Genomic DNA, 72,089 nt, shown 5'->3' on the forward strand with positions numbered 1-72,089 from the left:
TTGTGAAAGAATTCCCACCATCCAGGTAACATAGTCGTCACCTCACATAGATCCCTTATTCTGAGTGTGTGAGAACACCTCCCTGCTCTCTAGGCACATTTCAGGCACACGATACAGTGCTGTTCACTAGATCACCTGCTGTGCATTAGATCTTCCAAACAAAGCCTTCTTCGAACCGGAAGCTTGTGTTCTTTTACCGGATCTCCCCATTTCTCCTACCCAACCTCAGCCCCAGGATCTGCTGTTTTAGTCTGTTTCTGTGAGTTTGACTTTTCTTTTTTTTTATTCCACATGTAAGTGTGTAATATCATTATAGTACTTGTCATTCTCTGTCTGGCTTATTTCACTTAGCATAATGCCTTCCAGGTTCATCCACATTGTCACGAATGGCAGAATGTCATACATCACATTTTCTTTATCCCTTTATCTGTCAATGGACACTTAGGTTGTTTCCATACCTTGGCTGTTGTAAATAAACATGGGAGCTCAGATACTGCTTTGAGTTAGTAATTTTGTTTCCTTCTGATAAATACTCAGAAGTGGGATTGCTGGATTATAGCATAGCTTTATTTTTTGTTTCTCGAGGAGCCTACATACTATTTTCTATAATAGCTGTACCAATTGACAATCTCACCTACAATGCACAAGGGTTCCCTTGTCTCTACATCCTCACCAGAATTTGCTATTTCTTATCTTTTTGATGATAGCCATTCTAACAGGTGTGAGTTTACATCTCCTATTTTGATTTACATTTTCCCTGATGATTAGTGAAGTTGAGCATCCTTTTCATGTACTTGTTGGGCATTTGTATAACTTCTTTTGAAAATGTTGCTTTGGGTCCTTTGACCTTTTTTAAAGTGGGTCATTTAAATAAACAGTTCTTCACACTAGTTCATAGGACTGGGTTTAAATTTTTGGTAAGACAATGGAAGGATAGCTCAGCCGGTGTGGCTCAGTGGTTGAGTGTCATCCCATGCACCAAGAGGTCACCAGTTTGATTCCCAGTCAGGGCACTTGCCCAGGTTGTGGGCCTGATCCCCGGGGAGGGGGGCGCACACAGGAGGTGGCAAATCGATGTTCTCTCATCGATGTTTCTATTTCTCTCTCTCTCTCCCTCTCCCTTCTTCTCTCTCTAAAATCAATAAAGAAAAAACAAAAAGGCAATGGGAGGACAAAGGAAAGTTGGAGAATGTACTTGGGAGAGTCAGGGGTGTCCTGCTCAGAGGAAAAGAAATTTTGTCTAAGTTTGAAGGATGAAGGGAGAGGGACCTGGAGGAGGAGAGTGGAGTGGGCGAGAACTGGGTGGTGAGCGCACGGCACGCTGGGCCAGCACTGTGGAGACCTGGAGGGACCAGCACTGCCCAGGCTGCAGCACAGACATTAGGGAAAGCATCACTGGACCATGATGCAGGCAGCGGTCCACAAAAGTGACTGCAGATCAAAGTCCCCTGGGTTGTTCATGAAAATACAGATAGCAGAGAACCATGTTGTGTTCTTCTGGTATACACTCGCAAATACATATTTCCTAGTAGCCCTAGAACGGCCCTATTGGTTCATAGCTTCCTCTGTCCACGCCCTCTGGTAGTCCCTCCCACACTGACTCTGGATTGGTGCTTGATCTATCAGTTCCTTACTACTTCTATAACAAATCACAACGGAATGGCTGAAAGTGACATAAATTTATTACCTTACAGTTCTGGAGGCCAGAAGTCCAGGATGAGTTTTGCTGGGGAAAAATCAAGTTGTGGGCAGAGCAGTGTTCCTTTCTGGGGGCTCCAGGGAACGACCCATTTCCTTTCCTCTTCCAGTTTCTAGGCAATGCCTGGTTTTCATGGGTCAGGTCCTCTTCTGTCTACATGGCTGGTCAAGTCTACCTCATGATGCCATCTTTCTTATCTTCACTCTCTGCTTCTCTCTTCCCCATTTAAAGACCCATAGAATTACATCGGGCCCATGATCATTTCCTCTTGCGGAGGCCAGCTGATTAGTGTCTTTATTTCTCTCTTGCCTCGTGACATAACATTTTAATGCATTACACGGATTGAGATGTGCGCATCTTCTGGGGGCCACTCTTCAGTCTACCACAGTCCACCCTCCAGCCTTCAAAGATAAAACTCTCATACGAATAATGCGCCCTATCTCCAGGTCCCCAAAGGGGGCCCGTGTCATCTCAAGGCTTCACACGTGCTTTGGCCGATGAGCCCGTTGCCAGCGTGACAGAGAGGACACAGCAGAGCTGCGAAACGCGTTTGCGCGGGGACGGGCTCTCTCGCTGCTCTGAGAAGACTGTCTGCTGTGAGCCAGGCCCGAGCTAGCCTGCTGGGTGATGAGACCTCCCAGCCAGTCCTCTGCTTTCCAGCCAACACCAGTCAGCCACCAGCAGCAGATCTAACCCAAAGGCATTTGAGTCAGCTCAGGGAAGCCCTATGTAAGTTGCCAACCCACAGAATTGTGAGCTAACGGCAGGAGCTAAGCTCTGAGGTTTTGTTATGTAGCGATGGGTCATCGATATATCCTCGCACATCTAGTGGGCTCAGGCAACTAGTTCTGACCCACGGAATGTGGACAAGAGTGGCATATGCCCCTTCCAGCCTGGCCCCTAAAATCTGAAAAACTGTGAGCCGAGAGAGAGCAGAAGGCTCTGGAAGACAGTGGACAATCCAAAAGGAAGGAACATAAGTCTAGTTACTACACAAAGGACAGCTGTCCAGAGAGCCACCCAAGCAGGAAGGTCCTTGCTGGACTTTGAGTGAATGAACTGACCAAGTGCCAGGGTGATTTTTTACATTAGTCGCTACAATAGTATATGTTGTTTTTTGTCCTAGCAACTAGCATTAATGATCCTAATGTTTGGCATTGCTACCTAATAATTGGAGCTAGATGAATCGAAATGTATCATGATTAATCTGATAATACAATCTATCAAATCCATAGACGAGATAGTGGGAAAGGATATATGTTGAGAAACAGGTGGATTGGGTGACAGAATATGAACAATTTTTTATGCCTGCTAAGGCATTCATTCATTGTTTTAGACAATAAAAGGCCAAAAGCCATTTTTCAGTCAGGGAGTGACAAGATGAATTATGACTGTCAAATACTTTTTTCTTCTCTCTCTCTCTTCCCACACTTTGCTGCCGAACATCAGGCTGTGATCACTGTCAGTGTTTAGTACATAATTGTTAAAGCAAGATAGTGTTGTCAGTATCCTCGCAGATCTGAACACACTGATGGCATTTGCATGATTTTCATTCTTGATTCATTGTATCCATTGCTCCCAGTTATGGTATCACACATTCTTACCTGAATTCAGTTGAATGTCCGAGCTATGCTTTGCTCCCCCTTCAGGGATACGCCCGTGCTCTGCTTGTCTCCCTGTGAAAGGGCTTCCCTGAAGTAGCTCCAGACTGGGAAAGGCATCTCTGCGGACCTCCGCAGAATTCAACGAGCAGAAAGCCAGTGGAGGCCTACGTGAAGTTTCCATGTTCTCCTCTTCTCGTATTCCTTTCATAACAAGGGATACACCATCTTCTAAAGATAAGCTCTTACAATGTAAGGGTCAGAGAAGTCCTGAGAGGTGCCAGCCATCTTGGCATTCTCTACCCTTTTACAGGAAGAGTTCCGTTACTGTAAATGTTTGCGCCTGACCCATTCAGCGGACCATTGAGTTAAAGAGGAGGTGCTCCAGGTGAGCATCATTATTTTGCGGGGTCTGTCCAGGTTGTCTAGGACCAAGAAATTCATAGGTTGACCCTTCCTTGACACTTTAGCTCTCATATTAATGTTTGTCCACTTAGCTAACCAATGGCTGCCAACTTTATTAAAAGATGCTAACGAATAAAAATATTATCAGAAAGCAATAATTAGCCTTGAGTAGAAAAGTATTAACCAGAGGCAAGCGCTCACTTTCCCAGGCTTAGTAAACACTTAGAATGTATTAACTGTCCCTAAAGGAGTAATTAAAGGACTTAGCTGTTCTGTTTCAAACACAAGCAACAAAGGGTCAAGCACAAAGTGCAAATCTGGTCACTGTGATGAACATTAGCCAAATGGATGACATTCCATGTTGCACTCACAGAGCCAGATGCTCTCTGGTTGGTGAGCATGCGTTTCTCTCTAAGACAAATCAGGGATAACACCACCTGCCAGCAGCTGCCTGCTCATTGCCTATTTGAGCTGATTCTTGTACATTTCACTCATACTCAAATAGCAATAATAGTAACAATGTATCTTGCACCTTGCAAAATTGCTTTCCATACAGGTGATAAATATGTGCACTGTTATCACAAGTGTATAATTACACAGATTTTATTCCACACTGGTCAGTATCACGTAATATTGTACTTTCAACAGCTATATTGAGGAATAATTGGCGTATAATAAGCTGCACACATTTAAAGTGCACAGTTTGATAAGTTTTGACATGTGTAGATCCATGAAACCATGACCACAATTGACATAGAGAACATCTCCATCACTCCTAAACTTTCCTGTGTCTTGTTTGTTAACTCCTCATTGCCCAACCCCTCCCCTTTGCAGGCAACCACTGATCTCTCTGTTGCTATAGATTAGTTTGTTTAAAGAATTTTATATAAAAGAAAACAGACAGTTTAGTTTGTTCATCATAATTATTTTGAGATTCTTGCATCTTACAGAGGCATCAGGACTTCATTTTGTTCTATTGCTGAGCAATATCCCATTATATGGATATATTCACAGCTTGTTCATCCATTCATCTGCTGTTGGACATTTGGGTTAATTGGAATTTTTTGGCTATTACAAATAAAGCTGTTATAAACATTCGCATACAAATCTTTGTATGGTCATATGGTTTTACTTCTCTTTGGTAAATATCTATGGATCATATGACATCAGTGTTTTTAATTTTTGCACAGATTGCCAAACTGCTTTCCAGAGTGGTCCTACCCTTTTACATTCCAACCAGAAGTTTATGAGAGTCTCAGAAATGTCATGAAATTGAATATATAACGTTGTGTTTATTATTAGTCCTCATTTCTCTTGGGAGACGGTCCATAGCCTGAATATTTGCAGCCAATATATTTTCAATAAAATGTTTCATTTTAGTTATTTTCTATTTATCTTTTGCTATTGCTTAATAACTATCCATTTGGTTCTAATTTAAGAAAGAAAAAAAAAGCAGTTATTTGTCTCTGATTTTTTTTACTTCATGAAATAAATATATTTTGTAGGAAAAGTTTCCCCTGCCCTCGTCTCCTTCCCCTTCAGTTGTCATGACACAGAATTTTTCCCAAAGCCTCAAGTGCTTTGTTCGTGTGCTATTGTCATAGTTCTTATTGTTGCTGTCCTCGTGCTTGTCCAGTCCACCTTGAAAACCCACCCCCACGCTCTGAACCCGGACATGCTTCTCTTAGGCCAAAACACACGTCTGACAGCGGGACCACTCCAAATTCCGGAGGTTTTCGTCTGAGTAGTGGAGCACATTCCTACCTTCTAAACAAGGCAAAGTGAAGCTGATTGAACAGAAAGAGGCCTTCTCTGGGTTTGGGGCAGGTAACAACTTCAGTTAGCTGCCACTAAATATATGTTTTAGTTTCTTGACATGGGATGGGGTGGGCTTTGGGAAGGGGTATTCAGTAGTATTCCATGGGACTTTGCCAGCATTTTCTCATAATGAGAAAGACTTAGTCTGACAGTGCCTTGTATATATACAGACAGTTCCCAACTTGCAATAGTTCCACTTAATGATTTTTTGACTTTACTATGGTGCAAAGGTGATACACCTTCTGTAGAGACCATACTTCAAATTTTGAATTTTGATCTTGGTCCAGCTTGGCAAGGTGTGGTACAATAGACACTCTGCTGATGCTGGGCAGAGGCCGCGAGCTGCAGTGAACAGCCAGTATCCACAGCGTACTCGACAGCATTTCGGGAATCTTGTGCTCTGAGCATGTTTAAGGTGGGCTTGATTAAGTGCATTTTTAACTTGATATTTTCAATTTACAATAGGTTTATTGGAACATAACCCCATAATAAGTCAAAGTATGTGTGTGTGTGTATATATATATATATATATATATATATATATATATAATTAGTGATCGTATTACTTGGTGTATATATATATATTTGGATTAATACTGTATTATTACTATTTGGGTATATTTGGTATAAATATCTGGTACAAGTATATGTCGGTCAAACTGATTCCTGGTAGTAGTTTTACACTCTGATATTTACACAGCAATATCACTCTTTGAATAGATGTGTGCATCCTACAATTTGATAGGGCTGCTAAAATAAATAGGATTGTGTGCGTTAGGTCTGGAAACTATTTCTCCTGAAGACTTGAGGGAGCTTTGAGACCTTTTTCAAGGAACTGTCTGTGGAAGAACCACTGAGATCACTTACTCTATGGGGCTTCTGGTTACCACTTTGGAAAAGAATTGGGTGTTATCTGCTAATCATGAATATACTCATATCCTATGAACCAGCGATTCTACTCCTAGGTAACACACACGTGTGCATAAGTTCAATAGAAATGTGTTTACATGCACCAAAAGTTGTATGTGAGAATATTCATAGCTGTATTTGGCGTTATAAATGGTAAGCAATCTAAATGCGGCTGGGTGAAAAAGTTGAAGGGATTAAGCAACCCCTCCAAAAAAAAACCCACAATAAACCCCTCGTAGACACAGATAATAATATGGTGATTACCAAAGGAAAAGTAGGGTGTAGGGAGTTAGAAGGGGGTAAAGGGTGGATAAAAGTTGATGAAAGGAGACTTGACTTGGGGTGGTGAACACAAAATACAATATTCAGATGATGTACTACAGAATTGTACACTTGAAACCTATATAATTTTTTTTTTTTTAATTTTTTTTTTTTTTTATCCTCACCCGAGGACATTTTTCCTTTTTTTTTTTTTTTTTTTGTTCAGGTAGAGTGGGAGGGAGAGAGAGGAACAGAGAGAGAGAGAAACATCGATGTGAAAGGGACACATCGAGTGGCTGCCACCCGCACGACCAACCAGGGCCGGGGACAAACTGCAACCGAGGTACGTGCCCTTAGCGGGAACCGAACCCGGGTCTCTCCAGACCGCAGGCCGACGCTCTAACCGCTGAGCCAAACCGGCCAGGGCGAAACCTATATAATTTTATTAACCAATGTAAAAGAAAATGTCCATAGCAGCATTTGGGATTATAAATTATAAACAATCTGAATGTCTTTCAGCATTAGAATGAATACATTCATCATGGAATATTTATAGATGGAATTCCACTCAGTGATGGTATTAAATGACGTGTTTCTACATGCGGCAACATGAATGAATCTTACAAATACCACAGTGGGCAAAATAAACCAGAAACACGCACACGCACACGCATGGTGTACGACTCTTATATGTGAAATTCAAGAAACACACAAACTGTTCTATTCTGTTTGAGTGTGCATGCTTACGTGGCGGAACTCTAAAGAAAAGCAAGAAAGTTATCAGGGTATTGGATGTGGTAGTTAGGACAGTGGTTACTTTCCTGGGGGAGGGAGGGGGTAGAGATTGGACAGGGCACAAGGGAGGTTTCTGGGGTGCTGGGTGCTGGATCGTGCTTATGAATGTTTTGTTTACATTGTTTACATAGTTTACATTGTAAACATTGTTTACATAGTTTTGCTTTTTGTAGTTTTCCATATAAAATTTATACTTAATACATTTATTAAAAGACAGGTTCGAAAACATCCTCCAGCCACTGTCCATGGAGGTTGGCTGGACAGATCACACGCTGCCTGCAGCCGTCATTTCTCTCTGGTGCAGGCTCCTGCTCTTGCTGACGCCCCTGACCCAGCACCTTTGACCCTCCCACACATGCCACTGAGTTCTGAGGGCTACCCCGTCTCCATCTCAGCTTTTCTTTTTTTTTTTTTCCTCTGGTACGTGCCCCTTGCGGGAACCTAACCCGAGACTCTGGTCCGCAGGCCGATGCTCCAGCCGCTGAGCCAAACCAGCCAGGGCTCAGCTTTCCTTTTAAGAAGATGTTCTGACATCCCACCCACGCTCATCTGCTTCTCCAGGTACTACTTCCTTGAAGTACTGTCTCATACAGGTGCCGATGGCTTCTAGCAGTTGTGGCTACTGCAGCGGGAAGCAGGCCTGCTCGGCGGGGGTGGGGTCACCTACAGGAGTCCCCGCGGCCGCGGTCTCCCCTTCCCCACGCTCCTTGTTCCCGGAGACAGGACCCTGAGCGAGCACCCTAGTATCCCCCTGGGAGTCAGCCTGGGAGGCATTGCGCTTGTCCTTTCATCTGAAATAGCTCTTTCTCTGTTTTGTCAACTTCCTTTTATTCCAGGCTTCAGCTGTCTCTTCCTTAGATGCCACTGGGGCAAAAGCCATGGAGACCATCAGGTAGGGGCGAGAAGGCCTCGCTGCACTGATTAATTGGCTTTAAATTAAAAATAACAAACCCTATTCTCAGAGTGAACTTACCTAGATATGTCCTATTTTTAAAGAAATATCATTGACCTTATTCTCAAAGGACACACTATTTAAAGGTGATTTGAGGACAGGATGGCGACAAATGCTTATGAATTTCCTACTGTGTGCCAGACAGTGTGTTGAGCTCTTGTGTAATCCCACCCTGTGGAGTGACTGCGATTACCCCCAGTTTACAGGTGAGGAAACTGAGGCCCATAGAGAGTCACACAGATAGCGATTGAGAGAGCAGGGATTGGAACTCTGCTGGCTGAGCTCCAGAAGGGAGACTCTTTCCACACCATTAGGGTGTAGAGCTTCTGGATAGGATGATGTGCAGGGCAGACCTGACCAAATAAATATGCTACATTGTAAACATCACACACATCAGATACTTGTCAAAGCAAATGAATTCGAATGCCAGGTGGGACAGGAGAGATCTTCCTGCCTCTCTACTTGAGTGAATAAAGTAACTATTGGTGGAGGCAAAGCCACGGTGTCTGGATAACTCATTAGCTCTTATTTGTTTAAAGTCTGATGGTGTATGACAAAAGGATTTGTTCCAGATGTCAAAGCAGCACAATAGGGTTTAACAGCCTGTGCATTAGAAAAACTGCACTGCAGAAAGTCACCGCCGGTCACTGAGGCAGAGAGAGGCAGGTCCCAGCCAGCTCCACGTTGCAAAGAGTCCCCACCTCTCCTCCAGGGAGGCCAGCACGTTCTGCCTCACTTCATCCATAAAGTCTTTGCCCACAAGTGTCATCATGAATGCTTTTTCCATTCTCTGAATTTACAGGCATTTGAAAGGTTTATTGAGATAAATTTCTTTTGGGGTTTGTTGCTGGAAAAACATTTTATCTGAAAAAGTATACACACACACACACATATAATTCTGTATATCATGTTTATAAAAACTTCTTACTCCAGTGCAAAGTCCTACTTAGCCTAACTTCTTCAAATCATCTGCCGGCTCTGTCTCATGCCCCTTTTGTTACAATTTACACGGTCTTCTGTCATGTGTATGACTCTTTATTCACGTCACTCTGGCTTCTTTTGTTTCCTCAGCAGTAATTACCACCTGGCGTATCATCTATCTACACATTCGTTTGACATCTGTCCCCTGACAGGAAGAGCATGAACTCCATGCCGGCACAGACATGATCTATTCGGTTCACTGCTGTATCCCGGGAGCCCGGGACAGTGCCGGAAAGGCTCTCAAGAAATACTTGGAGAACTGAAAACTAAAGATGGGAGTGACCATCAGCCTCCCTTTCATAAGCTTTAAAGAGAAGGAAGGAAAGCCACGACTTGGGTAAAACATGAGCAGTTGTGATCTTTGCTTTTCCACTGACCTTCCTGAGGGAAAGTCGACCTGCCCATCGTTAACTCATTAGACCTACCCACATATTTTGTCTGTGACCATAGTGCGAAGACCAAGCTAGGTCTACTTGTTACAGTTGCTCCTGGCTCTTCTGTCCTTGACCCCTGGAACCCACCCTGACTGGCTCCTACGTCATTTTCATTTCATCCATTTTTACCTTTTGCCAGCTGGCCTTTGAAATTCACATTCTTTCAGTTTGTTGATTTGGTTCCCTTGCTTGCGGCTCTATTCTCCATGAAGACTAGTAAGCCTCAAGCATCCCAGCCTCTGGGAAGGGAGGTCGGGTGTCTGTGCAAAGCCCACAGCACCGAGGGCCTGGGGCCCCACCCACAAAGTCGCTGGGAGCCCAAACATCCACATCCGCTCCTTCTCTCTGGGTCCAGGGTGGTTGGGGAAGGTCCTTTGGCAACTGTTACAGTTTTTTGTTTTGTCTGGAAGTATCACCCAGCTTTATGATTTTATTGTATGACTTTTTTTTTTTTTTAATTATACTGCTTTCTCTATCATTTTCCTAATTTTGCCAAAATAATTTATACTGCCTCCAGGACAGAGCCAGTATAAATTATTATAATAAATTTATACATTCTATTAGGCATGTTTTCAGCTGATTAATAACTCCAATGGGAAGCCTGACTTTTTGCATAAATAAATATCTACCTATACCAAAGAAATTGGGACACGTTCCCAAGACTGGAATAAGCAACCCAATGTGACCTACCCTTATTTGTCATTTTCTGCCATTGACATGGAACAGAACCTCAACTCTGCTCTTCTCCAGGGCAGAGATGGGGTTCAGCCATCATTTACAAACCTCTCACCAGCTGGGAGACTTAGCAGGTGCTCTTCAAAATGTCATCAAACAGAAAGAGTTTGTCCACCTGGCGCTAGCAGTTAAACACTAAACACCAAGAATTGCACAAATTAGGGTCACTTTATTTGCAGATAGCTAAGAAAGGAGAACAGGGAAGGTAAGGCTCAAATGCCTAAACTCCCTGATCCAGTGTTGGGAGGGCTTTTACGGGGTTACACGGAACAGGTATGTGGAAGCTGGTGGGGCAAGTTTTTCCTGGAGGACTTTGAGCTTGGCCATTTAAGGTAGGGCTGCAGCACCAGATGCTCCTGCACAATGAACCCTTTGCTTCCGGAAGGGTTCTGTTCTGGTGTTCAAGTTCCGGAGATGTCCCGGTCCTTTGGTTCCCTGTGTGTTGCATGGGGGGAGGCAAGACTCTGGTTCCGGGTGCAGCTGGAGGTCCCAGTTCTCTCCTCCGCACATGCTTCTGCTGCATGTCTTATGGTTTCCATCTGCTGTCTCTGAAAAGCAACTTAGTATCTTGTGAAACAGTTTGGACCATTTTGAGCTGGTTCTGAGGTTATAAAGAGAGTACTGAAAATGACCTCTAACCTTTCAAAATATTGAGGTGAGCACAATCAATAGAACCCCTCCTGGATGATAAATACACAACATGCCCTTAGTGTGTGACCACACAAGCAGTGCCCCTTTCTCCTTCCACACGCTCTCATCGGGGAGCGCGACTTCCTGCCGAGTGTGAGTCTCCAAGTCTAAAAAGATTTCTTACTCTTACTGTTTTCTCAAAAAGCCAAGAACACTGCTTCTTGCACAGAAAGTGATCAATACCTATTTGGTTGGGAATAGGTATCAGCTCTTAAATTCATTAATATAATTTTTTCTAATCCTCACCTGAGGACATTTTTGCATTTATCTTCAGATAGAGCGGTAGGGAGAGAAGGGGGAAGAGAGAGAAACATCGATGTGAGAGAGACACAGTGACTGGTTGCCACCCACAAGACCCCATCCAGGGCCAGGGACCAACTGCAACCGAGGTACGTGCCCTTAGTGGATACCAAACCCGGGATTCTCTGGTCCGCGGGCCAACGTTGTAATCACTGAGCCAAACTGGCCAGGGCACATTAATGTATCGAAGCTGGCACCAACAGAAGAATGGGCAAACATACTTGTAGGATGGGATGAAATCCCTTTGAGTAGTCTCCCCAACACGCTGAAGGAGTCCATGATTTTAAAAGTCAGTCTCATTGGAGCCATGTGGGACTTCCTAGCCTCAGCGCTCACTGATGGCGACATTGGCCTCCAGGTGAGGAGCACAGACCTCCAGCCTGTCTCCATCAGCTCAGATGCTTACAGGTATCTCCCACCCTGGAGCCTTTCTATTTTCCCTTTAACATGCTTCCTTTTTTCTCATCAACAGTTCCTCAAGCCCAGAAGCCGACTATTATAAGGTTTTCTTCTGTGTCCTTGAGGGTCACTGTCCTGTTTCAGTGGGTTTGAACGTTTTTTGTCCAAGGCTGACCCTTTATCCCCCTCCCTCAACTGGTTTTCCTCAATGCCTTCCTGTGCCTAATGCCATGCATTGCTCAGCCAGGTCAGGCTGAGTGCTCTAGCAAACGGGCCGATCTCAGTGGCTTAAACTCAGAAAGGGTTATTTCCCACCCAGACTGCAGCCCAGTGTGGGTGAGTGGGGTCATTCTGCGACCCAGGCTCTACCAGCCCCTAGGACCCCAGAGTTCCTCAGTGTATATCCTGCTGTTGGCCGTACATGAGGAAGAGAGAGGCACCAGGTCCCACGCAGTATGCGTCACCGTCTGCGTCCCGTTGTCCAGAACTTACCCAAAGGCTCCTCTCTGTGTTCCCAAGAGGAAAGGTGGACATAGAGCTATCTCTGCACGACCAATGTCACAGGACACATTGAACAGTACTTTATCATTCTTTTGCAAATCCTAGGATGATTTTATGACTCGAGGAAAGAATGGGAAGTCAATGATCCCATCAGGGTTTGATTAGCAGAGATTAACGGAAAGATCCAAGCCTTTTCACAATGACCACAGGTAACACTCTGTACCAAGCACCGTTCTAGGCACTTTACATTTCATTTACTCTTCACATCTCTATGAAACAAGTACTACTACTGTCCCCATTTTACAGATGAGCAAACCAAGGAAGAAAAAGTTTAGGTAATTTGCCCAAGGTCACATAGCTAATAAACTGGGATTTGAGCCCAGGCAGTCTGATTCCAGGATCTATGGGTTTCACAACTATGATATTCTGCCCTAAAATGGGACAGGGTCAGCCAGACATCCTCACTGATTCTGAAGGGTGTGTGGGAGTAAGTGAGTCCCCCCTTCTCTCGTATCCCCTGAGTGCAAAGATGCACTAAACTTTACAGCCTGTTCGCCTACTTCTGAGTCTCTTTCTTACACAAATGGTTACACATCACACACTGGTTAGCAGTTTTCCCTCTAAATTTTATCTGGGGGTCTCACTGGCTATAGAGGAGAAGTCAGAATATCTGCCCTTCCACTTTCTCTCCTCTTTCCCCACCCCAAAGATTTTTAGTGAACACCTACTAGGTACCAGACTGGAGGAGACACAACGATGCAGTGCTTGATCCTGATGGCGTCCCGGATCATCATGGGAAAAGAGACCCAGGAGAGCACTAAGCCCAGCAGATCAAGTGAGAGATGTCTACTATCTAGGACGATGCCCGCTGATGCTGGTGTCTTAGAGAAAATAGGGGCAACTGCTCATGGACCTTGGTCGGGGATGTCTTCTCCTGAGGACATTAGGGCAGAGACATGAATGACCCAAGAGAACCCACCATTTTAAAATGTGGAGTGCGAGCACCCCAGGAAGAAGGAATCACATACTCAAAGACTGAGAGCTTTTGTCTTTTGATAATTGCACCATTTTTACACGTACATTCTGCTTTTCAAAAAGAATTTACTTTGAAATAATTACCAACTTACAGAAGAGAACTCCCATATTCCGTCATGTACCCTGCACCTGTATATTACCCAGGTATTAATGTTTCATTGTCTTTCTCTCTCACTCCCTCTGTCTCTTTCTCTGTGTCACACACACACACCCTGATTGATATCCCTTCACTTGTAAACACTGGAGTACGTATTATGCAAAACAAAGATACTCTTCTTTATAACTTCCACGTGACCACCACACAATTCTCCAAGTCAAGCAGTTAGCAATTTTACAATGCTACCATCCAATCCATAGACACCATTCACATTTTGCCAATTGCCTCTATTGCATCTCTCTTTTTTTTTCCCTTTATGGTCCAGGATGCCACTCAGGAATGTGTGCTGTATTTCGTTGTCCTATCTGCTAGATCTCTCTTTACCTGCCCGGGCTCTCGGCCCTCAACAACTTTAAAGAGTACAGGCCTGACAATCTGTTGGATGCCCCTCAATATGGGTCTATCTGATGTCTCCCCAGGACCAGATCCAGGTCCTGCCTTCCCGGGAGGGATAGCACAGAAATGAGGCTGCGCTCTTCTCAGCACATTGCATTAGAGGTTCATGATGTCAGTCCACACTACCCACTGCCGGTGATGTTGACCTCCATCACCGGCTCTTGCTGGTGCGTGCCAGGTTTCTCCATCATAACGATATTTTTCCCCTTTGTCACTGGTCATTATTTTGTGGGGATATATTCTGAGATGATGCCAATAGTACGTACATCATCAAGCTACTACCTACATACCTTAGCACGCCTGAACCCATGACCAGAGGCCCACTACGCCAGTGGCAACCACGACGGCTGTCAAATGGTGATTTTCCGTTTCCATCGTTCCTTTCACGCTTATTCGTTTGAATTTTACTATAAGGTAGACTTTCCCTCCTCCATGTGTTTATTTACGTCAGTATGGACTGAGAGATTCTTATTTTATGCACCATATTATAGTCTGTAATACTTAATGTTTTGAAACCACATTTTTTTTTTGCTTACTCCCACACTTAGAATGATTCAGTGTTTACAGTCCGTCTGTTTACCATAGTGTTACTGTTCATTTCTTGGTTGGGTGAAGTTTATCATCTAGTATTTCTTTAACAACATCCTATGGGATTTATATTCTCTAAGTTTTTACACACTTTAAAATGGTTTTCTTTTTCTATTTAACAGCTTTATTGAGTTATAATTCATATACCACATAATTCACTCATTTAAGTTGTATAACTCAATGATTTATCGTATATCTACAGAGTTGTGCAATTATTATCATAATTTTAGAACATTTTTATCACTTCCAAAAGGAAGCTGGTAGCCATTAGTAATCAAGGTAAGAAACAGTCCTTACCTCGTTCTCACACCTGGCCCTAGGCAACAACTAACACATCTTCTATCTGTATAGAGTGGCCCATCTGGCCATTTCACATACATGAAATCACACAATATGTGGTCCTTTGTGATGTCCTCTTTCACTTAGTATAATGTTTTCAAGGTTTATCCATGTCGTAGCATATATCAGTACTTTATTTCTTTTATATCGAATGATATTCCCTTGGTTGCAGACACCACATTCTGTTTATCAATCCATCAGTTGTTAGACATGGTGTTCCAGGCATGGCTATTATGGCTGTTATGAATAATGCTGTTATGAACATGCATGTACACGTTTTGTGTGGCCACACATTTCCATTTCTCTTGGGCCTATACCTAGGAGTGGGATTGCTGGGCCGTATGGTAATTCCATGTTTAATATTCGCAGGAAATACTCAGCTGTTTTCCACAGTGGCTGCCCCAGTTTACATCCTCGCGGCAACGCACAAGAGCTCCGATTTCTCACCACCTCGCCAACACTTGTCATCTACCTTCTCTGGGAGAGCGGTCCTCGCGGCTGCGGGTGGGGCTCCTCGCGGTTCTAGGTGCCTGGTGGTTAATGATGCCCAATATCAGCTTTGGTGCTCATTGTCCATTTGTATATCGTTTTTGGAGAATGTCTCTTCATATCCTTTGCTTGTTTTTAAATTGGGTTATTCACCTTTTATTATTATGTTGTTAGAGGTTTTTTGTTTGTTTGTTTGTTTGTTTTACTTATTTTAGGTATAATTCACCTGTTCGATATATAATTTGCAAAAATTTTCTCCCGTTTATGGGTTGTCTTTTCAATCTCTTCATGGTATCTTTTGAAGCATGAATATTTTTAATTTGAATGCAGTTTATCTATTTCTTCCTTTGTCACCTGTGATTTTGGTATCATACTAAGAAATTATTTCCTCATCCAGGATCACAAAGATTTAATTCTATGTTTTTCTTTAATTCTATTAGCTGTATAATTTTAGCTGTTACATTTAAGGTTTTGATCCATTTTGAGTTCATTTTTATATATGCTATGAGTTAGGAGTCCAGCATCATTATTTTTTTCATGTTGATACCCTGTTTGTTCAAACGACTTTTCTTTCTTTCTTTCTTTCTTTCTTTCTTTCTTTCTTTCTTTCTTTCTTTCTTTCTTTCTTTCTTTGATATTTTGTTCAGATGGAGGGAGGAAGAGAGAGAGAGAGAAACATCAACGTGAAGGGACACATCGAGTGGCTGCCACCCGCACAACCCAACCAGGGCCGGGGACAAACTGCAACCGAGGTACATGCCCTTAGCGGGAACCGAACCCGGGTCTCCAGGGACCACAGGCCGACTCTCTAACCGCTGAGCCAAACCGGCCAGGGCAAAAGACTTTCTTTTTGCCATTAAACTGCTTTGGGACCCTGTTAAAAATCAATTGAATGTAAATGTGAGTATATTTCTAGACTCTCACTTCTTTCCCATCCGCCTGTATGTCTATCCTGATGCCAGGACTAAAATTATTTTCTTTTGCTTTTCTGCTGTAACAAAAGTTATGCTGGCTGGTGTGGCTCAGTGGTTGAGCATTGACCCATGCACCAAGAGGTCACCAGTTCTATTCCCGGTCAGGGCACATGCCCAGGTTGTGGGCCCGATCCCCAGTGGGGGGCATGCAGGAGGCAGCCAGTCGATGTTCTCTCTCATCGATTTTTTTTCCTCTCTCTCCCTCTCACTTCCTCTCTCTCTAAAATCAATAAAGGGGGGGGGGGAGAGTTATGCTGAGTGTAAAGTGATTGGGTCCCCGTTTCTGACCTTGAAGATTTGGGGAATGTGGCTTCACTGTCTCTAGCACCGAATATGGAGAAGGTTGAGACCCATCCAGTGATTTTTATCCTTAGAGCCAACTTAATATTTTGATTCAATCCCCAAAGGATTGTTTCTTTATTTGTAATGTTCACTATTTCTTAGAATATATCTTGGTGCTAATATTTCCATGTCAGTGTTTCTTGGAACCATGGTGAGCTACCATCATGTGGATTTTATCTTTATTTTCTATAAAGTGTTTTTGAACTAAATCTTAAAGTAGGATTTTTTCGTTTCATTACTTTAGTCTCTTCTTTGTGGACAATGGTTATGACAAGTTAGAATTCTTGACTTTATTTTCTTGATATAGATAGATAGAAGTATCGATATATATGCATTTATGGAATGTTCACATACTTTAGTTCTTTTATGTTCATTTGTTTCATTTTGCTTCATTTTCTCAACCTTTTCCTTAATAGTGATTATTGTGCTTTTTCGACCATACTAATTCTTCTTTGTCTTGTTTTTAATGTAGCTTGTATTTCTCTGAAGGGCTGTTTCTTTTCTGCTTTCTTCCTGTTCACTTCTTTCTGCTTGTTTCATCTCACTCTGTTGCATGACATCTATTCTCTCTCTGTGTATTTCTGCCTTGAGCTTTATTTTTTAAAATCCTGCATTAAGCTCTTCTTTTTTTTTTTTTTTATCCTCACCCGAGGACATTTTTCCATTTTTTGTTCAGATAGAGCAGGAGGGAGAGAGAGGAACAGAGAGAGAGAGAAACATCGACGTGAAGGGACACATCGAGTGGCTGCCACCCGCACGACCAACCAGGGCCGGGGACAAACTGCAACCGAGGTACATGCCCTTAGCGGGAACCGAACCCAGGTCTCTCTGTACCGCAGGCCGATGCTCCAACCGCTGAGCCAAATCGGCCAGGGCTTAAACTCTTCTTTAATTACTAAAACTATGATGACACCATTCCTCTGTCCAAAGACCATCTTTTCCTCTGTGCATTTCACTTGCCATTTTCTCCTGCTTCTTTCCCCCTTTTCCGTTGTATAGTTGTTTTTTTATCCTCACCCGAGGACATTTTTCCATTTTTTGTTCAGACAGAGTGGGAGGGAGAAAGAGGAAGAGAGAGAGAGAGAGAAACATCGATGTGAAAGGAACACATCGAGTGGCTGCCACCCGCACGACCAACCAGGGCCGGGGACAAACTGCAACCGAGGTATGTGCCCTTAGCAGGAATCGATCCCGGGTTTCTCCGGACCGCAGGCCGATGCTCTAACCGCTGAGCCAAACCGGCCATGGCTATACTTTTTATATTCTTCATATCTTGGTCCCTTTTATATTACACTTTGTCCATGACTAAAGCCAGTGTATTCTGGACATGCAATTTGCATAAGAATTCTGTGTTGGGACGGGCAGAATTATTAGGTCCAGAAGAAATTCTCCTCGCTGTCCTGTGAGGTTGCTCAGACTCTGTTACCCATGTGAGCCAACAGATATGTGCTCCTAACGCAATCCCTGTCACCTGCCTGCTGACTGACTGTCCCTGCAGCTAGGATAAGCCTGTCTCAATGTTGTTAATTTCTAAGTGTTCATAAGCATTTACAGGAAGGGAGTCTAACCAAATAGCATCTGTGGTTCTCTCTGAGATGTTGTGCCGTTTATTCTGTTCTTTGTACTTTTCTACAGTTTCATTTTTAACAAAAAATGTATTTTATTTCTAAAAGCATAAAATCAATGTGCTTTATTAAAAGGCAGAAGGTTTACATGGTTACAGTGGCGTGAACGGCAGACTTGGGTGACTGGGAAAGGTGGATGTACACGCTGGTACCCTGAGGTGCCCCAGACTAATAGGTAATGACAGGCCAATTGAGGAGGCCATAGAGCTCAGACCCGGCAAGGCAACAGGCCACTGCCGTTAAACTAATCACCAGGTTAAACAGGAAAAACAGCCCGCAGCAAGGCTGGATGAAGGGGAAATCCTATGCATTCCGATTACCACGATAATCATCACACTTCCCGTGTAAGAGGAAACTGAAGGTCCGAGAGGTTAGGTAAATTGCCCAAAGTCCTTCCATTGTGCCCATTAATTCCTGCTCTTCTAATTCCACCTCCCAAGGCCTTTCCTCTCCTTCCTGCCTACTTATTAGCTCTCCTGCTGGGTGAGTCATGTGTGGTGGTGCTGTTAGCCAGGAGAGGGACCGCCAGGGAGAGAAGAGGCGGCAGCTTGCGGGAAGAGATAATGACTGTGTTTTGGACGTGATGAGTTATTGTGAGTGTAGCTCTCACAGCTCCAGTGTTGGAATAACACGGAGGCCGAGGCATCATTTTATGTGAAAGCCCACTGTTCCCGTCACCTCGCTCCTGTCAGTCAAATGAGGAAAGGAAATAATGTTTCTAGAACCCTGCTGGTGGCTGTCTTTCTCCCAGAATGAAGCCACCTAGTACAGACGACAACGGATCTCAAGGAGACAGGGCTGTGACAGCACCTGCTCTGAGTCATGCAGGGGCCCAATAGCATCAGGATTCTGTCTTGGCATCAGGATCGTTTCTCAGCATCTATGCTGCTCCAGGCTCTGGGAGGGGGCACTCCAGATGCCTTAGCGGTGGAAGGGTGGGGGAGTAGTGACAGCCTCATCCTGGAGCTTCAGGGTTCCCCTTTTCCTAAGCAACTGGCCCACGGGAATTGACCAGGACTAAGACAAGCACAGCATCCAGGACCATTTCCTGCCTGTGTGCATAGACCAGTTTGCCAAGGCTGACACTGAGGTTCCAACAACAACAAAACAACAATGCGCCGGCCAAACTTGTGCCACTGTGTGTGAGACACCTTCTGCAAAGGGGCAGCTGCGGAAGCCCCAGCCTGAAGTGTGCTCATGTAGAAAACAACGGTAGTATCTAGACCACCCCCTTTAAAAAAAAATGTTTTATTGATTTTAGAGACAGGAGAAGGGAGAGAGAGAGAGAGGGAAACATCAATGAGAGAGAAAAACATCCATCAGCTCCCTCCTGCACGCCCCCTGCTGGGGATCGAGCCTAAAACCAGGTCATGTGCTCTGAATGGGAATCAAACCGGGGACCTCTCTGTTCATGGGATGATGCTCAACCAACTGAGCCACATAGCCCAGGGCCTATCTCTTTTTATTTCCAGTTGCGATAACATCATTATCTTGTAACTGGTAAGGTTTTGTTTTTGTATCAGATTTGAGTTCAAATTCAGACTCTACCACTTCTCAGTTCTGTGACCTCGTATTAGTAATTTAGTCTCTAAACCTCAATTTTCCCATAATAAAATGGGCATAAATGATACCAATCTCATAGCATCCTTATGAGAATTCTATTAGATGACATAATGTATGGAAAACATTTATGCATAGTGATAAATGCAATGGATATAGCGAGTGAAAAATAAATTGCAACTATTATCGATATTCTTTTGTAAAACGTAGTATTTGCACAATTCCCCACAAGAGTACTGTGCCTTGTACACAACGTGATTTTCGTTCTGAAGAGCGGATGTGGCAGCTACAGTGCATGTTAATGTCTTTTTAGGTCCTCTCTCTAACAGTGCAGATACACTGCCTTCGCGCATTTATGCATATAGAGCCCATTATCAGCGTGCGGCAATGACGAAGCATACTGGTTATGAATCAACTCTAGATGGCAAGCAGAAGGGAGCAGAGGCCATTTTTGTTGCATGCATCAATGTGTCCCCAGCATCTAGTACTTAGTAGGGCCTTAATATCCATTTTTAGAATAAATTGAATTCACTGATCACTGGCTGCTATGTGCCAAACATCGTGTGAGGAGCTTTACAGATTTTGCTTCTTTCCATTTTCCTCAGCACCCTTGCAAACTGAGCCCTGCGCCAGTCAGGACTGACTAGGTTACGCTATGATACACACACCTCCCACCTGAGTGGCTTATTGAACAACAGTTTCTTACTCGCACCGCATGGCTCGTTGCTGTTCAGCTGCCGGCTGTGCTCCCATTTGCTCACTCCGGGATCCTGGTAACAGAACAGCACCGTGGCCAGTCTGAGGAGCACACAGGAAATGCAGGGCGATTTGCAAACTGGCTGTCAGCTGCCATCCAGAAGGGACATGAGTCTCTTCATGCTCACATGCCATTGGCCAAGCATGTCACCTGGCCATGCCTACTATCCAAGGTGCCGCTGTGTCCAGTGTCTGGGAGAACGCATGGAATGTCGTGAGCAGTCCTGGTATCCTCAGGAGGGAAACTGAGACTCTTGGGTGTGTAACTTGGCCGTGGGTTAAGGGAGTGAATCACGAAGTGTCAGGCTCTGGAGCACACTGCATCCGATTTGTCTTTTTGGCCTGTTTATTTTTCATGTCTTCGCGGAGCCAAATATTTGGTCTCTGTAGGAGATCCGCTTTCCCCTAGCTTTGAATAGACCGAGTAAATAGAACCAGGTTGCCATTTCATATAAATATCAGATTCCACTGAATATACTCCTAGGCAGGAGGACTTTCTCCAGAACCGCAGGAATAGCTAGTTGTCAGGGCCCCAGGTGATACCAGAAAGCTGGCCTTTGTCACTCTGACGAAGCACAGATTTCTAGGCTGTCAAAAGCCAAGTGCCAAATATGTCAGGATGTATTGTGGAGATGTCCTTGCAAACGGGGAAGATATTTTTCTGGTAGCCCAAATCCAGGCCTGCGTTCCCAAATGGCTTGCTACCCTAGCTTTCTGAGCAGTGGCTACCTGCCAGAAACAAATGCAGCCCTGGTCGGTTTGGCTCAGCGGTTGGAGCGTGGGCCCATGGACCAGAGAGTCCCGGGTTTGGTTCCCGCTAAGGGCATGTACCTTGGTTGCAGTTTGTCCCCAGCCCTGGTTGGGGTCATGTGGGTGACAACCAATCGATGTGTCTTTCTCACATCGATGTTTCTCTCTTCTTCCCTCTCTCCCTCATGCGCTATCTGAGGATAAATGCAAAAATGTCCTCAGGTGAGGATAAAAAACAAACAAACAACAAATGCAAACCTTGCGACTAGTGCTCCCATCCCAGAAAACTCCTAGAATGTTCCTCCTTACATAAATGTGATGGAGAAAGAAAAAACTGTACACCTTCTTGTTTTTCTGAAACAATGTTAGTAATTCATTACTTGGCAATTGGCATTTTCAAATATGACCGTGGTTTGAATTCGACCCTCTTTAATTTCATCAGACACTCTCCTCCACTTGTGGGGTGAAGGCTATACTTGGTAAATGGGCTGTGGAAATGGACTCACAATAGCAGGTCTCAGAATTGTTGGTTTCAGCGTCCCCCACCACTGAAATCCTACCTGTGCCACTTACCAGAATCTCAGCATCACCTGGTGTTTTTAGCATTTTCTGTTCCCCAGCCTTCTCTCACTGATGTGTTAAAGGAAAATCAAACCATGTCAAGTCAGAAGCAGATGGAGAAGGTGGAAAAGAAATATAAATCTGTCCAAGACTTAATTTAGTGGTTCTTCACCAAGAGTGTGAATCAGCATCCTTTGCGTAGCTTTTTAGAATCTCTGTCTGCCCAGGATTCACCCCAAACCACTGAATCAGAACTTCATCGAAACACATTTATTTTTCAAAAGTCCCAGGATGCCCCTGTAGGTCTGAGACACACTGAATGAAATTGTTAGCCCTCGAGGAGCTGAGCCTGTGCCCGTTCCTGGCCATCCCTGACTCGTCTTACTCTGCATGTATAATTCTCATCAAACGAAGGGTATCTTTGTAGAGGTTATGCTAAGGTTAGGATGCATTTTTTCTGCTGGGCCTTACAAGGTTCTGGATGCTAATTAAGGTCATTGTCAATGATGGCTTCTAATTCTGCTGGACCAACAACCCTCACTTGTCACGTAATGTGGCCTTTTACTACACGCCCTCTTGTATTCCTGATGAACCAGGGTGGGGGATGGTCGTCCCACAGGACACTTCTGCCTTGTCTGTACCTGGCTGGTTCACCACCCATACTCTGGCCCTCTACAGGGCGTGCCGATCTGCTGTTAAACTAATTTGTCTTAATTACAAGCCTGCCCTTGTACCTCTGCCAGCCCCCAGTTCTTGACCTTGCTCATTGGCTTGCAGGGAAGTGTCCTTCTTTCTTATTGTTTATTTATTGCAATTGTGGGGGTGAAGAGAGGGGTAGGTGGGACCCCATGGCTGGGCTGAGCTGACTGATAGAGACACAATGTGTCATCTGGCCGCTCTTCGTTCCCTGGTGCCTCAGGCCTTGCCGATCAGGTTGGACTATCATGCCAGACCCCTGCATGGTGGCATTGTATCTCAGAGATGTCCTTCTCCTTCCTGCAGGCTAGCTTCTGTTGCTCTCCCATCTGCAGGCTGTCTGGGGCTGCTCCGAAATCTACATTTTGCATTTCATTCCCTCTGATGGAGGCAAGCTGGCAGGGTCCCCACTGAAGATGGGGCTTCTTGAGCATCAGCTGCAGATTCATGGGGAGAAGTTTGCATCTGAGATCGGGAAGTGGATTCATGTGGAGGGGTCTGCCTGGGAACTTAGGTTGGAATCTCTTTTGGACTCTTTCCCAGGGGATCCAGTCTCTGGAGAGCTTTGCATCACGCAAGGCAGGATGGCAACCTTCCCAGGAGCGCAGGGCAGCGCCTGCCTTGGTTTCCACTTTGTGCCAATTGCTGGCTTCCCGTTCTAAGTTAAGGAGAGTGAGGCTGCACAGGAAGCTGTTTCAGAGGGAATGAGAGAAACTGTTTCATGTCTTAGTGGATTCAGCTGGGCAGAGTGAGGTGCGATGGGGAACACTCTGGAGGAGTACCCTTAGGAGGGGCCGTAAGGCAGGGTCACTTCCCCAGAGCAGCCGAGGGGGAGGGGCTTCCCAAGGCCCCTAGAGCTCCCACATGTGCTTCTTGTGGACAGGAGACTGGTGACTGAGAGTGGAGGGAGGGTGGCGGACTGAGTCAGACTCTGGACCCAAGACATGCCGGTGGAGGATGCTGGAGGGCTGACCTGCAGTGGTGATTGTGCCCGGGAGGATGGCGCTGGGACGGGCCAGCAAAGGGTCTGCAGGGAGGTGGGAAATTAGAGTTCCCATGGATTTGGGGGACACTGCAGAGAGAGCAGCTGTAGGGTCATCTTGGGTCATTTTCAGAGGGGCAAGGGGACCCCAGCAGAACAAGGCCAGAGCCCAGAGGCTGAAGAAAGACTCGTAAGTCTCCACACCCACCCAGGTCCCCAGGTCGAGGGAGCCACATAGTGTCTCAAAGCACCCCAAAAAGAAAGCAACAACTTGAAACATCTGAACAGCCCCAGAGAACAAAAAGCCAGATGAGGCCAGGACTACTCTAAGAAACACCTTCTCTGTCCCTTCCGCCTCCCATGTCAGCCCTAGAGGGTGAAGCTGTGTGTGGCGGGACCTGGCAGAAGGTGGAGAAGGGTAATGAGGAGAAGCCACAGGAAGGGAAACTTGGGACAACTGACCACTCTGCCTCCTTTCTGACTGCAGCCTTCCAGCCAAATCCATTTATTCATTTATTTAAAAAAAACAACTTTTTTTCCCTTTATTAATATTAGAGAGAGAGAGAGAGGAAGGAAGAAGAAGAGAGAGACAGAAACAGCCATGAGAGAGAACACTGATCGGCCGCCTCCTGCACGCCCCCCACTGGGGATCGGGCCCACAACCTGGGCATGTGCCCTGACTAGGAATTGAACCGGTGACCTCTTGGTACATGGGTCAATGCTCAACCACTGAGCCACACTGGCCAGGCCAGCCAAGTCTATTTAAATGGTGGTGTGAGCATTCTCCTTTCTGAGTCAACCTGTCTCTGTGATTTAAAGTCAGTTCTAGGTGATGTATTGTCTAAGAGTCAGCAAAGGAAGCAAGGACTTCCTAGTGAGGAAAATCTCACAGAGGATGAGATTAACCTCACGAAGTCAAGTTTCAGGGGACAGGGAAAGACGGAATAAGCTTGTCTCGTGATCAACATCGACACATCTACAAACAGGTTATAGCAAGTCCTTGAATAACGTCATTTGTTCATTTCATTAGAATACTGATGAGATACCACAGGGACTTAAATCTTGTTTACAACAATTAGCCTTTGGTGAAACTGGTTTTTGTTTCGCTTCAAGTCGCAGAAACGATTGGCAATGGCACATGAGGACTTGCTGTGTGAGAGGAGCCAGCAGGGAGAACAGCGGACACCCCTACGTGAGAACCGAGCTTCCTGAATCGCCTTTTACAAAGTTCATACTGTTCTCTGCCTCATGTAAAAAAGCAAAACCAAGGAAAGGGACTTGGGTTCACACTTGGACGAGAGCTTGAGAACAAAGCAGAGGAAGAAGGTGGTGGCCTCGAAGGGCAGGGTCATGGTTCCAGCCATGGTTGGAATGAGAGCATCCTCAGAACAGGTGAAATTCAGGACTCGTGTCTCCATGTAGAATGTTCTTCCTGGTGCTGAATACCTAGACTATTCCCACGTGGCCTCCCAGGAGAAAATTAAATTTCACTGTATCGAACTTTCCCAGGGGGCCCCAGGAGTCACACAGACAGCACACCAGCCGAACCCAGCCAAGGTCATTTTAGCTGGAGTTCTACTTTGGTTCACTGTGCACAAAAACTTTCAACGTGACTACACAGCATCATCGGGATATTTACTAGAGGCGGTACGTGTGGCTGGGAAAGCAGGTTGGAAATACATAAACACTATTAAAGCCAGCCGGGTGGAAAGCATACATCACAAAAGGGTAGATTGACTAAAGGAGTCTCTGCTAAGTAGAGGAAAATTAAAATGTGCTCTTGGTTTGTTTTCCTTGGAAAGGCGTCCTCTACCCCTCGCCCAGCGCTAACACAAAAAACAGTGTCAACCTACGGCCTCCTTCGGGAGAAGATGCAACTTAAGTTGGAAAACAGGTCAATGGCATTGATTAGAAATGTAGCGACAAAGCCTGATTTGCTGACGGGCAGTGTAGGCAGACTCTTTTCGGGGGGCCGCTGTGCAGAATCGCAGGGTGGGTAGACGGCAGGTGGGCCTGGCACGGCCACCAGGATCTGCTCCTTGGAGGCCTCTGCTTCGTCGTGGGGGCCACGGTTCCAGCTGCGCCGGCTGTGTTCTGGGCAGCCCTGGACGCGAGTAGCTTTGTGAACTTGAAAGGATAGTGAGATTAGAATCCGACAGGCTTGGTTTAGATTTGGACTCTGTCGCCAGCCCCGTGCCCCGGGGAATGTCGCCCGCTGTGCGGATTGTCTGCACGGCATCTGAAACCTCGAAGGCGTCTCCCGAGGAATAAATGGAGCCATGGACACGGAAACCGTGTGCACACTGCTTGGCACACAGCAGGCCCTTCGATGGAAGAGACGTGATCTTTCAAGTCTATTTTTAGAATGAAACAGTAACTCTGGAAGTTCGCCACGAAGACAGCTGAGCTCGCAAAGTACAGAAATAATTTTTGACTAGGACGCAGTGGCTTTGCATTGATGGACAGTCGAGCCGCAAATTACTTGCAGTCCAGGAACGATAAAACTGGTAGCGCCCGCCGAGTGCCATTGCATTGAGGGAACTGAAGACCCAGCGGTTTCAGGAGGCTCGCGCGACCATCTTTTCCTTTTTCTTCTCTCGGAAGAAAGAGTTTCGGAAGTTCCTTCCCCACCGTTCGCTCCCCTTTGCCCGGCAGCCGGCCTACTTCCACGCTCCCTCCTTCTGGCTTTCTTTCTCCTGTTGAAAGCTTTGTTGAGTGAGCCACTGAAAATTTTAAGGCAACACGGGAAACACCTGAGTGGCAAAGCACAGCTTGACTAGCAGAGGGTGTTAAAAGGATAAGTGGCTGTGGACTGAAAGGGGTAGAATTACACGTGCGTGTTAAGTGAGAGGTCTGGGGAGCATTCTGGGGGAGCCTGCGGCTTTTCAGGGTAGCGCCAGCACCTCACGAACCACACGCTCTCCAACAAGAGCGCACCTTCTCGCCCCGCGGTTCCCCAGAGATGCTCCTTATGTCCTGGGTAAGCCCTCCACTGCCAAGAGCTCTCTCTGAGATCCTGGAACACCTGCCAGCCGCCATCTCCAGGCTCAATGTCATGATTTCGTGCCTTTTTGCCCTGGTGTCTGTCCCCTGGAGCCCCTCTTTTCCTGGGCCTCCGGCGTGGACGCCAGGTTGTGTCAGTGTGGCTGGGTTTCCAGGGACATGGGGGCACCTCTGTTGGCTCCTGTTGCCTGTGGTCTGCATCCCCCACCTCAGCTTGTTTTTGTCAACAACCTGGCTCTTCAAAAACAAAGAAGCGATTTCTATTTATTCCCATGACACCAACAACATTGCAGGACTAAAGCCCTGTTCCAGGTTCGTATTAAAAGTTTGATGTTTGTGCCCTGGCTGGTTTGGCTCAGCGGTTAGAGTGTCGGCCTTCGGACCAGAGAGACCTGGGTTCGGTTCCTGCTAAGGGCACTTACCTTGGTTGCAGTTTGTCCCCGGCCCTGGTTGGGACCCCGTGGGTGGCAGCCAGTTGATATATCTCTCTCACATCGATGTTTCTCTCTCTCTCTTTCCCTCTCTCTTCCTCCCACTCTATCTGATGATAAATGCGAAAATGTCTTTGGGTGAGGATAAAAAAAATAAAGGTTTGATATTTGTGACCTCATTCAGTCCTTAAACCAGCAGTTAGCAAACTGTTCCTGCGAAGAGCCAGAGCCAGAGAGTAACTCTGTGGTCGCAGCTACTCAGCTCTGCCACTGTAGCATAAAACAACCACAGACAATATGGAAACAAATGAGCTTGGCTGTGTGCCAATAAAACTTCACTGAGACACTTGGCAGGTGGTCCCGGCCGGCCGGTAGTTTACCCACCCTGTTCTAAACAACCCTTTGAAGTATGTTATTAACACTCACTTCACAATAGAGAAAAGATTAAGCAATTTTGCAAAGATAACACCGATTCTAAGTGGCAATCCAGGGTGTGTCCAATTCCAGAGCCCCTGTCAACACTGTGGAAATGCTTGAGAAGGACGAAGACACGCCCCTCAGGAAACAGAAGACAAGAGCTTTCCCAGAGACCTGCTGCACCTTCCTGATTATCAGCCTCCCCCTAGGTTCCCATCAGCTCCACACCAGCAAGTAACTTTTCCTTGGGGGCTGCACTCTTGTTCAGGGTGGCAGACGCTCTGCTGCTTGGATATGAGTGTCCGGCCAGCAGGTTGACTATTGCTAACGATTCTGTACTAGGGTGCAACTTCCAGGAGGCTTCTGGGTAAAGACAGCAGCTGTTTCTTACTTCACCAAGAACTTGAGTAATATTTTTTTTAGTATACGTATTAATGGCATTTAGTAATTTAATAATTAAATGATGGGGGTGTGCACACTTGTGTGGGCATGTATATCCCATGGAAGTCCTGGGACTATACTATACAACAGTGCGAAGGACAGACCCAGCTTCTGCCCTGCTGGAATGACCATCTAGACCTGGGTGTGATTGGCTACATTCTGCTGAGGTCTCTACAGTTTTTTGAGTCCATGTCTGCATTATTCTGATCGCCCCTCACACCCTGAACGAGGTATCATTAGTCCATTTTAAGGGTGCAAGAAGTCCGGCTGTGAATTGCAGAGACTTGCAGAAGATCACAGGGTGACAGCTTTGATGGTGGAGCTGAGTCTTGGGCCCGGGGACTCTGGCCCCCGAGTCGGCGTCCTTTCCGCTACACCTCGCTGCTCTGCTCTGCGGTGCCGGAGCCGTGATCTGCACTGTCTCCTTGACTCCTGCACCTCCAGCTGGCAGCATCTCTGTCTGAACTTCATGGAGCCTGGCTCCCTTCCAGGCCCTCTGGCAGCCGTCCCTGCTCTCGTTCTCTATCTGCCCAGCATCTCCCGGCTTCCCTTCTGAAGCTCTTATCCTTCTTTGGCAGCCAAATGCCCTCTATTTTATTTTCTCTCCAGGGCACACTCATAGGATGGAGAAAAGCCGAGAGACTGTTCACTTTCTTAACAGGAGCTGCTTTCAATTCAGCCACAGCTGCTACACGTTTCAGAAGTGAGATGGATCCCGAGACAGATGGCTCAGCGGGGACTATTTTAAGCCCCAGAGTCACAAGAACAGATCCAGAATAACTCAGTTCAGCAGGGGTCAAATGCAGAGCAGAGTGCTGGCGTTAGAGAAAGTGCGACTCCCGATCTTCGGAGTCACCAAGTGAGTCAGCTCTGGAGGCTTCCCGCTAATAAGACGTCCTCAGGGCAGGGTCCATGCGGAGGCCTCAGGCCTAATTTGGCCCCAAGTTCAGCGGCTGCTCTCAGAAAAACTGCCTCTGTGAGCTCCAAGGGTCGTATTTGAATATCTGTTACCGCTAGCAAGATTTGTGCCCGGGGAAACTCTGCTCCCCTGTGTATCGGTCAGCTAATTACAACAATAATGCTGTGTAAGAAACCACCTCAAAACTCAGTGGCTTAAAGCAACAACTGTTTATGCTCCTTCATGTGCCTGGACTTGGCTGGAGATCAGCTGGTCTGGACTCGGTCTGGTTGCCGTTGGCTCCAAGTTGTGGGTTTGCTCCCGCTGCTCCCCTCACTCATCCGCGTTGGACCAGCAGCTATTCAGAGCACGCTCTCATGGCAATGGTAGAAGCACAAGAAGAAAAGTCTAACTACACGCGCATGCTTTGTTGGTATACGTCTGCCGACATCACTACGGCCAAAGCACTTGACATGCACAAGCCCAGTCTCAATGAGGTGAGAAATACACCCTACCCCTGGGGGGAGGACGGCACTGCAAGGTCACATGGCAGAGGCTGTGCTAGGAGGGGAGTGAAGAGGTGGGGACAGCATTACTATCCATTAGACCTGGGCTGCAGAGCTCCTGGTAAAGAAGACTGCTTAGAAGGAGAGATGCAGCAGAGAAGCCTGGTGGTCTTGCCCTCTGACCAACTGTGGCCGCTCATTTTCCTTTTCCCTCCGGGGAAGAGTTGGGTCATGACAGATGGCCTGGCTTCTCCCTTTGGAATGACCTCTAACTACCTCCGAACTCCTTTGTAAAGACTGGTTTCCTGCCTGCTTTGCACGGAGTGGGTTGTCTGATGCCGTTGGATTCTTCGAACTGGCCTCTCACAGGGTTTTAATGGATTTGGGAAGTCTGGAGATGCAAACAGATGAGCAGAGAGTAGTTTAAGATCTTGAGCCCCTTCATTTGCAGACCCCTGACCCCGCAGGTAGGGATGACTTCAGGATGCATGAGAAGACCGGAGAGCTTGCTGGAGCTGGCAGCAGCTGCGAGGTGAAGCTGGCCATCCTGACGGGTCTGCGGACCGGCCCTGGGGGCAGGGGCAGTGCTGTGTGTGGGAATTTTTACATAGAACGATGTGACACTAGACAGTGCCGTTGCCAGGATTGCACAGCCTTCCCACGGCACGTGTCTCTGTCTGGCACGCTGAGCCTTGGTGACAGGGACATCTGCCTGCAGAGCCATGGGGGCAATGATGCAATGCCATCTGTCTCCCACCACTCACTTTCCCCTGCCCTCCTTCGTATGCTCTGGCATTTGTCACCATATGACATTATTTGTTTGTGTATTTGGTTTTTGCCTAGCTTTTCTGCTACTTCTATGGGCAAGGATTCTGTTTGCCTTCTTTAGGGTTCTATCCTCAGGACCTAGACAATCTGACACATGCTATGCATAAAAAAAGACTTCAAATAGATATTTGTTGTATGGATACATGTATATGCTTGTCCCACTGTGTGGAACAGAGTAGGTGTTCAGTATATATTAATTTCCTTCCTTCCTTCCTTCCTTCCTTCCTTCCTTCCTTCCTTCCTTCCTTCCTTCCTTCCTTCCTTCCTTCTTTCCTATACAGATTGCTATCCCCACCTCAAACCTTACTTCATTTTGCATGATTCTTTGACTTGTTTCCAATGTTCAATGCAAAATTCCCTTTAGCTATATTAATATTTAGGGCCAAATGATGACTTCAGTAGGAAAAAAATTCAGTCTTGGCTCATGTAGGCCCCGCCCTTTTGAAATTCAGATGTGAGTGCACTTTGGCTGCAGGAAGAAGGGGGTAGCCGCTTTCCTTTCTAAGTATTCTTGTTCTTCATCCCCAGAAAAACATTGGAAGTGGACAGAGCGCATCAGCTAGGAATGTGATGCCTTGCATTCTGGTGTGAACTTGAGCAGAAGAGCTGTGGGGGACAGAATTGTCTGACTCCCATGGTGTCCACATTCCATCCCCAGACCTCCAAACACGTTACATGACAAAGTGGAAATCAAGGTTGCGATGAAATTACGTTTTCTAATCAGTTGACCTTGAGATAAGGCGATTATACTGGACCACCTGAGGGGGCCCCAAGTTAAAGACTGGGTGGGCCCAATTGTCAAAAAAATAATAATAAAGGGACTAGTTTTTTATGCAGTAAAAGCTAATTTTGATACAGCCCTGGCTGGTTTGGCTCCGTAGTTAGAGTGTCAGCCTGTGGACCAAAGAGTCTTGGGTTCGATTCCAGTCAAGGGCATGTACCTCGGTTGCGGTTCATCCCCGGCCCTGGTCTGGTTGTGTGGGAGGCAGCCAATCGATGTGTCCCTCTCACAGTGATGTTTCTCTGTCTCTCTCTCTCTCTCTCTCTCTCTCTCTCCCCCCCCCTCCCGCTCTATCTAAAAATAAATGGAAAAATAATACAACTTGCCACAGCAGAGAGAAACCTGAAAGTACTGTACTGGAGTTCTGCTCACGGTAATACTGTCAAAGTCAATAATTTGTTAATTTAAGTCCTACTAGCGCCTTGCTTATGGGCATTTACAGCAAAAATAACAGCTGTGCTTCCTGAGGGTATGGCTCAGGGTAACAGAGAGATGTTTGAAATTCCAGTCCACTCTCCTGTACTGATGGACGGCCATGACTGTATGTGCTTTCAGGGAAATGTTCCTTTTCCATTAGAGTTGTAGCTGGGATAATAGACAAATCAACATGCTGCAAGTAATGACTTTACTAACTCTTCACGACCGAATGCGGTTCTGTCTTCAAATATATAGGCTGGATGTCTCCACTCCAGTTCCCTCATCACAAGGTAACAGCCCACCAGCGCTCTGCAAGCTGGGTGCCCATGCGGCTGCCCTCCAGCCAAAGGGGTCACTGGCTCACGCACCGGGGGAGACATTTTCGGAAACAGAGAGCCTGGCTGTCTATTTCTCTATGCAGCTTCTTGTGTCCTGGCTTCTTTTCGGAAGGAGAGCTCCCACGGACATCGAGTGGGATCTACCTCAAAGCGCGGAGGAAGCACAGGGCAGGCAGGCTGCTTCTCCTGCGGCAGAGTCGGCTCCGGCACGTTCACTGGAGAGCAAACTGGGTTAAATGCCCCCTTCCAAGCGAGCCTGAAAATGCTCCAACGTGAGGTCTTTCATGCATCAGCCCTCAGACGAAGGGCAAGCCTCAAAGCCTGGCCTAGTTCTAAATTTAGATCAGTAATTTTATCCAAGAATGCAACGGTGTAGTGAATACCTCTGGCTTCCCTCCTCTCAATAACAGAGCAGGGGGGATTCGGGCTGCGTCTGCGCCTGGACTATTTTGAGGAGGTGTCATGTGGATATTTCTCAGTGAAAAGAGCAAAAGTAATAGGAGACCCGCTGAAAATGTCAAGTCACATTATTGGCAGACGCCTAAGGTGATCTTTGCTGCTTTGCCCTGCTCTTAATTCAAGCAACATTACGTGTGCTATGACAACAGTGAGCGGTTCGAAACAGACTGCTTGATCTCGGGTCGCCGGCTGCCGCGGGACAATCTGGATGGCCCTTCGTGCATCTCGTCATCCTTAAAGGGGTACTTGTTCTCGGGGACAGCTGATATGCTCTAAAGGCTATACCAGTGGAGAAAGCACGCTGTATTTTGGACTGATTTTAAATATTTTAAAAAGCTGAAGGAATAGATGCATATATTTGCGTGCGCACGGGCACACACACACACACACACACAATAAGTCTCCATAGTCCAATTCATTATCAGATACTTCTGCTTTGAGATCAAATTATTTCAACACCTCTGGCTGACATGTTGAATAGATCTCATTGGCAATGGTTTATGTATTCTTTTAATAAAAAAAAAAAAGTAAGACCAAAGTAACATGAGGCTATAAATGCAGTGTGTTTAGGACTCAGGGGGAACAAGAAGGGCCCATTCATCCTGCTCTGGAGTGAAACGTCTCTCCTGACAGGGAATAGGACCGGCCAAGCCAAGAGAGTCAAGGGCTGTGTCGGGAGAAGCCAGCGTTTCCGCATGGGCACTGAGTGTCCCCAGTGGAGATGCAGATGTTTAAATGAAGATTTCTGAACAATCCACATGCTCTGGAGGCCAATCTTGGATTTACCTGTTCCCCTTATAACCTGAAAAGCGAGGCGAGGCGTTTTGATTGAATTGCCTAGTAATTCTGTCATGAACTACACCGCTTTTTTCTCCCTTGAACACATTACAGATGGTAACAAGGGAGTTATTTTCAATCAAGGCTTGCTACCACGAAAAAGATTTCTCCTAACATTGTGATCCCTTCCTCCGAAATCCATTTCAGATTGGCGGATAAAATGTGATTATATTTACACTTCCCTGACACAATTCAGGCAGCAAAATAACAGCCTGCCGGAGACATTTTTCTTCTTCATATTTAGATCTGTCAGTGCTGTAGTGCTGGGGGAACGGGGAGGGGTGATGGAGGCAGCTGGGTTGGCGATATGTTTCAGTTGGCTCGCAGATAGAGATGTTCTTGCTCTGTGCATCTATCTCCTGTTCATCGCGGGATCCCTTGAATGCCATCCCGAGTGGTGTTCAAAGCGATGATACAGCACGCTAATCAACAGTGCTCTATGCAAATCGAATTTCTCATTTTTGCCTTGACGCAGCCCATAAATTACTTCAGCATAACACTTTAATTGGCTCACACTCATTAGGGGGTGTGCAGTGTATGACTCACCAGTGTCTATGTGAGTCGCAGTTGCAGTGTGTATCCAAGCGCTCGGCTCCTGGATTGCAAGGCCGGCATGGCGCATGGGGCAGAGAAGAGGAGACGTAACGGTGTCGGGAGTAAGAACGCCCCGGTTTGAGTGAGGAATTCTGATTCTGGATCTCAGCCTACCAGGGAACAGCCACGTGTGATGTCAGGCAACTCAGCCAACTTCTCCAAGCCCAAGTGACCTCGTTTGTAAAATGAGTGTGTTGGTTGAGGGGTCATCAAGATTCTCTATGTGTGGTAGCTCCGCCAACATTCCCCAGAGTGGCAATGTCAAACGTGTGCTCAAGTCTCCACTCTCGGGAGAGGACTGACATTCTACCTTAACGAGACTATAAAGATCATCAAGGCTCCCACAGACAGCATCCTGACTACTTCCTCCATAATCAGTGTTTCTAACTAAACACAACGCCCACCAGAGTGTTGAATCCAGAGAGAAAGGTGACCTTCCTCTTTCTTGGGTCCCCTCTGACTTCTTGATTTGTAGTGGATGCTGTAATCCGGGAATAAAGGATCTATTACCCTGATGGGGGGAGCACTGCCAAGAGACAGCCATCAGCTCTTAGCTCCCTTGGGGGGTGGTTTTAGCAGCAGAGAGTCACGTAATCCCAGACCACACCCCTTCCTGGAAGAGCCTGCAACCAACAACAGATCAATGTGGCGGCGAAAGCTGGGTCTTCTCACCCCAACTTAAGACAGCTTTGTGGGTCATTCCATTTTGAGGACTCCTCATAACATTGGCTTCTGTTCAGAGTGCATCACCGTTCAATGTCTCCCTCTACCCAGGGTCGCTTCTTCCCCATCCCCACCCCTTTTCCACTGGCACTTCCGTCTTCTCCTTCCCAAGAGCACTCGCTAATACACTTCTTACATCACCTGTCTCAGTGTCTGCCCACCACAGCTAAGTGTTTCCTCCAGGAGACAGTTTCACTATCTTTCATTCAGCCATACAGTGTGGACCCCAGACCCAAGTTCAGTAGCTACCTTTAGAAAAATAGGAGGCATTATGCCAATCTACAGATTTAGGGATTCTTTGGAAAAACTGGAAGTTCTCCAAATACTGAGACAAACACAACAAGCAGATGAGCCCGAGCAGCCTCTGTCCCTGAGACAGGACCTATCTGTTCTCCCAGATTTGCCCCACTCCCCGCAACTCTCTGCTGCTCTTCAAGGCAAGTTGAGTGCCGACAGCCATCTACCGTGAAATACAGAATACAGTGATAGGTTTGGCGCCAAGTTAGTGACTCCTCCTTTCATCTGCTGATTCCTGGACACAAGAAGTCCAAAATACATGGGCAGGACCTGTAGGTTCAGTGGGATACTTACTGTGTCCTCTGGCCCCTCTTTGGGGACCAGCCTGCTGAGCCCAGAATTTCAGGAATAGGAAGTACAAAGCCTACCAGTGGGTCCCTGGTTGTGCTGATAGGCAGGGCTAAGCCTACCTCCATCCTTTGTCCCCAGACCCATAGAGTCTTCCTGTTTGGGACACAGTACCACATAAAGGTCTCTGATTTAATGTATATGCTGTCTCCTGAGGACGCCGCTCATTGCAGAGGATTGCCTCCAAGACCCCACTTGGTGTGGTGACATCACGCCGGCAGCTGAAAACCTGACATGGCAGAGCATTTATACCCTAGAAATTGGGAAGTACCACAACTGAGACTTTTTCCAGCAAGCCAGATGTTAAGCATCTACCAGCACACCGCTGTGTGTAACGTATGTTGCCATAAACATTGTTGCTCACCCTCTCTCCAGTTAAGCAGAGCGGTCCAGCTGAACTCTGAGGGCTCTGCTTCCAAGTAGAGTGGGCATCTTCTCTTACAGCTACTGTGTCATCTCATCGAAAGCAACTGTGCATTCCAGATGAAATCCAGAAACAAGCAAATAAAAAACAAACTTTTTTTTTTTTTATTTATCAGAGCACAACCAAGACACCCCAGTTTTGAGAAGCCAAGTGAGCAATGACTTCTTCTTTAGGGCAACTGCTGAGTCCCAGCCAGAGCCTCTGTGGCCAGTAGCGAGTGACAGCCGAGAGCCTCCCGCACCATCGTGGGATGGGGTAGAACGTCCAAGGTGTGAGGGGCCACCTGAACAACAGAATCTGTAGAGACATTCTACTGACACTTCTTCCTCGTGGTATTTGCTGAAGCCAAAACCGAGCTGGTCAAAAAGCTGATGAAGCAGAAAATGACGGCTCAGGGAAGATATACACATAAGCAGAGCTCTTAGCAGTCTGAGGTGCTGGGAAAACAAAACTGGACGTCAGAAGAATCCCGGGGTTGGCTAAGGACTCGCGGCTGAGTTTTAACTGAGATCTCTAAGGGCTATGTTCCAGGACTAACCTCAGTAGCTCCCCCTTATCCACGGAGTGGCGGGGGAGGACTTCTTATCCACGGCATCCCCAGTGGACACCCGAAACTGTGGATAGTCCTGAACTCTAGGCATACTATGTTTTCTTCTACATACGTGCCGATGATAAAGTTTAATTTATAAATTAGGTTCGGAATGAGATGAATAATGATGATAACAATACACTGTAATAAAAGGCATGTGAATAATATAACGGCTAAATATAATAACACAATGTGTTCACGGCTCATTAGACATCCCCCACGTAGCCCCACATGCCCAGGCCCCAGCACTGGGTGTCATTTTTGATATGGCCCAGATATGTTGATGGCTTCCAATGTAGACCCAGAAAAGATGTTTCTGCACTACAGGTGCCACGTCTAAGAAGACCCTGAGAGCCCGACCCAACGTACTGTCTCTGCGCTAAGACTCTCCCACCCCACAAACCTCGCTATCCCACGCAGGCTGAACCTCTCCAAACCCCCAGACCTTGTGACCCACACAGTCTGCCTTAGCAGGCTCACCCGTTCATGGCCTTCTCCGCACAGGGTGGGTCTAGCATGTCGAATGACGCGTGGAAAAACTGAAACTCCATCAAGCCGGTTTGGGAATTCATGTCGGCTTGCTGCCAGAGGCTTCGCTTTACAGGCTGCAGGGGAGTGTGTCCGGACAGCCAACACTTAGAACAGTACATGTACAGCACCTCTGTTCAGTGTAGCCTACCTGGGTTACTAGATCTGTAAGTTGTTACTTAAAGATACATTTTTCAGTTGGATTTAGTTTAAATGTTGCCTCTGAGAATTACACACATTCCCAGAGGCCACAGGACAGTCAGTACAGCTTAAATAAATTGGGCATGTTTGAATCAATAAAAAAAAAGTGCCTATGTCTTCACCCAGCCCAGCACCGTGTACATGGAATATACTCTGGGGAAACTCCTAAGGAAGGCTTGAAAATTACCACGAAGCAGCAAGAAAACCCTTTCGGGGACAAGGGGAAGTAGACACCCAGTTCCTGTGCTTTGAATCAAGCACACCTCAAAGATAAGGAGCAGGGCGTATTGCTGGGGGGACTTTAAAATACAATGGATAGGTTATTCGTTTTTAAAGAGTTTATTTTTATTAATATATTTTTTTTCTTTATTGATTTTTTAAAGAGAGGAAGTGAGAGGTAGAGAGAGATAGAAACATCAATGAGCGAGAACATCGATTGGCCGCCTCCTGCAAGCCCCACCCTGGGGATTTGGCCCACAACCTGGGCATGTGCCCTGACGGGGAATTGAACCAGTGACCTCTTGGTGCGTGGGTTGCTGCTCAACAACTGAGCCACACTGGCTGGACAAGATTTTATTTTCTTAGAGCAGATTTAGGTTTAAAGCAAAACAAGAGGAAAGTATAGAGATTTCCGAATGTGCCCTGCCCCCCCCACATGCACAGCCTATCCTGTTATCAACCTCACCCAGCAGAGGGTACGTTTGTTCCAACCGATAAACAGATTGATGCATGCAGACAATCACCGGAGTCCAGAGTCTACACTGGGTTCTCTCCTGGTGTTGTATACTCTGTGGGTTTGGACAGAAGTGCAGATGACATGTACCCACTGTTATAGTACCATACAGAGTAGTCCCTGCCCCAAATATCTGTGTTCCACCTGTCACCCCTCCCTCCCCCCCACCCCCAGCAACCACTGGTCTTCTTGCTGTCTCCACAGTTTCCTGGTTTTAAGAATGTGTTAGAATTGGAACCCTACAGACAGAGACAATCCACACTGCTGCTTCCACTCAGTGATGTGCACCTGAGCTTCCTCCATGTCTCTTTATGGCTCAGTCGCTCATTTCGTTTTAGTGCAGAATAATATTCCATCGTCTGGATGTACCAGGATTATTTATCCCTTCACCTAGTGAAGGACACTTTAGTTGCACCCAAGTGTTAATAATTATGAAGAAAGCTTCTGTAAGTCCCGGTCAGGCTTTGGTGTGACCTAGTTTTCAGCTCCTCTGGGTGTTCACCAAGGAGCGCGATTGCCACGTCGTGTGGTAAGAAACCGCCCAACTGTCTCCCAAAGCGGCCGTTCCACTGTGCATCCCCTCAGCCATGAATGAGAGTTCCCGTTGCTCCACACCCTCCCCAGCCTTTGGAGGTGTTATTGTTGGATTTCAGCATTCTAATAGGTGTGTAGTGGTATTAGAATATCTGATAAAAAAAAAAGATCAAATAAAATTGTAAATACGTGAAACAGCCTCCATGAAAGGGTAGGGGGAAGAGTGCCGACCTCAGCAGTTGGGGAAGGAGTGGACCTCACGCCCCGCCTGCAGAAATCCCGCCGGAGGCGCGCTGGTCTGGCTGGTGCAGCTCCGCCTGCGGGTGAGGCCCACCTCCAGCCCCGTGCTTGTCCTCCCCCCGGACTAGAGCCTTTGCCTTGTGAATTCACCAATTACCTCAAGTGTCCCCAGGGTCCTTTGCCCAGACATTAGGCACATCTTAAGTGTCATGGGGGTGCCAGCTGGGGACAGTTGTCCAGCCTGCCATGCGGGGGTCCTGGGATCTCCCCTTTCAGGTCCCACAACAACTGAGGGCGGCAAGCGAGGTGGGTGCCGCAGACTCAGCAAAGGCAATGGTGGCCAAAGTGCAAGCATGTCAGAGCCCGCAGTGCCTTTCGGGCAGAGCCCGCCGGTCTGTGAACCCGTCAGGGAGTCAGGAGCTGCGCAGAGGCAGGTGGTCACTGCCGGTCACTGAGCCACCCAGCGCAGTGCGCCCAGTTTCGAAATGTACCTGGGATTTGTTTCAGTCAGGCACGGGAAGATGACAGGCATGCAGATAACTGCCTTGAAAGAAGAGTCTGTTGCTTGCCGTCCCCTGCAGGAGGGGCGTGCCACGTCCTGCAGGGCCACGGGGAGCGGCAGGTCAGGCAGGAGGCGGAGGGCTGGGGGGAAGGGCAGGCAGAGCCTTTATTCCTACGTTGGCGGGAGCTGTCAGGTCAGACATCTGTGGGCAGGAAGCAAAACACAGATGCGGAGTCTGTGGTTGGAAGGGTCATCACACGATTTCTGTGCACCTGCAAAATCCCAGGGATGGCAGGGACCAGCACGATTGGCCCGTGGTTTCAAGGTGTCAAATAGTCAGTTGCAGTCTAGCAAGACTGGTCGTTACAATGGGATACTGCAGCAGAGAGGGGCATTCGTAAACACTAAGGAAGCCTGAGCACAGCCCGGAGTTTAGTTAATAATCATAGAGCAACACTGGTTCATTGATTGTGCTAAATGTACCGTACTAATATAAGATGTTAATTATAGGGAAACTGGGTGTAAAATGTATGGGAACTCTCTGTACTAACTTTATAATTTTGCTGTAAATCTACAACTTTGCAAAAGTAAAAGTTTATTGTATGAAATTGACTTTGAGAACAGCCTATTCATTTTCACTCTCCTGGGTGTGTGTGTGTGTGTGTGTGGTACGTGCCCCTAGCAGGAACTGAACCTGGGACTCTCTGGTCCGCAGGCCAACGCTCAACTGCTGAGCCAAACTGGCCAGGGCTCTCCTGGGTTTTTTTCATGTCAGGTGTGTGTTTCCATGGAAGACTGAAAGGAGAAAGTTGGTACTTAACTTTCGTAACGTTTATTTGTTTATTGAGCATATGACTGTCTGGCCCAGTGTTAGGGGCAGATACAAAGAAAGAAAGATGCCAGCCCTGCCCTTAAGGAAATCCTAGTTTAATGAAGGTTATAGAGACCAAACCCCCCACATTGCCCTACACAATGGCAAGTGCTGTGCCAGGATTTTGTGCATGAGGCCATGAGATACTCGAAGAAATGTTTGCAGGACTCAGGGAAGACTTCTTGGCAGAGCCAACATTTAAAAATCACCTTGAAGAGTGAGGAGCAACTTGAAAGGAAAGCAGAGCTCAATGCCAGGAACCAGAGACAGGAAGTCAGGGTGTCTGGGGGTGGTGCTGGCAGGGCGCGGAGTCCCTGGTCGGGCGTGGTAGGGGGCGCCGCTGGAGAGGAATGTCAGCGCTCAGGCTGCCCGAATGAATGACCAGAAGCTGAAAGAGCTCGCCTGATTTCCAGAGCCCAGGTTTTATTCCACAGGCAGTCGGGAGCCACTTTGGGATTTTGAGAGGGGAAAGAAGATGACATGTCAGGGATTAGACCCTTGCCTCTCCGAGGGTGGTTCAGGTGGCATCAGCATCACCTGAGTTCTTGTAAGACTTGGAGGATCCGAGGTCAGACCCCAGACTCACTGAATCCGAACCTGCATTTCATCAAGGCCCCCAGGTCCAGCTGCTTTAGAAAGCTCCCTGTGCTGGCAGAGAAAAAAAAAAAAAAAGTCTTTAAAAAAAAATTCTCACCAAATAAGAAAGGTGGGAAGGAGAGAAAAACAGAGGGGAAAAGAGGAAGGAGAGAAGGGAGGAGAGAAGAAGAAAAAATAATGACTCACATAAGTGAAATAGACACAGAAGGGTCTCCCTAGCGTTAGGCTCTCTTCCACCCAAGTCCTGAAAGAAGCAGCACCTCTAATTGGAAGCCTTCCAGACCCCAGGATCCTCGTCAGCCCCTAAGGAGGGGCACCCGTCCTTGGAAAGTGCTACTTTGGATCAGGGGAGGAAGGAGGAGCGGTGATGGACGGCTGGTGGCAAAGCAACAGGCAAACCTGGAACACGTATTCCCTCTGCAAGCAGATGAAGCATACACTTAATTCCCAGAAAAGTGGCTGCTGGGATGGCAGCTGAGGGAAATCAAAGGCTCAGCAGGCCCCATCATGCACACTCATCTCGCGCAGCCAGAGCAGCTGACGGGAAGGCAGGGTAAAAACATCCCTGGCTCTGGCTAGCACGCTGCCGTGCGGACACCAATCCCACCCCTCTGCCTCCCTCGGCACGCTTGCCCAGGCAGCCAACATCTGGATTCGTGCAGAGAAAGAACATGGCCATGTCCCACTCTGCGCAGACACAGGAGGCCGAGGTGGCCCTGCAGAGCGTGACCCACTTCCGCCACCTCATCAGTATTGTCTGTGCTGCTGGGGCATCCTCCCCCAAGGGCCACTCATTGTGGTCTCTTCTGCTGACCCACAAATGCTGAATCTACTTTGATGAGCCACAGGTGATAATGATATCCCCATCTCACAGGCTTTTGTGTGAGATGAAGGCCTGCTGCAGAGCCTGGCTGATCTGATTAGTGCCCTAAATTGGGTGATTACTCTGGGAATACAGGCAGGGCTTTATTGGGGGTTTTGTTCTCTCCCTCCCCTTTTGCACTAGGTGGCTGAGAACTGAGCTCATGCTCCAGCGAGGCCTGGCAGCTGCTCAGCTGCTCTGTGCTGGGCAGGCTCACGTGTCGTTTTTCTTGAAGCCCCTGAGGAGCACACGGTAAGAAAAGTCACTTCTTCCCAGTTGGCAGACAGGGAAATCGAGGCTAGCAGCTACCTGGGGGCATAGTTGGGATTCTATCCAAGACTGCTCTTTCCTCTGCATTGTTAGAGACTATAGTAATTCAAGGTCAAAATCCTTTAGGATCCGTCCTCCAGGTCCCCTAAATACTATTCTCTGGGATAACCCTCTCTACCCCAAACAGTGTGACTTTTGAATAATAACACTGATACCTCATGTTTGTTAGAGCTTCATGTTTTTTGAACTCTTAATCACCTCTCATCTCATTTAATGCACAAGGATATATCCTACGACCTGCAGAGCTAGGTTGTTATTCCCCGTTGTTTGGAGAAAGGCATGAACCTGAGAGAGCAAGTGCAGCATGGAGGGGAGGGAAGGGATCGGAGGACTTAGGAGGTGCTGGGTGACTTGCCTTCTTGTCTGTGTAGGTTGATGCATGACTTCAACCAGCAGAAAGTGGAATATGTAGCCTGGAATCGATGAGACAGAACTGGGGACAAATGACTGTTGCCTTTGAAAAGTTGAAAATTGCCATAAGGAAGCAATAGCAGCCTTGGGTGTGTGTGTGTGTGCGTGCGCCTGCGTGTGCACGCCTTCTAGGAGGCATATGAGAAATGAGAGACTCCAGCCTCTGACTGGGTCCCTGATGAGTCCTAGTCACCCTCCAGCTCAGTTAGATTGAAAAACACAGAGATCAAAGCCCTGAGGACTGGGAATGGTGACCAGGCAACTATCCATCAGGGGCACTAATTTCCTGAAGATTTTATAAGCTTTGTAGGTAGGGAGAGATAAGAGTCCTTGGGACCATGGTCACCCAAGACTGAGATCCTCAAACTGACTGCAGATCACCTCATCTCCCCCAGCCTCCTCGTGGACCACCTAATCAAGACACGCAGTAGGCGTGGGACCCAGACGCGAGATGACGGCTGGCGGGTACCAAGGCAGACACATTTTCAGACCGATATCGATATCGCATTTATCATTTCCGAGTCTCACCTGAAGGCAACTGATCCCCAATTTTACAGATGGTCACGGACGGTAACACTAGGAACTCGGGGTGCTCCAAGAAACTGAGAGAGCAGAGCCCCACGAAGCGAGGCCAGGGAGGTGACGTGCAAGGGCTCTGGGGGACCATGCCCACCGCAGCGCGAGGCCTTGGTGTGGAGGGGCCGCAAGGAGCCAGCGGCGGTGACACCCGCTCAGCCTCCCTGGCGAAGTCCTCTCGTGACCTCGCGTTGGTGAGGACGGGGAGAGGGGAAGGGCACAGTGGCAGTCACTGGCCCAGTTGAAGAGGCAGGAGTGGCTGAGACTAGGAGGTGGGACAGAGCTCAGGGGAGCAGCTGCAGCTGGAGAACCTCAGTGACTCCAGGGTGGAGTGTCAGACGGTCTGAGCCGATGCCACGGAGACCAGCAGCTTCCCCCGCTACCTGATTATAGCTTACTCAACCTTTCCCACCCAGTTCCAAGGACACGTCCTGAAGTGTTCCTTTCTGGAAGTGGGTCATCCTCCTCCAAACTCCCAGGGCTCCCAGAGCTCTTAACCTTATTGCACGTATTATTTTCCATCTTATACTTGGGCTGTCCGTGTGCCCCAATTAACTTTTCTAGACCACAACCACCTGCTTCCTGTCCCTCTTTGCATTCAACATCTTTTTCTAGATCCTACACTCATTGGAGGAAGAGACCTCATCTCTGAATCCTGCCCACAAGCCAGACAGAATGCATCACCGGCGATTGACATGGTGATTTTAGTTTTGAATGAAGGGCTGCGTGACTAATGAAGGAGGCAGGAGGGAGCCGGGGTCAGGGAGGGAGGTGGGTGCTTTTCAGTCCTCTGGGAAAGAAATCCCTGTGGCTTGGGCCCAGTGCAGCCTCATTTTCCCAGGAGGGGTCGAGTCTCGCTCACAGTGGGTGAGCAAAGACATGGAGGGGAGAAGACAGCGGCTGCCAGCCCATCAGCCTGCCTCAGAGGCAATGCCCTTGACAGGAGACGCCTGTGCCGGGGGCCGGCCGTCGCATGTGTTGTTTCCTTCCCAGGAATCTGAGGCGGAGAAGGCAGGGAGAGACTTCTCTCCGAGGCTGGTGGATGAAAGAAAGGGGGAGGGGCACAGAGGCGAAGACAGCCCCTCCACTGACTAATTAAACTCTTTGGTAGCTGGCCCCCACCAGCCGGAGCAGATTATCACTGCTGAATCAGCTCCCTGCCAAGGCCAGACTCACACTCCCTTTCTTCCTGCTTGATTTGCCTAATGGAAGCTGACAGTGAAGTTCAACCCTGATTGTCAGATTTCAGTAGGAACCTCAAGGGGGGAGAGGACGGCAGACATTTGAGGAATAAAAATAGCACACATAATGAGATCCTTTATTTAGCTGAACCACTTCTTTAATGACTCACCTCTCTCTCTCTCTCTCTCTCTCTCTCTCTCTCTCTCAGACACACACAGAGTTGTGCACACAAATGTCTGATTTTCATTTAGGCTGAAAACATCGCCTAGGTCCTGTAGGAAAGACAGGCCATCCATCCTGGCCTGTGGAAGTCTGCAAGGGGCATGGGGATGCCAATGGATGGGGGAAATGGGAACTATTCCCCCACATTTTGCCAACCAACCAGATGTTTTGCTCCCCAATCTTTTTCAATAGATTCATTTTCCAAAATGTGACCTAGGAAATTTGTCGGAGCAGCAAAGCCAAATATGTGGGCAGGCACTCCTGACCTTGGATGGTTCCTCCCCATCTGTGCCTCCGGTGCTATAAAACTGAGATCTGGAAGGTGCGGTTAACTCGGAACCTGAGGTTGTCATCAGAAGAATCAGCCTGAACTCTTGGGAGCAGGGGGCAAGATGGCACAGGCGAAGTTTCTAGATACTGCCTGTCACAAAGGATGTAGGCAATAAACATCAGCTCCTTCCTGACTCTGGGGTGTAATTTTCTATGACTTTATAGGGAATCACCCAGTAATCCTAAGCATCAGATTTGGAAACTTATTTATTTATTTATTTTTAATCGTCACCAGAGGACATTTTTCTTATTTTATTTTTTTTAAATATTTATTTATTTATTTATTTATCTATTTATTTATTATTTTTTATCCTCACCCGAGGACATTTCTCCATTTTTCGTTCAGATAGAGTGGGAGGGAGAGGAAGAGAGAGAGAGAAACATCGATGTGAAAGGGACACATCGAGTGGCTGCCACCCGCACGACCAACCAGGTCCGGGACAAACTGCAACCGAGGTACGTGCCCTTAGCGGGAACCGAACCTGGGTGTCTCTGACTGTAAGCCGACGCTCTAACCGCTGAGCAAAACCGGCCAGGGTGGAAACTTATTTCTAAAAAACAAGGCTGGGCTCAGTAAAGGCAGTGAACAGTTCTGAGCGCCTGACGCCATTCTGAGCAGGCCCCGCGCCTCGCTCAGGGAGGCCTCACCACGCACACCCCCGTGGCAGGCGGGGCAGCCAAGACCCGAAGAGTGAGACAACGCCCCCAAGTCAGTGCCGAACCTAGGATTCGTTTTCAAATTGCCGAATAAAGTTGAATGAATAGACAGGGCTTCATAAACATTAGGCATTAGTATCCTGGGGTATATTTGTACAAAGGTCCTTCCATAAGAAGCTTATAACAATTGACGAGAACAAAAACCTGTGTGTGCGAAGGCGGGGGGGGAGGGTTGGGCCTCCCCATTGAGAGATATTGGGCTCAGACTAGGGTACAACTCTGTGAGTCCTCACATTTGCCCCCCGCATACCCCACCCATCTCATGCTACCCACACCATGAGAGAGAGATACTAAGAAGCAAAAAAATGTAACCCCATGGTCTTGAAGATACAACTAAACAAAGAGCTTCTGAAGCTAATACCTTTAGAAGAGGTCTCTAGTGAGCGAGTTCAAATCCAGAGCCTAAAGCCAACCGGCCTCCAGGCATCCCATGTTCTTGGCAGAGAACGCAGGTCAAAGGTCATGGGAAAGCCACTCTAGGACACTTAAACACGGAGAGGTCTTTTCTGAGTGATTTTGTTCTTTAAGTCATAGACCATGCTTTCGCTTTTCTTTTTGCTTTCCCCCCATTCAAACAAAATGCTTGAGTGTTAGTTGCCATTTCTAACGGCCATTATCTCCCCTCGTTCCTCATTATTCCATCCTCATCTCCTGCTTCCCAGGCGAGGGAACCGCAGTGCAGAGCTTTTCCATGAGGTGCCCAAGACGAAAGCTAATGAGGGCAGCTGAGGAAGGTCTGGATTCCAGGCCTGGATTCTGTCCGCTGGAAGAGGCCCCCCTCGTGTACCCGACAGACCAGCAGGCACAGTCGAGGCTGGGAGGTACAGAAGGAGAAGACACAGTCACTGACTCCCGGGACTTGGAACTTCCTACTCTATCTTGACTTCTTTATGTTTCCCCAACGTGACCGTCGCAGGGACCGCACGACCGCCACCCAGAGGCCTGCGTCTCTCCCCGTGTACTTCTTCGTGGTTCTCTCCGCGTCTCCACCGTGGGTGAATTTCTGCTTTGATTCTTAGCATTCTGCACAGAAAAGCAGCCCTGAGCCTCCCGCCACCCCTTCCTCCCCGGCCCTGTGAAAGTTCGATTTCATTCATTTATATGTGTTGTTAAGAAACAGTTCATAAACCCATGCTCTACTCATTGCTAGGCAAAGCAACAAAATGGCCCATGTTTTCAAGTGTCTCTGAGTGACTATTTAAATTAATACAAATGTTTAACTGTACTTTCAGAAGGCAGGCAGGATTTTTATTAATCACCAGCTTCCCATCATCATTGGAATGCGAACTTTGAAAATAGATATAAATAATACCAATGATGGCAAGAGGGATTCCCTAACTTTTGCTCACTTTATAGTCCATCTGTTTCATGAACAAGTGAGTAGAAAATGGTCAGTGGAGGGCTGTAGACAAGACAGAAACAGCAAGAGGAGTTTGTGTAGCTGCAGAACCAGCTCAAAATGGTCCTATCCTGTTTAACAAGATACTGAACCACCCTGACCGATTTGGCTCAGTGGTTTGAGTGTTGGCCTGCGGATCAAAGAGTTTCAGGTTTGATTCCAGTCAAGGGCATGTACCTGGGTTGGGGTCTGGTCCCTGGCCATGGTTGGGTTGTGAGGGAGGCAACCAATTGATGTGTCTCTCTCACATCAATGTCTGTCTCCCTCTCTCTTTCTCTCCCCTACATCCCACTCTATCTGAAGATAAATGAAAAAATATCCTCAGGTGACAATTAAACAAACAGTAAAGATACTGAACTACTTTTCAGAGACGACAGACCAAGTCTGAAAGTCATGCTTCTGGGGTGTCAGCAGAGGAGAGAACTCTGGCCTCCAGCTGCCTGGGAACCAAGTCTACCCCCCCTCCCCATTGAACCAAAGGACAGGACATAACCGGAAGCTGAACACCAGAACCCTTTCAGAAGACAAGGGCTTATTGTCCAGGAAGAGCCAGTGTTGATGCCCCTTTACCATAAACGACCAAGCTCCAATGTATTCCGATTAAAACCGGCTCTCCAGCTCTTTCTCACACTTGTTCCCCCTAAACCTTAAAAGCCGTTGGCTTTGAGCACCACCAGGTCTCCCATCTTCTCAGCCGTCGCCTTCTCCATTAATAAAACTTTCCTTATTTCAAACTCTGACGTTTGGTGTTTTGATCTTTCTAAACATCAGGCATATGGACTTTGGTTTGGTAACATCCAGAGTCAATTAATCAAGCAAGACCCGACCAGCCCCTCACCTGCCAAGCTCATTCATCTTTATTCAGCTCCTGTCACGGTCTTGGCTTGTCCTTCCTCTCCGCCAGGTAAACCCACTGCGCACCACCACCCCTGCCCGCTTGACCCAGAGGAATCCCAGTGAAATAGAAAGAAGCCCACTCACGCTTGAGGGAAGGTTTGGGGAATGCCGTCTTCAGGGGTTGAGGTATTCCAACACATTGCGAAAAGATGGAAACCGGACACAAGTACACTGACAGATAACACAGAAAAAGCACCAGCGCAGAGCACGCTCAGAAAGGGATCCGCTGGTGAAGCAGCCGGCCTTCGGAGAACAGCCCAGGACAGACTCCAGACCAGAGCGCCGGGAGAACGCAGGTCGGCGGCGAGAGGAGCAGACATGGAAGCTGTTCATTGAACATGCACTTGTCCTCAGAACAGACATGCCACTTAACATCCCCTTTCCATTTGTCCTTGTAGAGTGGAAACGAGAGGAGTTCCAAGATGGAAGTCAGGATGCAGCTGGACTGAGATTGAAAAGGACTTTGGGGGGGATCCAGGAAGTGTGTTTCCAGTAAGAAACTGGCTGTCTAACAGATGGAATCATTGACCGACTGGGCAATGCTGAGGGCGTGGAGAAGACCTATCATTGTTTTATCAACAGGGAAAAGGGAAGGAAGGGGGCAGGGGGAATAGGTTAGAGGGAGGAAGGAGGGAAAAAGAAAGAAAAGAAGGAAGGAAGGAAAGAAGGAAGGAAGGAAGGAAGGAAGGAAGGAAGGAAGGAAGGAAGGAAGGAAGGAAGGGAGGGAGGGAGGGAGGGAGGGAGGGAGGGAGGGAGGGGAGGGAGGGAGGGAAGGAGGAAGGGAGGGAGGGAAGGAGGAAGGGAGGGAGGGAAGAGGAACTTCAAGTAGAAGGAAGAAACAGGATCCAAATATGAAGCAAAATTAAACAGTTCTTCTGAGCCATTAATAAGTGCTCAAAAAAAGGAAAGAGAAATACAGTTCATCTACATGCTAGGAAACGGAAGTGGCCTGAATCCCCAGAAGGAAATGCGACCCGAGCGCACTGTCCGGTGATTCCCTTCCAAACCACAGGCACGGCAGAGAAGACTGGAACTTGTACTTAGTCACCATAAGGCGAATGGTTTTGTTTTGCTTTATTTTCAAGTTTTAGAATTAATCTGGAGAAAGAGTGAAGAAGTTTTCATTTTGGTCATGGTGATGATTCTGTTTTTAATCTTGATCAAATAAAAGTGATGTTACAGCTTATGAAGTTTCAGCCATGGGGGAGGGGTGGGAAGGAGGCAGAGGAAAAGGTGTGATTGCTACAGGCTCAGCTTGGATGGTGTGAAGTCAGGCATCCGCTAACATTGATGCAAGAAGAAGCAGAGGTTTTAATATATTATTTAAAATTATAAGCATGGCCATGAGAAAAACATACAAATTAGAAATATAAATACAGTGACCCTGAAGGGAAGGGGAGAGAGAGAGTAAGTGACTGGTGTGTTTCCTTTTTTATATTAGCAGGTCAGTATATATGCTTCACAATTGATAAATCAGGGCATGTTGTTTGAGGCCTATCACCTAGAAGAGAAACAAAAACAGGAGGAGTTGAAAGCTGGGCCCTTGTGGTTCGGAATGGGGATCGGAAGAAGGAGCCCGTTGCTTTTTCAATAAAGAACTTTTCAACAATTTTATTTATTTACTTATTTTTACATAGGCATCTAGTGTTTTGATTAAAATTTAAATTAAAAGATAAAACATCATTCTGGAAAATGAAAACAATAACTCAAGAGTGACATTCTTTCCTGGGCAACTGTGACTCCCCTCGAGATAACAGATTGGCTGGCTTCAGACCACATCTGAGAACCTTAAATGTTGCACAACTTGAATTTTCATAAATCGATGAAAATGCAGCAGTGGTTCTCATGCCTCCCTTTTAACTTCTGTCTCACTGTACATGTGAATCATGTGCTTTTATGGAACCTCCTCATCAAAGGTTCAAGGCACCATGCGGGCAGCTGATCGAATGACCCCCAGTTTGATCTCCCTCATAAATCACATCCAGAGCCCCAACACTTGAGAGAAATTCATGTTCCTGCTCCTGTTCTTCTTCTGTGTAAGCAACTGACCTTCAGCTAGCGTATGCATTCATCCCATACAGAGGCTCCCCGTGCTGACTTAATTCCCCTCCTTCCTGCTCCCTGCGATTACCCCAACTGCCCACTCAAACCTGCTGCAGCCATTGGCAGGTTCATCTTGGATTCTCTGTTCTTCTTTTACTTCAAGTAATTCCCTTCCAAACCACAGTGATGGCAAAGAAGGTGACAACCTGGGAACTCAAGTAAAAGTTCACCCCTGACCAGTATGGGGGAAGAAGATACGTGGTCCAGACTGCCAACATCTGTCGGACACTTTAGACAGTGCCGGGTGCCTCAGTGAATGACCCACGAAGTTCCCACAAGCAGCTCATGACACGGGTATTGCCTCCTCTCTGTTACAGACAAGAAACTGAACCTCCTACAAGTTAGGCCACTGTCCTGGTCACCCTGTTATGTATGGGACAGTGCCAACTTTAAGCGTAGGTCTGTCTAACTTCCTGTGTCTTTTAGAAACATAAATTGCATCTCATCACATTGTGGTTAGCTTTCCACATAAGACAAGTTACACTGAATAATAAAATGGTGTTGAATACAGCTGCATTCTAACCGGCTAACTTGTAGACAATCGAGAACTTGGAGTTAACGCCATATTCTGGCATCAACCATCCGGCTGATGTGGCTCAGTGGATTGAGCTTGTCCCATGGACTGAGAGGTCCCAGTTTGATTCCCAGCCAGGGCACATGCCCGGGTTGTAGGCTCGATCCCCAGTAGGGAGCATACAGGAGGCATCTGATAGATGTTTCTCACATCAATATTTCTATCTCTCTCCCTTTCTCTCTCTCTAAAAAAAGAACATATTTAAAAATAAAAAGAAATAATCAACAGGATTAAGTGTCTAGAGATATTGGCTTTAGTCTTGTTACTATGACCAATTAGCTCTCTGGCCTTGAATTTATTTCATTTATAAAATGAAATGTTTTTACTGGATGATTATCACTCTCTTCCAACCCTGAAGAATCTATATATTTGAAAGAAATAAAATTCATTGAAGTTATTGTCTAATTCAGATATCTTGCAAGTCACTGAAGTGGATGAGGTGGAAAAGTGGATTTAATGTTCAACAGTAAGACAATCATTTTACTAAAAATGAACACAAAATCTTTATATTTTAATACCTAACTTGTTCTTGTCCATCATGGAATGGACTTAATGTACTGTAGTATATTAGCCTACTTGAGTTGCCTTAACAAAATACTGAGTGCCTTAACAGAAATTTAATTCTCACAGTTCTGGAGGTTAGGAAGTCCAAGATTAGAGTATGAAGGTGCCGGGAAGGTAAGTGTCATTCTGAGGACTCTTCTCGTAGCTTGTAGCTGCCAGGCAGCCATCATCTTTCTGTGTCCTCACATGACCTCTTCTTTTTGTCCAGGGTAGGGGCATGCGGGTAGAGAGAGAGGAAAGTTCTCCAAAGAGAGCCAGCCACTTGCGGGGTTAGGACTTTAATATATGAACTGTGGGAAGGTCACAGAGATGTAATCCACAGCTTTAGAAGACAGTGACATGAACACATCAGATTTGAATTGCCCAATTATTTTCTCTAAAAAGAGTAAAAAAAATATTGCATTAAAAACATGTTGGCTATATACCTTTTACTGTCCATGAGGAAGCTTGATATACATGCATCAGGGGAACTAAATTTTTACCATCAACTAATTCTAAAACAAATTCATCATCTCTATGACAATGAGATGTAAGTGGATGATGCTCTGAACAAAATCCTGACAGTAAGTAAGAAGCTATTTTTTTATAACATCTCTCAATATAAGTTGAGGCTTTCATGTCAAAACCAACTCAATAAAATGGTTATTCTGGAATTACGGAGTACAGAATATTTCAAAATAAATGTGATTGTGTTTCTTCCAAATCCACAGAGTAATTAGAATTGGGTCAACAAAAAATTGTCTAACCAAGGTCTTTAGGGGGTCTACTTGTAATGAATAGATAAGAAATCTGTGTTAGCCATGAATTTTTTTTTTTTTTCACACAAGGAGTGTTTCTGCAAAATTTAAAGAGTGGTTTGTCTCTTAGGTAGTTTAATAATTTTCCTGGGGCTTGTGTTTATACAATTAATTTGCTGAGAAACACGTTTTTGTGGTAGTAGGCCAATTGGTTTTATCTAGAAATTGGGATGTTCATGAGAGGAGACAGGCTGTATCAGATTCAAAAATCCTGAGTTCCATGTCTTTATATCCAGTTTCTGTAACTGGCTTCTGATGACTGTCTTTATGGTGTAACCAAAGGTCTTGTTGGTAAAATGCCCCTGAGAAGTTCTAAGATAAATGACATAATGGTGGCACTGGATGGGGCATAGTTCTCCGGTCTCAATGCGTCTCCATAGCATTGGCTAAGATGTTCTCAGACAAGTGTTTTGCACTAGACTAGACATTATATATCTCACCTTCTTTCCAAGCCAATGGAGATGCGCAGATATTAGAGAAAAAGAAGAAAAACAAAAACAAATTCCACTCTATTTGATTTATAGATTTGTTCACTCTGAGAATCTCGGAGGAGTTCTTTTTGATAAGGGCCATCACTGATTAGAAAGTAGCGACTAGGAAAAGAATCCAAAGATACTGAGATTAGATCTCCACTGAACTTCCACTGGTAGCATTTGTGTGACATGCCCTCTTGCTGGCAACTACACGCAGGTGGCTGCATCCCTGTTGTCATTACCCCCGAAGAGCTGGGCTGGAGAGCTGAGAGCCACAGCCAAAGGAGCAGGCATGCCTTTCACTTAGGATGTTACTGGGTAATGGTGCCTATTTTAAGCCAATGGAGCAGGGCATGTGGTATGATCACCTTCGTCGGAAAGGTATTTGTATTTCCTAAACTTCTGCTGAGTGATTAAATCTAAATCTAGTCACTAAAACTGAAAGTGTTCACAGATTATGTGTTTCTCCCCCGGGGTAGTTTGGCCACAAAGATTTCTGATGGGTTTAAAAAGCATGCACAGACTGACATTGTCTATTTTTACATCACAACTGTTTCATTAAGTGACATCAATGGAAATCTAGCTCAGAATCACTATATATCAATCACCCCTAATTTCACCAGTCACTGCACTCCTAGGTAATTACCCAAGAGAAATAAAAATGCATTCCCACTCAAAGACTTACACATAAATTGTCAGCTGTCTTTGTAATAGCTCAACACTGGATAAAAACCCAAATGCCCATTCACAGGTGAATGGATAAACAGAAAGTGGTATATCCTTATAATGGAGTACTACACAGCAACAAACAGGAGTGAACTATGGATCCAGGTAACACTGATGAATCTCGAAATGACTATGCTGAGTGAATGATGGTAGATGACATAAGAGTACATACTATATGATTCCATTTATATAAAACTCTGTAAAATGCAAACTAATAGTGATAGAAAAAAGACAGAGCAGTTGCCTGGGAATAAACTGAAGTGAGGGAAGTGAAGGGGAGATTACTAAGGGGCACAGACAACCTTTGCAGGTAGTGGATATGTTCATTACCTTGGTTGAGATGATGGTTCTATGGGCATTAAAACATTAAATGTTACATTTAAATATGTGTTCTTTATTGTATGTCAATTATACATCAATGAAGCTATTTAAAAATGTGAATGTATTTATCAGACAGAATTTATAAAGCTGCAAATGTCCTAGAATATCCATAATGCACCAAAATGCTAGCAGAAAGCCAGCATTTGAGTCAATAAATAGAATTCACGTTACGGTCCTAAATATGATGTACAACAGAACAGCAATGCCTGGTTAAGTTTAATAATCTAAGTTTTGTGATTCTTCATCCTGGTTAAAAGCTGAAGTTAATCTTTCTAGAAGAGAAGTATTAGCTGAGTTGTCAGTGTATACATTTGCCTTGGGCATATCTCTGTACACAGATTTGAAGTACATGTGTAAGCGAAAATAACCTGAGCTTAGCATCCAAAATGAGATGCTTAGTGCCCCTAAACTCCATCGAGGCTTCTAAGACTCCCTCCCAGTTTCCTCTTATAAACTGACCTGTGGGTGCCTGCTAACCTTGCTGCAGGTGGTAGCTCCCCTAGGGTTTCTGCACACAGGAATGGCCCTCGGTTTGCTCTGAGAGGGTAGTGTTGAGCAGAGATTTTACTCACCCAGTGTTCCTGGCCCTGATGAACTTGACCCCCTACTTGTCAAATCCCCTGTGAAAGAGCATTAAGGAGATGTGCTTTCCTCTCTGGTCAACCAATTATCATCCCTGAGTTGTCAGCATTTCCATCCAGCTCCTCCTGAGGGACTGCTTCTCTCTCTCCAACAAAATTGGGCTCTAGAAGTTTCCATCTGCTTCCCCGTAGCCACTGCAGGTGGTGGTGCAGGGCCAGCGCTCACTAGCATCCCGTTTCCTGGACAGGTTCATCAGGCCCTTCCTTCCTGTCATCTCCAGTCGACATCGGAGTTCAAATAGACATCACTAGAGATGAAATGCTCCCTTGCAGGATTAAGGAAAACAAAACAAAACAAAACAAAACACAAAAAAAACACACCAAACCTTACAGACAGACAACAGTCTGGTGATTACCAGAAGGAAAGGGGAGAGGCAGGGGGATAAATGGTGATGGAAGGAGACTTGACTTGGGCTGCTAAACACACAGTACAATGTACAGATGATGCATTATACAATTGTACCCCTAAAACTTATATACTTTTACTAATCACTGTCACCCCAATAAACTCAACTAAAAAAATATTTTTTAGAGATTAGGGAAAAAAAAAAAAAGAATGTTTCCTTTCAATAAAAAGTACTACTTCAACTTCTTGCGGGTGCCCTTTTAGTAGATGCTTCTGGCTTCTGGAAGGCGAAGTGTTGGAGACCTGGCCACCCCTGGCCCACCCAACACCACAAGACGTGGCTCGTTACTGCTGGTCTAAGACAATTTTTCTTGCCACCCTGTCCTGCCTTTCCAACGTTCTCCCCTCACAATAGATCCCAATACTTATCTGACTGGGGCAGAGAGGGACGCCAATCCCAAAATGTGGGCTTGTTGAAGCCAGTTCATTTTAGAGAAGTCTAAGCTTCCCCAACTCTCCTTTCTAGGGCACGTCAACCCAGTGAGAAACGTAAAGATATAAATATTTTCTTATCCCCTGACACCAGGTGTCAAGGTAATCAACCACGCCACAACTATGGTCTTTCCGTATGAATTTGCTGCATTCTGGGCATTGTGCTGAGTTCTTTGCATGACAAACCTCCTTAAATCTCCTTTAATGTTCAAAACTTCCCTTTAAAGTAGTTATTGCATTCTTCCTCAGAACAGTGTTTGTGTTCATGGACTTTAACAAATTTGCCCAAAGCTACCTAGCTAGTAAGTGACCATTGACCCAGTGACTTTAGGTGTAGTTTTTCCTCTCCTCCGCTGGTACCCCAATGCCTAGATTCTTTTTAAATGTTTTTTCTTTGCTTATTTTTAGAGAGAGAGGAAGGGAGCGGGAGAGAAAGATAGAAACATCGATGAGAGAGAACATGGATTGGCCGCCTCCTGCATGCCCCCCACTGGGGATCAGGCCACAACCAGGGCATGTGCCCTGACCGGGAATCAAACAGGCTGCCTCTTGATGCCTGGGTCAATGCTCAACCAGTGAGCAACTCTGCCTGGGCAAAGCCTTGATTCTTAATAATCTCTTTAATGGGGGAGTTTTTGGTTATTATTATGACTCCCATTCCCAATTTATAATCCACTAATAACCCAATTTAAATCCCACTATAAATAACCCACTATAAATCCCAATTTATAATCAACTTGATCTGTGGGACTTCCTCAGTTGGCGTTCCCATTGCCTGGGCCTTTCTGAAGTTCAGAGACACCAGAATATGAGGCATGGTGTCATCGTTCACCCAAGACCTTTACGCAGAGCTGAAAGGCATTTGACTAACTGGACCAAGCCAAATGGTTAAACACCAATAAACATCACTGGTGTTTAATAAACAAATCACCAATGACCTGAAGCCATGTAAGCAGAACCAATAGAACTTTTATATTTTCATACATCTTGTTCTTGACATGAATGAAAGTACTTGCAAATGTTTCTCTGAAAATATCAAATGTCTATAATAATATTATATATATATTTAGAGAGAGAGGAAGGGAGAGGGAGAGCGAGAAACACAGATTGGCTGCCTTCTACACACACCTTACTGGGGACTGAGCCCACAACCTAGTCATGTTTCCTGACCAGGAATCGAACAGGCGACTCTGGTGCACGAGACAGTGCTCAGCCAACTGAGTCACACCAGCCACTTTCATTCTCCACAATCATTCCACACTTGGGAGAATTGACTGCATTCCATTTTGAGCTGTATCCGTGTATTTAAAAAATAAAAAGCTCAGTTTGTGAGAAGATGAAAAGATACTCCACCTGGGGGGCCTTCCAACCAGATGAGTCCATGCAACACATCTCCGTCCAGGTGACCAAGCTGAGTGTCCAAAGCTACAACGTCCTTCCTTCAAGGCTATTGCATGGACTGCGCCTCCCTTTCTGCTGAACTGCTCTCTTCCGAATTCTATTGCTGCCAGCCCCACTCCGAGCTCCTGGAGTGGTAGCCTTGCCTCCAGCCCTGCTTCTGGCTCTTAAACTTGGGTGCATCCTTGGTTCCTTCTGATGTTCGATGTGAACAGTCCCCGACCACTCTGGGTTGGCTTCTCTCTCTGCCTCTCTTATTCCTAGTTTCCTGGTTCTGACTCCTAACCTCCGGAGGAAGCCAGCACGGGGCCTCTTGCAAAGAGGACATTAGGCAGATAATTAGAGTTATGAATGTTTGCACATTCCATCGAAGTTTATATTTTCTATCAGGTTATGTGAAGTATATGTGTTCATTTTCCTGCCTATTGAACACAAAAGTCCCTGTCTCTGGGGGTAATGTGCCATTTTATCAGTAGTTTTCTATCATGTGAAGATCATAACATCCTAATGTTCTCGGCTCAGCTCCTCAATTCTCCAGGGAATCCCTTTCTTAGGTATTAATCTTGGCAGTCGTGCTCATTAATATGATAAGGCTCTCTGGTTTTAAATAGCTCTTCAGCCCCAAACAGGACATAATTGAATGGAAGCTTTAATTGTTTTTTTTTTTCTCAGCAAACAATCAGGCGGGGAGAGCAAGGACGGCAGACAAAACACGGGCGCTCGCCGCAGGAATGAAAGGCGTGTGTTCCTCGGGAACAGGCAGAAATGTCACTGGAGCTCAGAATGGCTGACTCGGGCGTCATTCGGGGAAGAGAGCTATTGAATTCCCCCTTCGGCTCGGCGGCTCGGCGCATGGCCCGCTCCTCCCTTGTCACTCCCGTGGATTTGCCTTCCAGGCGCCCATTCAGCAGTGAAAGGAAAGGCCACCTGCTTTGCCATTTCAGGCCCAGAGATTTAGCGAGGACGTCCGTGCAGCTGCGGCTTTCGGAGGCCCCGCAAATGGGTGGCGCGCCATGCCTTCGAGTCGTCTTTTGTTCACATTAAGTGGGATCCTCTTACAGAGATAATAATTGCCTCTGCCTAAAAAAAAAAAAAAAAAATCCACAGCCAGGGACACGGGTTTGATGGATCAGTGGCTGGCCCTGGATCAACAAATTCCATTTTCCACTATGTATCAGCTCAGTAAATCATGTTTTTAAGCCTATTGACAGTCGGCATCTACTCTGCTTTATTACCTGCTGCCTGACTTTGCTCTCTCCCTCCACGGGCACTTCATTATCAAGCTATCTGCATTCTAGTTGGAAAACAGTGAAACCTGAATTTTTTTACTGATTTTGTTGTTCAGAGACAGTGGATGGGGGCATGTCTATAGCTATAGAGGTGACATTTTCTAACATTTTGAGATACTTTGAATCGTAGTTTATAATCTGTTTTCAGGGGAGACACAAATACTAAGCAGGGAGCAGAATGTGAGACTGGACACATTTCTGACTTCACGGAGCCAAATCTCCCGACCTGTCTCCTTGCTGTTGGAAAGGAATTCCAGAACATCACATATGCCTAGGTCCATGGTTAGAGTTAAAGCAGGTTGAGCCTGGCCAGCATGGCTCACTGGTTGAGCGTCGACCCATGCACCAAGAGGTCGCTGGTTTGATTCCCGGTCAGGGCACATGCCCAGGTTGTGGGCCCGATCCCCAGTGGAGGGCGTGCAGGAGGCGACCAATCAGTGTTCTGTATCATCAATGTTTCTCTCTCTCCCTCTCCCTTCTTTTCTCGCTAAATTCAATAAAGAAAAAATATTTAAAAATAAATAAATAAATAAAGCAGATTAAAAGCCAAGTAATGCTGATTTGGGGATGAACCACATGGAAATTCACTTCCATTGTGACCTCTAATTATGTAAAACCAATTGTCCCTGCTGCAGTATGGCAGTGACTGCTAGAAGTTTACCCAAATCAGTATCCATTTCTTCTGGATATATTATTCAGAATCCATGCAGGCAGTTACGCTCGTGGAACTGGTCACTGTTGATATTTATAACTTTCCTCTTCCACTACTGTTCCATGTTCCCTTTGTTTCCAGTCGGGTCCCAAGCTGGTCACAGTTCTTAACCTTGTATGGTGGTGTGGACCTTCACTCATGAAGGGACTGAATGCTGAGTAATCCTGCCTTTATTTGATTGGTACGGTTTTCTATTCAACATGGAATTAAAAAATGACTTCTCCAGAAAATCCCGAATTTGAAGTATGATCCAGAACATCACCATTATGTAGCAATGGGTAACCCGATTTACCCTAAGTAACCAAGATCTAACATTTCAGCCACCAAAATAGCGACCTTCTGCCTATCAGTTCAACAGCATAAACAGCCCCCAAATGGCTACCTAGGCTAAACTTCCTATTTAATAAACCCTAGCTGTGACTCTGTCGGGAACATTCCTCCTGTGGGAATTAAGTCTAAGATGGCAAGGACAGAAGTAAACATATCTGCAAGCTGGTGATTAGGCATTTTAATAAGAAAGAGCACCATAAACTGGTCACTGATTGAAATTATATTCAACATCAGGTTTTCAGAGTATTTTCTACCAAATGGCACAAAATCAACCCTTTGCTAAGCCCTTTCCCTGTCTATCTGACCAGCTGCTCTGTGTAATGTGATACACGGTAAGACTAGTAAATTCCGTGGGCGTAAGTCCATTATTATGCTGTGAAATGTAGGTTTCTTCATCAGAAGGAATGTTGTGTAAGATATAACGATTAAGAGCCCTGGCCCGTTTGGCTCAGCGGTTGGAGAATTGGCCTGAGACCAGAGAGTCCCGGGTTCGGTTCTCCAGAGGGGCATGAACCAAAAAAAAAAAAAGATATAATGACTGAGAATAAGGCATTCAATAAGTTCATGGTTTTAGTGCTGGCAGAAGCATTGAAAAAAATGAAGACGAGTATGTATCTATCCTAGTGAGAACAAATTGCTGTGCTCTTCATGTTGAAAGGGGACCAATACGGTCAATCTGTCACCAAGCAGCTGGCTGGTCCCCATGGAGAAAGGCACCAAAGCAGGTCTGCTGATGGAACCTTGGGCCCTCAGACCATGTCGGTGAGCTACTCCATGGTCTTTATCCCTACCCTATGCGAACTTTATACACCAGCCCGTTAAGAGAGCATGGGATGGCTGGGGAAGGGACTGACATCTATAGAACGTATCCTTTAATCCATGTGATTACTGAGACCCTCCCTGGCAGTGGTGACCTTTGCTTAGCATTAACACAAATATGTTGACACACTATGCTCGTCCCATGTCTTTTCTCCAGAACTTTTGCCAATCTTCCAGTTCTGTACTTTCCAATCCCTGACCATTCAGCCAGACACTTAGCCACTGCACACGGATCAGGGTAGATCCAAATTGCTGATCTTGGTCCACTCAAAGTGGACAACCAAATGACTGCCCAAAGCATCTTTCAAGAAGAATGCTCCTTCCCTGGCTGGTTTGGCTCAGTGGTTGGAGCATCGGCCTGCGGACCAGAGAGTCCTGGGTTTGGTTCCTGCTAGGAGCACGTACAAAAAAAAAAAGAAAAGAAAAGAATGCTCCTGATCAGAGCTATCACACCACAGCAGTTCATTTCTGACTGGTGGCTGCACACTGTACAGAGCAACTGTGAACCAGACCTGAGATATTTCTTTCTCGGTAAACCCGTCATTGTTGAAGACATAGATGTGGATTAAGGGGAAGGCATCTCTCAGGAATAGATGAAATAGGAATTTGAGCTTCCTGCTCATGCAAATTACATTTCTACCAGACCTGCTTCAGCCTGACTTCATTTATAACGTTTTAACTTGATGGTAGATGGTTGCTGTGCACTTCCAAATGTGGTAGGTGAGTTAATAGCCAGATCCTAGTTGGTAGAGTAGCAGATGCTTTGGTGTCCTGCCCAGCTCTCCCCAACACTCACCATTTTGGTACCTGCCAACAGTGCTGTGCTGTAATCATCAGTGAGTCTCCACTTGAGGACTTTTGTGGGCCTGTGCACATGGAAGGCCAGTGTGCAGAGGAGTTGACACCCCTGGGAACAGCCTTCAGTCAATGACAAATAGGAGAAGGAGAGGAAATACACCAGCTTCCCCAGCCCTTAAGTGGGATGTTTCACACTGTCTCTTAAGGGTCTTTAGTGGGATTAAACACCAGGAGTTGGTCAGAGTCAAAACATACTAATGTACCCATATTATCTTCTTTCTCTTCTCTGCTCACATCTCTACTTCTTTACCATTTCTTTCTGAGATCATTTTTCAAACAAATGATATGCACTCAAATCCTGTGTCTCAAGGTATGCTTCTGGGAGAACATGACATACAGCTCAAATCACAGAGTAACTTAATATCAGGTGCTCAGTGTCTTTTCAGAAACACACACACACACACACACACAAATACACACACACACACGCTCTACTTTCCTTAGTAGAAGTGCTGCAATGTGAACGCCCAGTGTGACGCTGGGAAACACGAGATGAAGGAAGATAACGGACCTGTCATGGCAGCCTGGGTGCCTGAGTGACTGTATGGAATTCCCCCTTTCCCAGCTGACCTGAAATTTAACTGGATAAGAAATAAAGTTCTATTTCCTTGAGCCAAAGTATAAGTATTTTTTTAAACCTTTATAGACATATACAAAATAGCAACACATTTGAGTCGCCTGATAGGCATGTTCCCAGCTGAGGCCACACACTGCCTCCCTATTTCAGTTCTCACACTGTAAACAAGTGATCTTTCTGTGTTTTATTTAGTGCCACATTTTTCACACATTTGTGCTTTTTTGTTGGTGATTTCGCTGTGTGAAATGGCCCCTCGTGCAGTGCTGAAGTGCTGTCTAGTGCGCCTAAGTGTGAGCAGCCTGTGAGGGGCCTTATGTGAAACTATGTGTGCAGGTCGGCTTTGTTCAGGAATGAGGTGCAGTGCTATTGGCCATGATTTCAATGTGAATGAGTCAACAATATATATTAATTATATCTATATATATATATATTAACCAAGGTGTCTTTAACCATAAAAACACATAAAACAAGGTTAGGTGTTGATCGTTTGGTGAAAACATGACCAAGGTCCCACAGGAACCTGACTCTATTTCCTTTAGGAACAACAAGCTTAGTATTTGCTCACTCAGTGTTCACAGTGACTTTATAGAACAAACCATGAGTAACGGAGTATCAAGTGTATGTAAGTAAACAGAGACGTCAATTCTTTCTTTTTAAGTTCTCTCAAGCCACATAGCTATTTACTACACAAATGTCAATACCGTTTTGTGGGTTTAAGTAGATGTAAAATATATGTGGCAAAAGTAAAAAGTATAGGGGGACAGTAAATGGGATTATATTGCAGTGTTGAGGAGTCTTATATTTTATGGGAAGCGGTGCAATATTAAATCTAAGTACATTATGATAACGCTGTGTATTAGAGTCCCTTGAGCACCCACAACAAAACCAATATGAAAAATTAGAGCTTCAAAGATTATTTAGTAAATTTAAATGAAATATTAAAAATATTTTATTAATTATAAGAGGTTAAAGAGAGAAGGACCAGAGGAAGAAAAAAACAGATGGGAAAATATAAAACAAAGAGCAAAATAGTTGACATAAATCAACTATACCAATGAATACATTAAATGCAAATTTAAAAAACACTCAGATTAAAAAGCAAAGAATGTCAGACTGGATTTTTAAAAAGATGAATGAATGAATGAACAAATTATCTTGGAAAAATGGGTCAAATTTGGTCAATGAATTATTTTGTCATAGTGATTAATCCCCATTCTCAGTTCACAGAATGTAATGGTGGGTCTAACCCCACTTGTGGATCCAAAACTGGGCATGTAAGCTATATCTGGCCATTCATAGCACAGTTTCTCCCTGTCATGACTGATTAAGAAACTGGCTTATGACCCAAGCCATACTGATGGAGTCACAGCCAACACTTCATTGAACTACTGGGAAAGAGAAGCTCATTTCTCATGAGTTTCTGAGATGATAAAATATAAACCTACATTTTCAGGTGGCCTTTTTTGCCTGTTTAATGATGAACACACTATAGAAAGAGCAGAGTTGACAAATATAAACACGTTTCTGATGTCATCATTTTAGCCATGTGGATACACGTATCCCTGAAACTAGACATACTTTGACTTTTAATTATTCAAGTGAAAAAAAAAGCCTCCTCTTTTGGTCTCCATCATTTCAGCCAAAAGAGACCCAAGTAACACAAGTAGCCAAGCAATTATTTTCCAAACAATCTATAATATTGGTTGAAATAAAATATACCCATTAAATGAGCTTTTTTCTAATTTCTGACCCATTTTTTTCAACCATGAGAAATCCTTGCAAACTCATAAACCTGAAATGATATAGAGAGCTGCCTTCAACTCTTCACAATTGATGGATCTTGGTCATGAAAACACTGTGCTCTCTAATTTCTTCTACATGACATGTTGGTAGGTCCCCAAGGGTGTGCTCTCAACCATCAGCAGTTCCTTCTTGGCTAGTTCTCTTAGGAGGATGCTTAACCTTTTCCCCAGACTATTTTCTCAATGCCTGTGGCTATGACTTTATGTATAGAAGTATTAACTCCCTCCTCCCACATCATGGAAACACTGACTATTTACATATGTAGAAACTAAAGCTGGATGGATTTCAGGCAGATCCTACTTGCCTATCATTGATGTTTTGGGGAGTTTGACACAGTCAATAATTTGCATGAATAAAAGAGAAAATTATCTACTGCTCTTTATAAATTACCTCCCAAATAGTTGACTACATCATATCTCTTTACTCTGAAATGAAAGAATGAATTTTAAGGGATTCGCAAAATTAGTCTTGTCTATGTTTTATGAACTTCCTCTAAAACTGTCTATAGTCACAGATACAAAGAACAAGTGTGATGCCAATGGATATCATAAGTGTACCCCAAAATAGATATGATAGATATATTGATCAGCACTCACTCTATACTCAATTTAAGAAGCAGTCTTGGGAGGTTTGTAAGTAACTGCAAAATGGCTACAACGTAGTTTGTTTATTCATACAACAGGACACATTCTCAATAGATGTCCAATGGATTAAATTAAATATATATAGAACAGACCTGTGCACCGAATATAATAGGGAGAGATGGAGGAAATTGCTTTCCAGAGCTCAGGAAGCTGCAAAGGAGGGCATTGCGGTCTCTGCCTCGAGGGCTGAAGCAGGGTGGTTAGGAGGCAGCAGGAGGCTGGACTGAGGAATGAGGAGGTGGATGGAGGGTGAGAAAACCGAGGGCTGGGGGAGTAAAATGAATGAGGCACTTGTCCTCAGACACATACACAAGCCTGAGAGGGAGCAGCTGGCAGCTGTGCCATAGATTCATCATTGCCCTGCCTCGTCCTGGGATATTACAGGCAAAGAAGGATGGAGAAGGCCTTCTCAGCACTGGGTACAAACAGTATGTGCCAAGGACCAGAGACATAGAGGCAGGTGTAGGTGAAGAAGGAGAAAGAAGCAAGTCCTTTTAATCATAGCCAAGAATGCAGAGGTGAAAGGGGAGGGGGCAGAAGACACTAGAAGGGTGGGCTACAGCTACATTGGGAAGGGTCTTATTTAGTGTGTTGAGGATCTTTCTTTATGATAGACAAAGGAGGAATAAATAGTCTTTGGAATTGTTTGTAAAGGGTCACTGTGATGAAGGGGTATAGAGAAATGGCTGGAAGAGAAAGACTACAACTTGAATGAATCTGATAGGAAGCTGTGGTAAGTCTGTGGAAGAGAGGATGGATGTCCTGGAGGGTCAGGGAGTGACTTTCTCCTGGATTTGGTCACTGAATATGTCTAATGAGAAGAAGTCACACGTAACTCAGTCATCTGTAGGCTGGGCAAGTGGGCAGTTCTACCAGCTAAGAAACAGCTGATCAAGGGAGCAAGCTGGTCAATTTGAGTTTGGGATATGCTTTAAAACATTTGAATGTTAGCTTGTGCTTTAGTCTGTTTGGCTTACAGTAACAAAAATGCCATCGATTAGGCAGCTTATAAACAATAGAAATGTATTTCTTACAGTTCTGGAGGCTGGGCATCCCAAGATCAAGTTGGGGGCAACATGACTTCCCAGTGAGGACTCTCTCCCTGTCTTGTAGACAGTTGCCTTTTTGCTGCATCCTCACTTGGACAGGGGGTTGGGGTGGGGCGGGGAGAAAGAGAGAGAATAAGCTTTCTGGTCTCCACAGAAGGACATTTATCTCATCATGGGCTCCACCATCATGACTTCATAATTACCTCCCACAGACCCCACATCCACATCCCATCATAATGGGGTCTAGGGTTTCAACGCGTGAATTTTCAGACAACAAAAACATTCAGTGCACAGAAGCCTGGATAACTTTTTTAGTTAGTTGGCAAGAAAGCTGGACTCAGTTCTTTGGCACCCCATAAAAACAGCCCAAAGAGCTGTCTTTAATCTATTTTTCACATTTTCACAGCTGGCCGCTAGGACTTGATGGACAAATGAGATCTCACCAGTGACTTGAATCACTTTAGCTCAGGAAATATTAAAAAAAGTAATTCCCAGTTTTACTTGGAAAAAAAATAAGCAAGCTTGTCCCTGAAAACCCAGCACTGACCCCTGGCTCCAGCTGACAATTTCTTGGCTTTGGAAATTTATGTAAAATGTCTCCAGGGTCTTACCGTTTTTCGTAACCTTTACTTCAAAATCAGCTCCTTGTTTCTGATCCCTGGGACTCTGCTGAAATAAAGTTAGAACAAAAGCATACACACAGGATACATACTGTACAGCCATACCAGTCAAATGTCAAATTCTTCTACTGCCTATTTTCAAAGTCAACCTTTCGTCTCTTCCTCCCTCAGCATCCCCACAAGACATTCCCATATGGTTATTATTTATTTATTTATTTATTTTTAATCCTCATCCAAGGATATTTTTTCCCATTTTTTTGTTCAGATAGAGTGGGAGGAGAAGAGAGAGAGAGAGAGAAACATCGACATGAAATGGACACATCAAGTGGCTGCCTCCCACATAACCCAACCAGGGCTGGGGACAAACTGCAACCGAGGTACATGGCCTTAGCAGAAACCGAACCCGGGTCTCTCTGGACCGCAGGCTGACCCTGCAACCACTGAGCCAAACCGGCCAGGGCCGTATGGTTATTTTTTACATCTTTTGGCTCTCCAGATTTAGATGAAGTCATAGCCTGGTTTAAGGTCATTAGCCACAGACTAGAGCCATGGACTAAAAGCCAGGTTTTGCTTTGTGTTTTTAAAATTTCATCTCTTGTCAGCAGAAAGTACACACACACACACACACACACACACACACACAGTATTTGCAACTGTGAACATACAGAAGATATCGTTTTACCTCCTGTAGCCCCTCCCCGGCGGCCTTCCTCCAGCCCTCACATCCGGGGCAGAATCTGTCCCCAGCTCTTGCAAATGCTGCAGCGCTAAGCAAAGTCCTCTCCTGGCTTCCCGGTGAGAAGGGGATCTCTGTCCCTGCAGAGACCCGAACTGTTTTACGTCGGAGGCCTAGAGCAGCAGGAAGCACATGACGCGCTCTGGCAACGCCTGCTGACTGCCTGGATGAATGGTGGATGGACGGCGCTGGAGTGAATGGAATGCCTCTGAAGAGCGACGTGCTCCCGCCAGGGACTTCTCTGCTATCTGTCACAGCAAAGGCCCTGCCCTCCCTGGTCCTCATCGCCCTCCATGTTGACAGGCTTGCAGGTGGGCATGATAGGTGCCTTGGGAGGCCCATCCAGAGCTCGGGAGATGGGGTGAAGGAACCCCAGCTCTGATCTCACGACCTGCGCTCTGACGGCATCCGGTGGCCGTGGCTCACCCACAAGGGCCTTTCCCCTCTTCTTCTGGACACACCCCAGGGAGGCTCTCCGAAGCCTGGGCCCTGGGCCATGAGAGAGGCACACTCTCTCCACACCTGTCACATTATTTACTCCGAAGCCCATAAATTCCAGGATCGCAAATTCCAATCCAGAGACAGCCGGGAAAGTGATTACACAGGGACACGCTGGTGCTCCGCGTTAGAACAGACACGGCCCCTCCTGGTGCATTTGAACGTGCTGCTTCCGTGGGTCGACCCCTACTTTTCCAGGTGACAGAAATCCGTGTTGTTCAGCATTCGCACGCTCGCGTGTTCAGTCAGCGGACGTGACCGAGTGCCTCCCAGGGGCCACATCTGTCTCGCATTCCGCTCCCTGTGATGAAGCCTTCCCCCACTTGCTAAGTCTGAGTTTATGATTTGGCCCCAGCACATGTCACATTAATTTTCATAATTACGTGGGTATTTGCTGCCTCCACGCCCCCCTCCATCGCGAGGGCCTGCGGAACAGCGGAGCTGTGCAAGGCTCGGCCCGGCACCCAGCGTGCTGACTGCGGCGCAGCAGGAGCTCCGCGGGGGAGGACGTGTTGATGGATCCCACAGTAACGATGAAATCCCGCTCTTCAAGCCCAGAGGTTTTTCAGGGATAAATACTCCATTTTTTCTCTACAGGCTTTGAATAATGCACATGGATTTCCTGTTGTTTCTTTGACATGAACATGTTGCTTCTTTACAAAGAACTCCTGTGGTGCGCCTGTGTTTAAGGAGGCTCTCGTATCATAGTCGGTATTATCAGACAATAACCCGGGGCAGAGGTCTGCCAGTGTTGGTTCCTGGAAGGGAAATAAATAGACAAACACACAAAAACAAAAAGCCCACTCCCTGACAATACTTAGGGGCCAAAGCTAGACTCCACAGGAATTTCAAGGCCCTAAGGACAAGCCAAGAGTTTAAAATCTGTGCTCACGTCACAGCGAAGGGCTACGTTGGAATATCTAGTGGGCTGAGTTTATGAAAGGGGCCACCTTGTTACCTGCCAAATTCCCCAAGTTCTACGCGTTATTAACTAACCTGTGAGACTGAGTATAGCCCAGCATAGGCCAGCACCATCCCCCAAATGGAACAGCATGTCGAGTAGCACCATGATTTCTAAGGTTATCTTGCAAAAATAGGTATATGCTCACTTGCAAAATAAGTGATCAGGTCTCTTAGGAACTGACAGCTCCGTGTTGGTGATTCTGTAGGTCAAAGGCTAGGTTTCCCACAGACATAAGGGAAGGGGCTGAGGGGCGGGGGTGGAGAGAGAGAAAGAAGGGGAGGAGAAGGAAGGAGAGAGAAGAGGAAAGTACAGAGAGACGCAGCTGATGCGAGAGATGCTGCTGGATGTAGGAGGTGCCCTACAGGCACAGAGAGGTACCCGGGTGCCTTCTAATTTACTGCCTTCAATTTCCCACTATTCCTCCATTGGGAAATGCAGGCTACAGTTCAGGGCCCGTGGGACAGAGCAGACTCGGGGACGTGAGGCCAGCTCCGGGGCCCCAGAGATGCAGCGCAGACCCAGCAGCTCCATCGGACCAGGGCTGGACCTGTAAAGAGCATGACTGGAGCTTTGTTTTTCAATGAGCCACGGCACGAAACGATTGTTCTCGAAGGTGTGGATTCACTGCCCCCAGAGTGATGGAGAAGTGACACAACACCTTGCAATTCCTCTTACCTGCACAGACAGATAGGTAGTTCTGCCCCGTCTCTGGGAAGTTCGGGCTCATCTGGGACCTCAGGGACTCCTGACTGTCTGAAACATCAGTGACCCCAGGAGGGAACTGCTGAGCCAGGACCACACACATTCTCCCCTGCAGGCTCATTAGAGCTCTTGTTGGACAGGACACATGGGCACCTTCGAGAACCCTTTTCCTGTGCCGTGGCACACTGGGAACATAGCTTGTGTTTCCCCCCCAGCGGGTATGTTAGCCTGTGCAGTAGGGTGGGAGGAGGACCATGGGCTTTCACTTCAGTTCAAATAAAAGAAGGACACTTTCAGCCCTAGTCCCTGGCAGTATAAGAGGGTAAGAGTAAGGGGCATGGGCACCGGCCACTCACCCGCCTCCCCGGCGCTCCCCTCAGCTCAGAACTCACCCCGGATGTCGCAATCATGGCATCACTGGGGCAAAGGCCTGAGATTCAAGGGTTTGGGGTCCAGAGGAGAGCCAACTATTTAACTTGCTTGATCCAGGAGACCTTCTGTAAATCTTCGTTCTGCCAATTATTTATTTATTTATTTTTTCATCCTCATCTGAGGACATTTTTTTTGATATTTTGTTCAGATAGAGTGGGAGGGAGAGAGAGAGAGAGAGAAACATTGACGTGAAAGGGACACATCGAGTGGCTGCCACCCACATGACCAACCAGGGCCGGGGACAATCTGCAACCGAGGTAGGTGCCCTTAGCGGGGAACCGAACCCGGGTCTCTCTAGACCACAGGCCGACGCTCTAACCGCTGAGCCAAACTGGCCAGGGCTGCCAATTATTTTTTTTTAATGACTTTGAGGCAGATGATATGGACGTCCTCTAGCCTCGGGAGTGCTTATCTATAAATGCCATTCCTTGAATTGTTGAGAAGATGAACTAGATAGGCTCCCAGAAGTGAGCGAGTGCTAAATAAAGACACATAGGTGTTCTTGTTTACTTTCCAGAATGAGATTGTGATGGATGCTCTTGACTTGACTCAAAATGATGGCAATGATTTCCACAGTTATTTTGGTAGGAGCAAAGGTAATACCCTCTACCATTTAATTTTATAAACTGAGGCATCCATGTAAGAGAAAAGGGGTGGACACTGCTCCTGGGATGGGGCGGGGGCTGCAGATCCTCCCTGCCTCTCCCCTTCTCTCCTCAGGACAGCATCACCTTGTTCACAGTGGCCTGGGAGTGGGCATTTTCTTCATTCATTACAAGGTGATTTGCAATCATGTTCTACTGTTCAAGGAGGGATGTTGACTGGCAGCTGCATTCTCCAACTAGGTCCGTTCTGCTCCTGGCTGTCTCTCTGACTAGTCCTCTCCAACTGCTGTCCCACAGAGCACAGTCCCCTGTCCACCAGTCTCTGTGGCAGCACCTATGAGAGTGAGAGGATAGGCTACAGGGAGTGACAGTCACATGACTGGTGTGTCAGGATCTGCCCATGTCTCTTACACCTTGACTCTTGCTCTCAACCATTTACTCCTGAGCATTGGATTTGCAGGCAGAAGAGTAAAGACTTGATCTAACCTTCTTTTGTGTCCATTCCCCTTCATCCTTGGCCACTGTGTTTTCCCTTCATGTCTTCCCACACGTATTTGGAAGATGTCCATTTGTGTCCATCTCTCCTGTCCTCACCCTAACCCAAGTCACAATCTCCTCTCAACTGGACCATCGCAGTGGCTTCCCTAGAAACATCAAACTGAGAGCAAAACATCGGTGAGCTGTCTCCTGCATATCCCCTAGCGGGAATCGAGTCTGCAACCCGGTTATGTGCCCTGTGCCCTGACCGGGAATTAAAGCAGCAACCTGTTGGTGAACAGGACCAACTGAGTCACACCGGCCAGGGCCAGAGTGACTTTTTACAAACACAGATTAGATTATGTCATTTCAGTCTTGAAGGTCTTTAATAGCTTCCTACTTCTTGGAGGATCAATGGCAAAATTTCTTAATACAGTCTCCTGTCCTTGCAGAACATGGTCAATCCTTTTCTCTTTATTCCCATTATTCACAGACAGCCACACCATCCTATATTCTGTTCTTCAGATGCACTGAGCTCTGGACCCCTCAGGGTATTGGAACATGCTGTTCTGTACCTGGAATGCTCTTCAAAACCTCCTTACCTCCCTTCTTTAAAAATACCTACTCATCTGATTTCAGGTAAACCATTTCTTCCCCAGGGAGGTCATTCCCTCCTGGACGAGCTCTCTACCTCTGCCAGCCTCTCCAAGACCACTTGGTATTCTATTTTACACCCTCCCAGCCTGTAATTTTTTTCCCTTCAGAGCACTTTATGATGGTTATAATTACATGGGATCTTTGATAACTAAGTGTGTGCACTTCATGAATGCAGGGATGCATTCTGTCCTGTTCTCCACTGTATCTCCGAAGACTGCAAAGGGCTTGGCACCCGGTGGGCCCTTACTTAGCATCCACTGGATGAATGAATGAATGAATGAATGAAGGCCGTCTGGAAGGAACAATTATCCTTTCTTGGTCTCAGTTACACATTCTGTAAAATGGATATCGTATTACAATCTTTTTGCCTTCTTAGAAGTGCCATTGTGTGAAAAACTGGAATTCTACACTACAGCAGGTGGACTGACTCCTTCAGCCCAAGCACTCAGGTGTACCTACTGGCCTAACTTTTCACCCATCTTCACGCCAAATTTTTCATCCATAACAGATAAGCTGGAAATCAATGCCTGATTCAGGCATTTCCTGCCTATTTGGTGACCAATGATTAAGACTGAGTAATTCCCAAGGGCCAATCCAATACCTGACTCCCTTCAACCTCAATTTCCTCCCCCTTGGTCATCGTCCAATGTCCTGGCATATCTCACAGCCAATCCAGAGCAGAGGTATGCCAGCAGAACGTCCAGGCGGCCACGAGGGGACACTGCTCATTCAAACGCCACTCCCCGTCTCCCGCGCAGCACCTGGCACGGGGCCCCACGCAGCAGGAGTCAGCCATGATTTGCTGGCCCGTCCTCCAAGTCCAGAGAACGCATCATTCCAGGGCCGCAACACAAAGGGCTGGACTTTAATTCCTTTGGCCAGGCCTGTCCATCCAGAGGAACTCTCGGAGGACCTCTCTCAGACGAGCTCTGAGGCCAATTTTTATGCTCAAAGGCTGACCCTGACCGTAGTCACTGGGCGCTGGGAATAGAAACATCCTTCTTCTTTGTCAGCAAAGGTCTACTTGACTCTTCGAACTTTGACATTTAGACCCTTGTGTTTGTTTTGTTTTAAGAAATTCTGGAGCTCCAAGCGCAGCCCCTCAAGTTGACACCTCTAACTGGAACGGTGGCTTTGCAAATTGATGTGAACATACTTGGCAGTGTCTTGAGATGCTGAGTTAACAGACCTGTCCCTCCAATCATCAGAATTCATTGTGATACCTTGTAGCCCAATGTCAACAAACACCATGCATTCATGTGGTTGTAGAGCAGGGAATTTACCCAGTGTGGTCAGATGTAGGTCAAAGAAACAGATGTTTGCGTTAAGAATTGGACATAGGAGTATCCTCTAAACATAACTTGTTCCCAACGTGTGCAATGCTGTTGGATGATCTACATTTCCATGTGGCATTCTCTCTGACTTCATAGATTAATTTATTCTAGGAATATTTTAAACCATGTTGTCCATAGGAAAGGTGTAGTATTCCTCCCTTCCTTTCATTAAACATTAGAGAGATCTAGCTTTGTGCCGAGCACTGTGTTATATTATTTTATAAAAAAAAAAAAGTGGTATTATGTCTATATCTGTCTCATTTTCTAGTAGAAGAGACAAAAACAGGGAGTGAATGATGACAGCACATTATGATACACATAATATGGGTATAAGCAAAATGCCATAGACACCCAGAAGAGGGAGATTTTAAATCTGCCGAGGTAATCAGGGACGATTTCAGAGAGGTAGTGGCATTTGAACTGCGTCCCATGTGAAGAACACAGAAGGCAATATTAGGTGAAAAAAGAAGACAAAGCAAGAGAAAAGGAAGCAAAGGGCATAAACAAGAAATAGAAGAAACATTTAAAACTAAGGAGCATATGATACTATGTTCAAAATCATGGTGATTAATTCCTAACAGACTGGGAAATTTAGAAGGCTGGATAATGCCAAGGGTCCCTGAGGTGCAGAAGATATAGATATTGACAGCCATTCTGTAGGACAATCTGTCAATATTTAGTTAAATTAGAAACAGTAGTGTTCTCTGGCCAGCAATTTAACTTCTGAGCACCTATCTCTCGGGGAAATTCTCATGCAACTCCGTTGTAGGATCATTTGGGGTTCTGGGCAGTTAGAGGTCACCCTTGCACAGAAGATAGTGTGCAAGTTGAAACAAGATGAATCTAACTCTAAATCTGAGACTATAAAAGGAGCGAGACAAAAAGAGGTAGAAAATGGGGGGAAGACATGACAGGCAATGAGTCTGGGAGAGAAGGTGCATTGTTTTCTGAGTATTTCAGAAATATTGGTACTTCTGTCACCTTGGGTGTGCTTGGAAAGCAATAGAACAAGAATTTTGACAGAGAGTTCGGAGAGAGAAGGTAAAGAGCCTTGTAAGTCGTGCTAGAGAGACAGATACTTTATTTCACAGGCAGTCGATTTACAGGTTGGACAGTCACGTGACCGTATTTGGATTTTTAAGCTAATTACTTAAGTAGCAGCTTGAAGGAAGAACTGTCATGTACCACAGGCCAGTGGAATACTAGTAATAATAGGGAAGTTCTCAGTTTTTAGCTGCATTTTCTCTTCCACAGGTAAGTAAAATGACAATACCTATGAACGGTGTCACTAAGGT

This window comes from Molossus molossus, unplaced genomic scaffold (assembly GCF_014108415.1).
Source record: "Molossus molossus isolate mMolMol1 unplaced genomic scaffold, mMolMol1.p scaffold_m16_p_3, whole genome shotgun sequence".
Taxonomy (NCBI): Eukaryota; Metazoa; Chordata; class Mammalia; order Chiroptera; family Molossidae; genus Molossus; species Molossus molossus.